Below are 60,948 nucleotides of genomic sequence, written 5' to 3'. Positions count from 1 at the left end.
TAAAGAAGTTTTGAACAAGTGTTGTAAAAGTCATACTCAGATAAACTGTAAAAATGTAAACAAAAAATGCGGAAGGCAAAGCATATATGCATAAGCAAGGAAAAGCTGTCATTAATGTAATATATAATTATCAATAAGGTATACTGTAATGATATATCATAGAATAATATATTAAGTGAAAATGGCATTAATATATAGTACACAAAAATAAAAAATCAAACATTAAAATCCCAAATCGTTCTCTCTTGCCATCATTAAATAACTTCAATAACGTTGATAGCAAAAATGCAATAATGATATGTTGATGTAAGCATACACATGAAATAGAACATGCCGACGTCTTTTGATTTTGATTGAAAGTCGCCTAATCTCTTCATAATATGATTCATTTTATTTGCATTTTTACATCCACAAACACGGATCGACAATAAATTACAAAGAAAACATTGCATGTATAATATGATGATAATAAAACAAGTACAACTTATTGATTCAACAAGCCCGCTTTCCTCAGTTCAAACGACTTTTTAAGGAAGAGACCCTAACCTTGCGGAAATTGTTGTTCATTAGATGGCGATTACTTTACTAAATTTTCATGGTCAGAATTAATTTTGTATTTAGATAAGAACTTTTTTTCAATAGAATTTACTGAACACTTTAGGATGAAATGAGATTTATCCTCTACACTCACTTCATCCTCTACAATATTACAAAATTTACATAACCGATGTTGTCGAGGTATATTTTTTGTCCTACCGGCTTCAATTTCTAGGTTATGATTACTGATCCGCCATCAATTAACGATATTCAAAATTTTGCGAAAAAAAAGAAGATAATATTGTTTTGTTTAAGTTTACTATTATCATGACTGCGATCTAAAAGCTGCATTTTGCTCGAGAAAATAATGTCGAATCTGCAATGTATAGATCTGTTTAATGCATGGACCATTTAATCTGGCTTGTTTTTTCCTACTTAAATTTCATTATTTTTAGAAAATAGATATTTACCGATCACTAGCCAGATCATTGCCTGCACTTTGATGAAGAAATAGACATATATTCTGGTGTATGTGACGAACACTTGTGCATCAATGAAGTGGCACAATAATGTCATTGTGGCAATATATGGTGTTCTGATATATGACTTTGGCTGATGGCTCAAATACTATATAAATGATAAATGAGTGTAAAATAACGCCATTAACGGTTTGGAACTTATTAACGGAGGGTGTTTTTCGCAAATCACCAATGTAGTGCTTCAAAGCGAGAATTATCGTGATTTTTGTTTTTGGATTTTGGGGAATTAACTGAAAATTGTTAATCTCATGGCCATGTTAGTCAATGACCAAGAAAATGCCCCCGGGTGTTTTCTGTAGTGCGTTTCAATGAGGTGACATACTTTATGCACAATCATCTTTTTCCATTTCCTACGTACTTTCTGAATTCATATTGAACAAAAAAAAATTGTGAACGTTTACTCCATGCTTTATTCACCTATAATAAGCAATTTTCTTTCTGAACAGGTGCGATGACTCATTATTGTAAGCTAAATTCAAATTCCTATAAGAATTGACATATTTTCCTTTCTGCATATTGCTTCTGTATACCTGGGAAAAACAGATGTCGCGGACCAATCGGAGGCTTGGGGTATGAAGGGGGTTTCCCTTTTCATTACGACTTCCTGGTATTATCATTGGTAGGGATAATTTATGTTACCTCCAAACAATAACAACAATGTTAGCTACAGAAATTCACAAATTTCTATAAAACATACGATGAAAACACATATCGCATTTGACTGATAATACTCCTAATTTTGTGTTCCACACATTTCTCAGGTTGTATTATTGTCCAGAACAAGCAGAAGTCACTTGCACTGATAGATCTTTTTGACAGGTGTTACCCTGTGGTAGTCTGTATTGAGTTAAATTGCCATAGCGTTGAAGAATTTTATCTAAAATATATGCGAAAATATGTAACAATGCGTATAGAATATGTGAAAATAGAAATGTAATGAAAAATGTATATTTTCAAAAGTTTATGTTAAAAAGATGTCAAAATATGTAAAATGTGAAAATAGAAATGTAATGAAAAATGTATATGTTCAAAATTTATGTTAAAAAGTTATGTAAAACATGTAAAGAAAAAGTTATGTAAAACATGTAAAGAATTCGTGAAAATAGGTAAAAAAATGCAATGTTATGTGAAAAGTTTTATTGAATTATTGCATTTATTGAATTTAATTTAAAACAGTCAGTGACTTATTAAGACACAACAACACAAATACATGTACGATGAATTAAAGATAAACAATACACGAATAACAAATAGAATAAGAAATCAATTAATACAGTAATTTCCGGTTCCATTCGGCTAGTTTTTAACTCTGTAAGATTCTTGATAGAAAGCTCTATACCCATTCTATACTTCAAACACACTTGGTGAATTATCATTCCAAATGTTTTATCTGGATTGTTAAACATATTTGTTTGTTTGTTTGTTTGATTTATTAACGTCCTATTAACAGCTATGGTCATGTAAGGACGGCCTCCCATGCATGCGGTGTGTTGTGTGTGTGTGTTGTGCGAGGTGCGTGTTTCGGGAGACTGCGGTATATTCATGTAGTGTCTTCTTGTATAGTGGAACTGTTGCCCTTTTTATAGTGCTATATCACTGAAGCATGCCGCCGAAGACACCAAGCAACACACCCCACCCGGTCACATTATACTGACAACCGGCGAACCAGTCGTCCCACTCCCTGTATGCTGAACGCTAAGCAGGAGCAGAAACTACCACTTGTATAGACTTTGGTGTGTCTCGGCCAGGGGACAGAACCCAGAGCCTTCCTCACAGGGGCGAGCGCTCAACTCAAGGCCAAAAGTGAGGCGGTGCCAAGGGAGGCATTAGGAAAGATAAAGTCAGTTAGGAAGAAGAGAAAAGATAAGATCCTAAAATTTAGTCGCCTTTTACGATCATGCAATAGGGGCAGCAGGTACAATTCTAACGCCCTACCTGCAGGGCCATGTTAAACATATACTAGACAAAATGAGATCATAAATCACACATACACAGGTTTCCACTGGTCTGAGTTAGCTACAGAGTCAATTGTGTGTTGTTTTTTTTTACAACAAAGTTCGGCTCCTATTGGCTGGTACAAGTTTTTTAATTTAACTATAACCTTAGAGGTGTCTAACCAGTTAATATCATATCTTTACATCGGCTCTGTGTTTCACCCGGCAACCTATTTATTCCCCACGATACACTTGATTCGTAGGTAGCCCAATGCATGTACATTTATGTTACACACCAATGCATTCATACATACGCATACGGCAACTGACCCTAAAACTCCAGCTGTCCCTTCAGTGGCTTCTTTGTTCAACAGAAGTCCGGAGGGGGACGTAGGGTACATTCCTGTGGCGGTTTAAACTTGTCCTGCTTTGGTGTTTAACGAGTAGACGTGATGGTATGCTGGTGGGGAGATAACTCCTACAGATGACTGTCCATTTCCCATTTCAACTGCCTGAGAATGTCCACTGATCACGATGCCAGTGGTGGTGCCTCGACCACAGGGAGACGTCTGGCAATAATTGTAATAACGATGGCAGAAACGAAAAGGACTGCACCAATTACACAGCCTATATAGAAGGAGTACCCGGGAGAGAGCGAAATGGATGATAGCGAGCGCGTGGTCGAAAGTTTATCATTAGCAGCCACCAGCGATATAAAGATCCAAATTACTGAAGCAATGAGACATCCAGCTGAAATTATAATAAAACATTACATAAATTACCTAACATTTGGATTTCTGTTGTAAAGCGATTTGCTATTGTTTAATTATGTTTTGTACATCATATAATTCTACAGAACATACATTTTAATCGCACATATTAAAGCTGCCATCTCATGAGAAACGTAGTATTTTCTTTTCTCGATTTTACTTGTTGATGTCCGTTACTTCCTGAAATCAAAATTATCATTTTTGTTCTACGATATACGATCACAAAACGCTTAAAATGCTTTAAAGACTCTAGTGATCAGTTTTCCCGATTGATGATATTTAATATGATTTTTGAAAGCATGAAAATAAGCATTTTACCTGTTTTTTTCCGAAAATCAGGCATTCAAAACCGGAAGTGTGTTTTGTTTTATTAATAAATAAGTTAAAATATTATTTTTTCTATCCAAAATCGTACTCAAACCGTCTGAAAATTACTGAACTTTTACAACATATAAAAGTTATTCTTCTATATTCAAAAACTAAGCACATTTTCCATATAGAGTTTATTCTAAAACCCTAATACATACAGCGGTACAATTGCGTCGTGTTTGTGGCCAAATTGGAACTCTATGGAGTAGCGATTTAAGGATTTACCTCATTCCCTATTGGGCCCGCCCCCCTCCCCCCGTGGACCAGAGCAAATTTATACAAGTTCTAAGGATGTTTGTGGCCAAATATTCCATTCATCTATGACTAGTATTGATTTAAAGATTTACTCTATTTCCCCTATTGGTAAAGGAGTTGGTACACCTTCTAGTAGCGAAAAGGAAATGTTGAGGTGACTACACCGGCCTCGTACTAAAGGAGTACCTTCCAAGGGAGGTTACTCGTACTATGAAGATTAATTTTTTGCCTGTAATACTTGTACTTTTGCAATGCGAAAAGGTCCAACTGTATTAGTGCCAATATAAGCATATACATATTTAAATGAGCAAATCGTTAAAATAAGTTAGTAGACGACCTTGACTGTAAACAAAATGCAGTATAAAATGAAGCTGATATATACGGAAAAAAATTATTAAAAATATATATACTTACAAGCTAACCGATACTTACATTAGATGTATCATTGGCTTCTTAGGTAAAACATGTGTTTTCGTTTAAATATCACAGTGTATATAACAATAATGACAATAAAAAGCTCTCCGAATTTTATAACATATATGTATATTTCATTTTTCACAAATAAATACAGGCAGCCACTTGAAACGTCATGATATACACGTGCATATCAAAAGGTCTCAAATACTTTTAAATGACATACGTTTCAAATTGCTTATAAACGTTTCTGTGTGCCCCTGTGTTTTGACTGAGGTGACCAAGATTGCATTTTACGGCCTCGGAATAGCATTTAGAGACTGCTTGTTTTACACATGTTCCTAGAAATATAACTGTCGAAAACAGATATATCAAGATTTAATATCCCATGAAAAGTTACATAATATAAGACCACGATCGAGAGCACCGTGGGTAGCGATAGGCCAAGGACGTCTCCTTGCAGGCGGTGTATAGGATTTGCAAATTATTTAGTCTAGATGAAATAAATGATTATTCTAATTACTGGTTTATGAAAATAATCAATGTACTTGCAATATTTCCAACGTTGGACATTTTTATTTTGCTACAATTAATATCGACGCTGCTATCGTTTGTGCGATGAAATGAGGTGAGGAGGTTTTGCCGAGTCATCTCGGTTTTCCGTGTCGACATCAAGATAAAAATTGTATTTTAAGATAGTGACCGTGTATTCTGTTTATCCTGCAACTTTTTCATTATACATACAGAAGATGGTATTCAAAACGAAAGCAAATTGTCTGTTATTTACACGATTTCGCTCAAAGCGAAACACTTCTTTGATGATCAAGAAAAGATGCATTCACTATGAGTGTGTACTCCTTTTTACTACCGTGGGAAATATGTAAGCGACGTCATTTCGGTGATTGTGACGTCACAGTTTGGCGGGACTGACTGCCGTTTCATTCAATCCTACTAAAAGTGACGTCACTGGAATGTTCGGGATCAAGTCATCAAATTTAGAAACTGAATCAAACGAAAGAAATTGAACATTTATTTACTGACATCGTAATATTTTCCTATTGCAACTATTACAGGAAATTCTTATTATCTGGTATCGAGTTTTGTGCCCGACTAATATCGATATTAAAGCCGAAAATGCATTGTTTCTTGATATTGTTCCGCTTCTTTTGTTGACTTTATATTCGTAAAATGAACTTAACCCGCGAAGGGCATCAGAACGTTTGTTTTCAACGGGAATAAACACCGTAGAGATAAAGACCTTCCAAGTATGGCAAAAGTGAATATTTGCATCAGGGAAATAGGGACACATAAAGTCGAATTTATCCAAAAGTAATTAAGTTACACTACATTAATTTCGCTGGAACACTTAAAAAATTGTTCTGATTTCAGAACAATTGGAATTATGAAGATACCTCTAACAGTATTTTTATTATTATTATTATATATAATGTAAGTTAATAATATGGACCACCCGTGAATACCGGACCTGAAAATTGCGATCGAACTTACTCAGGGACGCTTTACTATTTATGGACGCTTTAACAGTTACAAGCGCTAATATTTGTTTTAAAAAGCTTTATCCCAGTATGTATATATATGTAAATATTGTATAAACAGAAGCCAATATCAGACAGGGAAGTAAAAGTGGATAAACCACAAGTACATCGTGTATAAATAAATATATTATATATATGTGTTATTTAAAGAGGATAAAAAGCATATATAATGGGTTCAAGTATGTGGACAGGGCTTACCTTATAAAGTACATGTACTTATGTACGTTTTGAAGTTATACTCCATATAATCCAAACACACAGAGAATTTCACACCGAAACACACTCGTGCACATAATATCCAACTTGCCAAAAAGGCCTATTCAAGAAATGAGTTCAGCTAGACACCAGACATGTGGTATCTAAAGTCACATGCTGAACTAACGGAATACACTTCGACACTTATTTGTTAAGATGAAAGTTGGCATTGTTTAACACATACTCCTCCGAGAGTACGGTGTTATATGATAATCTTCGTTTCTTCCCGTTTTAAAAACAGCAAAAAGTTTTCCGTACAAACTGTATGTATTCTGCACACAGTTAAGTTTGTAAGCTTCACTTAATTTCCCTTGATTAGCTCTGGTAAGATCTTCGAAAATCGCAGTCCCTGTCCCTTTCAAGTTCAGTCGCGCGCGTAAAATAGCTGCCTTTTTGGTCCTGTGGGTGAATTTCACAATAATCAGTCTTGGCCTGTTGATCCCGTATCTCCAAAGTCGGTGGGCAATGTCAATATCTCTGGACTCTACCGGAATTTTTAGTCTCCGATACAAAATTCTGCTTAGACTCTAGTTCACTGTTTCTGGTCTCCATTGTATCCAACTGCTCTTCAAGAAAACGTACTCGTTCCTTCAGATAGTCTTTCTCATTGTCAAGATCATAGATACCTCCCTCAAGTCTTCCGATCATATCCTTATTCTCCTGCTTGATGGCACGTTTCAAGCCCTGAATCTTTGCTTCCATAAAGTCTTTGGTGACCATCATGGAGAGCATACTGTGAATTTCCTCAAGTTTCTCATCTGTTGATTTCTTCTGGGAATGTGGATCTAGTCCAGCATCACTCTGTCTGCTACTCTGATTTCTGGTTTTAGCACCGGTTGAGGATCCTGAGATAGACATATTGCCCTGTAGAAAAGTAAATATGTATCACTGTCCGGGCTATTCACTAATACATGTATGTATGTGTGACTGGTGGCGTCGTGAGTAGTGGTCACCGTGGTCAATTCAAACCATGTCTAACAAACACATTGTCCACAAACACTCCGAAATTCCATATAAACTTTTCGCTGGATGACGAAAAAGTTACATTATACAAACATGATACGTTTTTATGAAGGACCACACGATGAAAACAAGGTAATCCTGGGTAATATAGGGCAAATATTGATTTTGAAGAAAATTCTCCCAGCTGAATTTCAGCCTAAGAAATGTTTTCCAGGATTTCATTTCCTTTTTGAAAAAGTATGTGAAATAAGATTATACCATTATCATGTTTGTAAAACGGATTAAAAGTGTGGACAAAATCGATAACATGCCAAATATTTTGGGCAAACCCAATATCCTAAATTTTTATCATGCTAAAAATTTGGATTGTTCTGCTTAAAAAAAAATTGTAGTTAAAATAATTAGTAAATGTCATTATAAATGGTTATAAAAGAAAGAATGAATTATCTTTTATTAACAAAAGTAATTCAAAAATAAAATAAATATGTTCAAAAGGTGAACACAAGGGGTCCCCTTGCCACATACCTAAAGTATTGATAGAAAACATCATTTTAGTCCCTTTTTTTCTGAAGTAACATGAATAACTCTGGGGTATTTAAAGTTATCCCAATAATCTCCGATTCCAACTATTGCTAAACATAACTGTAAATCTAGAAATTATAAGTGAAAAAGACACATATTCACACACAGTATATTGATTGATGGCTTCCTGATTTATCTTAATCATTCCGCAAGCCTTAAGGTCCAACTGTCAAATCGTTATCGTGAAATTGCCATCAATTCTAAGATATCCTCGTGTTCATCTATAAGAGTTTTGAGATAACCATTTCAGGATTGTTAAACCACTTGTTACGTGATTAACCGATGCAAGGCTTAGATTTTCCACAGCTAGTCTTAAAATATCAGAAGAGCAGGATAGACAACTCTCTGGTATCCATTTTATATTAGAACTGATGTCAGGCACATGACTATCCCTTCAATATTGTGATAGAAAGTCGTTTCCTGGGTCCTGGTCGTACTTGTAGGACGGATCATCCTGTGGTAGTTTATACTCAGTAGGACATCCTCTAGTAACTGTATTCCTTTGAGGCTTTACCACTGTATAGGTTTGAGGGTACTCCTTTATGGCGGTTTGGAAGTACATTCTTGATGCGTTTTCAGAAACCTCTAGTGGGATGGTATCAGATAAGCCACTGAGAGGGAGAGAAGACTGTCCTGGTATGTCGTTTAGTGGGTATGAGGTATTACCAGTTGTCCGACTTCCTGTGGGCCCCATCATTACTTCGGGACCTTCGGAGTTTAGACATGATGTATCATCCTCAATTTCGCGGTTGACAATGACGATAATGAAAACGATGGCGGCAAACAGATTGGCAGCGGCAGCACCACAACCGAGATAAAAAGATCTTCCACAATGGATTTCTCTAATTACCGATTCAGACATCCAAATTAACACAGATATCGCGATTACACCTGAAAACAAAGAAATATTTGATATCTTACACAAAACGTCATCGCCTGATCGTCAAGGTTACTACGCATAGGTTGGATGTGATGTACTGTTAGAAATGATAAACATATCAAAATTTCGAATCCGTCTCTCTTAACATCTTTAAAGATGCTCCATCACCGCCAAAGCATGAACGACAAATAATAACAAACATTCAATCTTGTATATACATGTTCTTGTATGTGTCTAGTAAACACAAAAATACATATAAAATAATTAATTTTGCTTATGGTACATCCGCAATCAGTACTTTATTACATAACGCCTGTTTTAATCGGTATTTAATAATACTAGATATCTAAACATAATAAGAAAATAAGCATTACCTGACAAAAACCAAATTAGAGCTTGCATTTTGACGAAGAACCGGTCTTGATTGCGAGTAGATAAGCATACTTCGACGTTACAATAAACGATGGATATTACGTTACACAGACACCCAAAAAGGCTAAAAGCTATGTAGATAAGGAAACAAACTGAAATGACAAAAGATAGATTACAAATAGTGGCGGTGTGTTTCCGAATATTGTGCGTACTGATGATTGACAATAATCGATTAACTACTAGATTGACTCAACCGATTCAGTCATTGATTTCATATTGCATAATCGACTAATCGGGTGATCAATTGTAAATCTAGAAAATCCTGTCTAAAATTTAGAATTCATTCTGTGTTTAAATTGTTCCTTCAACATCTTTTCAAAAAATTTGTAATGAAATGTGTCCATTGTTTATACATTATTTTAGTGTCTAAAAACTGAACTGTAAAATGACTATGAACAGAAAATCGAACCGATTAACTTCACTTATCTTCGGATCAGTAATGCGATTCCAATCGATGATTGAGTGTAGTTTTAGGCTATCATAGAAGATTTATTATTCGGTAAATGAATAAGCATGGTATCAATTTCAAGACAAATTATTAAAAATGAACACCAATTCAACATCAATTAATTGAGAACTAAGCCTATATATAGCAAATTCGGTCTTGATTTTACTGCAAGTGGTGTTTTCTTTTGACAAACATTTATAAAATAGCATGTTATTATCAACACCAACTGTTTTCATTATTCTGAATGATGTACCGGCTTATCTATAACGACTTTGTATACATACTTGCAGTTGATGGCCCCGCAAAGATATAGCCTTTTGAATTTATCTCGAATAGTCCGATTCCTGTACCTCTTTTCCCAGCAATGAACCATCTTTCAGTTACTAAGGCTGCTATCTGCAGACAGAGTTGTAGAAAAGCTAGGAGGCTGCATAATTTGTATATTTCAGATGGCATTGTTGATTAGAAATGCCTCCCACAGTTACAGACTGTATAACTAACTCGGGTAATGTCGTCTGCATAACTAACCTATAATCTGTGTCTGCGTCTGCGTGGTAAACGATACTTCACTGCTGATCATTCATGTGTGGGTTTTCATTATTGTTGACAAAATATTAAAATGTTGTCATGAAATACGTAGGGATTGACATGCATGGTACTGTATTCTCCAGGGCAATTGTCATAATATATTGATCAAATATAAGTAGCATCGACTGTATACCTTAGCCACAATCCAAACACTCATTCTTTTGTGCTAGGGTGACAGGGTGTATATCAGAGGCTGATAGTGGTGGTATTGCTTACGAACAGTCAGATGAGCTTTGTTTTGCGTCTCCCTGTGTGCATCTTAACTTCACATACCAGTAAACATATTGTATGGGTTTTCCCCTTTTACCCCAACTTCCTTGTCAGGTCTCCTATTATGGTTAGGATATACACTTCTTATCAGACTAAACTACCAGTAATATTGACATTATTTCACATTTTACTGATGTAACCAGGCGCAGATAGAGAGGGACCGACCCGGCTCCGCCCCTCCCCCTTTATAGAGAATCGTCTCTATCAAAGATCATGTGAAAATTCGTGATTCTTGATAAAGACCAGCTAACGTTTAAGATAAAAAATCACTATTTCAACAGCTTAAACAGTTACATGGGGTTGTTTTAATATTCTGCTACACTTTTGCTAGCTCAGAGTACAGGAGCTTAACATCCAGTCAATAATACATACATGTAGCATAAATAAAGTTCTCGTGTATAATCGCGCCTATAATACAATAATATATCATTCTTCAAACATATAGTAACACTAACTTAAGTCATCTTGAAAGTACCGTTTGCAAATCGGAAATTTCACTCCGACAATCACGAAAATATTTTCATTTATTTGCAGCCGGCTGGGAAACATCGTAGGCCGGGGTATTTACATATCCCGTATAATGATAGGCGACATATAGAGGTTTATTTTTTATCAATGATTTGTCCATATTTTTTATGAAAATCGTTAATAATCCTGTAATATCCATAGCTCTAATGGCATCGCACAGTATAATCTGCATGTACAAACGTAATGGAAATAGAGGATGAATTGCTTCGAAGTATCTACGCGCAATCTTTATGAGCTGAAATTAATACATCTTGTTTATATGTTTAGGAGATAAGCCGAAAACTGTACTATATGTGTGAGAGGGTACAGCAACAAGGCTCGTTAGGGCCGAGTGCTGTTCCCTCTCACACATATAGTACAGTTTGAGGCTGATCTCTAGCTTAAAAACACAGTTCCTTTTGTGTTAATAAAACCCTACTATACAAAGCATTCATCATTTATAAACCGGGTGGGTAGCATATGTTAAAAGTAACAACAATGTGCATTCATTCTATTCATCTTATGTCATATCAGTAACAGGTAAAGCATGCACATTTTCACAATGTGTCCCGAGAATGGACATAGACTTGCTCTACCAGGACAATGTCTTTATTGCTGATTACTTGATTAGTGACACATTGTATATAGAAACTGAAAGGGATGTACAATGTGTGAGTAGTGTTTTCTTGCATATCTGACAAAACAAAATGAAAACAAAGCACGAGAAATGGATTTCAGCAAAATTTAACAAACATTCAGTTTCATATGCAATTTGAAGAACTCAAATACACAAACTTAAGTCTAATTTATAGTTAGCAGTGTACAGTAAGACCGAATGGCCATGGGTGAGATTAAGCAGAAAGTCCCTCTTTTATTATATGCATAAAAAATTAAAAAAAATGTATATGTCCTAAAATTGGTGAATTCAATCTAGAGAATTATATGCAGGCTTCACATTTGCATAAAGAAATTCACCAAAATGGGTTAGAGATTAATGGTTTAGAGGGTATCCGAATGTGCGTCTAAGATGGAAAAACTCAATACTATAGCAGCAGAAAATGATAGCCGGGGTACGAGGTAAGATTGCTCAAAATTTTAATGATATACCTATGTCGAAATAGGCTCAGTACCGCTATCACGGCAGTGATGCTTGGTTTTAAACTATGTTAAAGAAAAAAAATCATCCTAGAGGGGGTGTAATTTTGGGTTAAAAATCCCAATTTTTGCATTAAAAAAAAAATTTGGTTACCATGGTTTTTACAGGCTCACAAAACCACAAAATGCAGACCTGTCCAAAAATGGACTCTGCATAACAATTACAAATGTTGTGTAGATTCAAAAAAATATATACTGTACTTTTATATCGATGTTATTTAAGGTTAAAAAGCTGTGTGTACATAATCAAAGCCTGCACTTTATTTTGCTGAATTTTTCAAATCTACTGTACACTGCCAACATAAAAAAGACTATTCTATCCATTTTTAAGTGAGAAATAATTGATTTCAGTATTCGTCACCTAGAAGCATATTGATTTTCAAAAAATTTTGGGGAGGACCCTCCAACCCCCGATTCAAGATTTCTGTAACTTCAATTTGTCCACGATGTGCTTCGAATGAAAAATATTTTAAAGATAATCTATGTTATTAATTTTAAACATTGTTGGATAGAACTGAATAAGCATATTTTTAATGCCTAATTATCCATTTTATTAGCTAAGAAATAGTTGATTTTTAACAATAAAAAGTGTCCAAATGCTACATAAAAGCATCTAGAATACCAACATTTTTGGGGGAAACCCACATACCCGCTTACCAGAAGGCGGCAACTGATCCCCTCTCGTGCTCTCCCTTAGTCTCGGCCTTTGGCCACGAAGCGCTGGCCTGCGGCTATCATGGGAGCCTTTTCTGAATCCGCCCTTGGTAACCATATCTAGGCCGTAAATGTAATACCCCATAAGTAAGTTTGCAAAAGGCGCCACATTGTACTTAAATCGTGACAAGATACAAACTGAAAGTAAAATGATTAATTGATTTTGAAAGGTGGTGTTCAAGCTAATGTTAAAAATCCCATTGAAACTACCCACAGCCCAATTTTCTTGAAACTTTGCATATAGAAAGAACTACTATTTGTCCCTTTAGAATGACAATACTTTTTCTTTTTGTGATTTTAAAAAGTCCCAAAGCGCCGGAATTTTTCGTATTCATTTTCCTTAAAACTACCTGCACAATATGCCAAAATACGTTAGCCTTTGTTGAATATTCTACATTTTTATTCATAAATCATTTAACGGGAAATTTTGTTTGAAATAAATGAAAAGTTTACACTTTTGGGAAAAACCGAAAACGAAAATTGCTCTTTAGCGTCTCATTTCACCCTATTACGTTTTTTTTTACAATTTTACCCGACATTAAAAATAATCTCATGACATATTCTCTCTATACGTAAATTTGTTTCGGAATTAAAATCCGGAAAAACAGTTTTTGAGAGATTCGAAAATAGAGATTGCAAGTATACCTAGCTATACTTTTCCAGTTTATGATTCTAAAGTCCGATGTAAGTGATAATTAGTGTACAGTAATAATTTTTGATGTTATATATCATGGTAACACATTTGAAAATATATTGATTGCCATGGTAACAAAACGGATGCCTCTGATTGGCTGAAATTTGAATAATGTCAGAATTAAATGAAAAATGGTATATATAGGTTACGAGGTATGCTGAATAACATGTTTTCACTTTTAAAATATTGGTTGCCATGGAAACAAAACAGAGGCCTATGATTGGTTGAAATTTAGATATTGTCAGATTTAAGTGAAAATTGATATATATGGGTTATGAAGTATGTTTAATATCATGGTGTCACTTTCAAAAAGATATTTTATCATGGAAACAAAACGGTGGCTTCTGATTGGTTGAGTTCTTTAGATACATGTGTATAAGTGTACATTGGTAAATATGAGTTATGATGTATATCGAATGAGATATGACAGTTTTAAGTATTTTGTTGTTATTGTAACGAACAAAAGGTTCCCTGAATTAGTGAAAAAAAAATTAGTCAATATTAATATTGTAATCTTTATTCGAAAAGCAGATGTAACTTTCCTTTGTAGTCATTTTTAATTCTATTTAAGATTGTTTGTATCTACATAAGAGGGATGGATAATCTTAATGTATATCTTTGAATTTGAGTTGGTGACAAAAATACATTTCTTTCAAATAATTGATTGATTTCTCATATTAAAAAGAAACTATTTGTTTCATCCAATAGCATAAATAGTTATTAGGCTTTTTTGTACAGTTAGGGAAACTACACTATTTTATAGTGTATATGTTAGTTTACAAAAGCTATTACTAATTTTTGTTTTATTATAGTCTGTATCTATGATCATTTTTGCATTTACAGTCATCTAAGGCAAATATTGATTTTGAAGAAAATTCCCCTGGCTAAATTTCAGCCTAAGAAATGTTTTTCCAGGATTTCATTTCCTTTTTTAAAAAGTATGTAATATAAGATTATACCATTATCATGTTTTTAAAACGGATTAAAAGTGTGGACAGAATCGATAACATGCCAAATATTTTGAGCAAACCCAATATCCTCAATTTTTATCATGCTAAAAATTTGGATTGTTCTGCTTGAAAAATCAATTTGTAGTGAAAATAATTAGTAGATGTCATTATAAATGGGTATAAAAGAATGAATTATCTTTTATTAACAAAAAATAATTCAAAAATAAAAATATGTTCAAAAGGTGAACACAAGGGGTCCCCTTGCCACATACCCAGAGTATTGATAGAAAACATCATTTTAGTCCATTTATTTATTAAAAAATACAAAATAGATTAAAAGCACATAGAAAATAATTATGTACTTAGACCTTTAAAGTTGCCATCACTTACTCTCATAAAACATACAGTGTGTGAATATTGATGCTTATAGATGATGTTTCAGATCCATGAAAGCATCAATTTAATTGTTTAATAACTTTGCGAATACGAATTTTACAAATGTCAGTAAATTTCAAAAGTTTAAAACATAGAGAGGCGGAGAAAAATATGTATAACACTTTAAATACTTTTCTATGCCAAAAATACAACAAGTCATAGACCATACAACTTTAATGCAAAATTTGAAAAAAAAAATCGGAGCCTGGTCGGATTTTACAACCCAACCTTTAAATAATTTTGCCAAAAAATGTGGCATTCTTGTCATTCTTACTCAACAAGTTTCGGGTTTTATACCTGACGGAACAACATGCATATACTAAAATTATTATATACATCTACACACAGACGCAAGGATAACACACCTAACACAACGTACGAATAACGTGAATTAAAAAGACCAACCAAATAAGAATTTATGAATATGCATATTAAAAATAAAAACAAAACCAAAGGAAATATTATCAAAATACATTGTACTAACTGCAGATGAGAGATAATTTTCTTTCATACCTACGGGTGTGATACTGGCTGGTCTAGGGCAATACACTCATGTCGCCTGAGGCTGTATTGCACGGCTACCCATGCAATACAGTCAGACTTTATGAAAAAGTAATTGATAAATATTTATATATCATTTAGGTAATTGTAAGCTCAGTCAGGTAAAGAAGTTTTGAACAAGTGTTATAAAAGTCATACTCAGATAAACTGTAAAAATGTAGACAAAAAATGCGGAAGGCAAAGCATATATGCATAAGCAAGGAAAAGCTGTCATTAATGTAATATATAATTATCAATAAGGTATACTGTAATGATATATCATAGAATAATATATTAAGTGAAAATGGCATTAATATATAGTACACAATAATAAAAAATCAAACATTAAAATCCCAAATCGTTCTCTCTTGCCATCATTAAATAACTTCAATAACGTTGATAGCAAAAATACAATAATGATATGTTGATGTAAGCATATACATGAAATAGAACATGCCGACGTCTTTTGATTTTGATTGAAAGTCGCCTAAACTCTACATAATATGATTCATTTTATTTGCATTTTTACATCCACAAACACGGATCGATAATAAATTACAAAGAAAACATTGCATGTATAACATGATGATAATAAAACAAGTACAACTTATTGATTCAACAAGCCCGCTTTCCTCAGTTCAAACGACTTTTTAAGGAAGAGACCCTAACCTTGCGGAAATTGTTGTTCATTAGATGGCGATTACTTTACTAAATTTTCATGGTCAGAATTAATTTTGTATTTAGATAAGAACTTTTTTCAATAGAATTTACTGAACACTTTAGGATGAAATGAGATTTATCCTCTACACTCACTTCATCCTCTACAATATTACAAAATTTACATACCGATGTTGTCGAGGTATATTTTTTGTCCTACCGGCTTCAATTTCTAGGTTATGATTACTGATCCGCCACCAATTAACGATATTCAAAATTTTGCGAAAAAAAGAAGATAATATTCCTCTATATTGTTTTGTTTGAGTTTACTATTATCATTACTGCGATCTAAAAGCTGCATTTTGCTCGAGAAAATAATGTCGAATCTGCAATGTATAGATCTGTTTAATGCATGGACCATTTAATCTGGCTTGTTCTTTCCTACTTAAATTTCATTATTTTCAGAAAATAGATATTTACCGATCACTAGCCAGATCATTGCCTGCACTTTGATGAAGAAATAGACAAGACGTGGATCAAATGAACTAACTTAATAAATATTTCTCTTTATTTTCCCTTTTAACAAGTTGTGTAAAAAAACGTACATCTCATCAAACCTTTAGTATATATTAGCTTTGATATATTCTGGTGTATGTGACGAACACTTGTGCATCAATGAAGTGGCACAATAATGTCATTGTGGCAATATATGGTGTTCTGATGTATGACTTTGGCTGATGGCCATATATGGTATTCTGATGTATGACTTTGGCTGATTGCTCAAATACTGTGTAAATGATAAATGAGTGTAAAATACCGCCATTAACGGTTTGGAACTTATTAACGGAGGGTATTTTCGCAAATCACCAATGTAGTGCTTGAAAGCGAGAATTATCGTGATTTTTGTTTTTGGATTTTGGGGAATTAACTGAAAATTGTTAATCTATGGCCATGTTAGTCAATGACCAAGAAAATGCCCCCGGGTGTTTTCTGTAGTGCGTTTCAATGAGGTGACATACTTTATGCACAATCATCTTTTTCCATTTCCTACGTACTTTCTGAATTCATATTGAACAAAAAAAAAATTGTGAACGTTTACTCCATGCTTTATTCACCTATAATAAGCAATTTTCTTTCTGAACAGGTGCGATGACTCATTATTGTAAGCTAAATTCAAATTCCTATAAGAATTGACATATTTTCCTTTCTGCATATTGCTTCTGTATACCTGGGAAAAACAGATGTCGCGGACCAATCGGAGGCTTGGGGTATGAAGGGGGTTTCCCTTTTCATTACGACTTCCTGGTATTATCATTGGTAGGGATAATTTATGTTACCACCAAACAATAACAACAATGTTAGCTACAGAAATTCACAAATTTCTATAAAACATACGATGAAAACACATATCGCATTTGACTGATAATACTCCTAATTTTGTGTTCCACACATTTCTCAGGTTGTATTATTGTCCAGAACAAGCAGAAGTCACTTGCACTGATAGATCTTTTGACAGGTGTTACCCTGTGGTAGTCTGTATTGAGTTAAATTGCCATAGCGTTGAAGAATTTTATCTAAAATATATGCGAAAATATGTAACAATGCGTATAGAATATGTGAAAATAGAAATGTAATGAAAAATGTATATTTTCAAAAGTTTATGTTAAAAAGATGTCAAAATATGTAAAATGTGAAAATAGAAATGTAATGAAAAATGTATATGTTCAAAATTTATGTTAAAAAGTTATGTAAAACATGTAAAGAAAAAGTTATGTAAAACATGTAAAGAATTCGTGAACATAGGTAAAAAAATGCAATGTTATGTGAAAAGTTTTATTGAATTATTGCATTTATTGAATTTAATTTAAAACAGTCAGTGACTTATTAAGACACAAAAACACAAATACATGTACGATGAATTAAAGATAAACAATACACGAATAACAAATAGAATAAGAAATCAATTAATACAGTAATTTCCGGTTCCATTCGGCTAGTTTTTAACTCCTGTAAGATTCTTGATAGAAAGCTCTATACCCATTCTATACTTCAAACACACTTGGTGAATTATCATTCCAAATGTTTTATCTGAATTGTTAAACATATACTAGACAAAATGAGATCATAAATCACACATATACAGGTTTCCACTGGTCTGAGTTAGCTACAGAGTCAATTGTGTGTTGTTGTTTTTTTACAACAAAGTTCGGCTCCTATTGGCTGGTACAAGTTTTTTAATTTAACTATAACCTTAGAGGTGTCTAACCAGTTAATATCATATCTTTACATCGGCTCTGTGTTTCACCCGGCAACCTATTTATTCCCCACGATACACTTGATTCGTAGGTAGCCCAATGCATGTACATTTATGTTACACACCAATGCATTCATACATACGCATACGGCAACTGACCCTAAAACTCCAGCTGTCCCTTCAGTGGCTTCTTTGTTCAACAGAAGTCCGGAGGGGGACGTAGGGTACATTCCTGTGGCGGTTTAAACTTGTCCTGCTTTGGTGTTTAACGAGTAGACGTGATGGTATGCTGGTGGGGAGATAACTCCTACAGATGACTGTCCATTTCCCATTTCAACTGCCTGAGAATGTCCACTGATCACGATGCCAGTGGGTGGTGCCTCGACCACAGGGAGACGTCTGGCAATAATTGTAATAACGATGGCAGAAACGAAAAGGACTGCACCAATTACACAGCCTATATAGAAGGAGTACCCGGGAGAGAGCGAAATGGATGATAGCGAGCGCGTGGTCGAAAGTTTATCATTAGCAGCCACCAGCGATATAAAGATCCAAATTACTGAAGCAATGAGACATCCAGCTGAAATTATAATAAAACATTACATAAATTACCTAACATTTGGATTTCTGTTGTAAAGCGATTTGCTATTGTTTAATTATGTTTTGTACATCATATAATTCTACAGAACATACATTTTAATCGCACATATTAAAGCTGCCATCTCATGAGAAACGTAGTATTTTCTTTTCTCGATTTTACTTGTTGATGTCCGTTACTTCCTGAAATCAAAATTATCATTTTTGTTCTACGATATACGATCACAAAACGCTTAAAATGCTTTAAAGACTCTAGTGGTATATTATACGCGGATATAAACTTATAATAATGATTTTTTTATATTTGGTTATGGTGATATAATCATTGCCAAAGTCGGCGTCTCATTACTGTTCTAGGTTGACGGAAAATGCCGTTCTCAAAAACCATTTAGGTCAACAAAGACAATCTGAAAGACTATGTTCTGGATGTTTCCCTGATCGATACCGTAAGAAATGTATGCACGAAAGCATTGTATATGATATAATTAATCAATACTCGGTGATTAGGCCTATATATATACATGTATATATCAATCTGGAAACGCTACTGTTTTATTGCTTTATTCATTTTTTTAATTAATGAATTATTCTTTTATTTGCATTGCTCATCTTTTTATATGTACATGTAAATAATTCAGATTCCTCAAAACAGAAAAAAGATGTGTGCTATCATTTATGTCTTTCAAAATTGAAGTCGAAATCAAACAGACACTCATGCCAACCAAAACCATTGTCCTCCAACACATATGGGCAAAATGTGTCAATATTTTTATATGTATTGTATCTTTGATTATTTAAGAGTTACCTGATCATTCGGAGAAGTGTTGGTATTTTCAAAACCATTTTGTGAGAATAACGTTAAACTAGGAAAAGCGACGTAAATTCTGCTCACAAAATGATGATGGTTTAATCTATACCTATCCGCAATGGAGATATGCAACTTAGAAATATCCGTACATTGAAGTCTAGTAGTCTAATAGTTGGTTCTTACAGATCAAAGAATAGGTTTAAGCAATATACAGTTAAAAATGATACGGAAAACAATTTGACTCATCATTGATATACGAAATAGAGTTTTACGTCCATTTACAATGTTCAGTAAAACTCCAGTATTTTGTATTTCCTGATACACCTATCTGGAATAGCGTTAATAGAAACTGGAACTAGAAATCAAGTATTTACCCGATATGAACCACATTGTAGCTTGTCTTTGCAGAAACGGACGCTCTGGACGAGGCGTAGAGGAACATGCTTGGACAACACAAAAAATGATGAAGAGACAGTTACAGAAACATCCAATGACATTTAGTCCCACAAATCCGAAGTAGCTGACTGAAAGGTAAAACATATTTTTTTAAGATTAGCATATGTTAAAGAGTAACTCCTATCCGTTTTTAATTACTATTTTCATCCAGCCCGAACCTGTGTATAAGTGAATATGTCTTTCTTTACATTATCTTATAATATACATTCATTTAATTGATTAAAGAAATATTCATAACACACAAAAATGAAAATAATATCACTTTGTCTAAAAGAAAGACGATACACATTTGTGCGACATGAATAAGCTCGCAATGCTAACGTTTCTTACATGATCCTTGTATGTTCAATTTATTTGATTTTTAATTTTAAATTATTGCAATCATAAATATATTATAATCTACAACTTGCTTTTTATTGAAGAAAAATAAGAAAATTGATTTGTTTACAACTATTTATTTACATCATTGAACTTTAGGTTATTGATAGCAACAAAAATATCGCTGCACTTGAATATTATTAAAAGCCATCAATTACAAAATGGCGACAGCAATTATTCCTGTTACAGCAATTTAATAAGCTTGTGTTTCAGTATGTATTATTTATTTTAATTGACTCATTTACAAATTCCGAATAAGCTATTAAAACGTTTAAACGTATTCTATGAGGATACAGTAAAATTAATATTTGCGACTTAATTATGTCACCAAATTACCTGTATATATATATACTTACATGGCGGTGTCGAGCCTTTAAACATCATCTCTCCATACGCTATACATACTTCCCCTAAGTTTGTATATACACACACCGTAAATAGACCGACTCGTGCGATCAGTTTCCCTTCAGAAACCATAACAAACCAGTAAGTGGTGGCGATAGATACTATCTGTAGAATGAGGAGTACTGAGGCTAATACACTGCTGACAATAGTAACTTTGGATGCCATGGTTAGTGTCTGTTAATTCTTTAATATCATTAAAACTAATACAGCCGTTTAGATCGGGCTATAATTTATACTCTGTAAAGTTGCGCAATTCACACCAAAAAATTCCTAACACTCTATATGACGTAAGTTAATCCTAAAAAATTCCCAACGAAAATGACGTCATGTAAACAAATTTTTTTCGTTTCCAGGAATCCACCAAAATAGAATTAACTACATGGATAAAGATAGAACAAATAAAAGGAGGATTTTCATACCGTTTTTTTAATATATCATCGATCATTCATGTAAAACGACCCCTACAGTCGATCACAATGACGTTTATAATTTCACATATAAAATAATTAGTTGTTCTTAAAGAGTGATAGACTGTCTGACAAAAATGGCTGATGACTTTTGTTATTTTTATTGGAATAATGCACTTTGCTACCAGTAATTCACCTATTTTATTTTACCTTAATGTCAATCACTTTGAAATGCAATCTTATCAGATAATAGTCTATAAACCTTCAGACCAAAACTTTATTTTTACTCATGTATGCAAATGATTCAAGCTGGAAAATGACCTCAATAGTATTAGTTATCTTGGAATACTAATGAAGTAAAATGGAAAACTCTGAATGACATGGTTAAAAAGGGCAGCAAATAGACAAATATTACATTGATTAAATAGACAAATAGACAAATATTACATTGATTAAATAGACAAATAGACAAATATTACATTGATTAAATAGACAAATAGACAAATATTACATTGATTAAATAGACAAATAGACAAATATTACATTGATTAAATAGACAAATATTACATTGATTAAATAGACAAATAGACAAATATTACATTGATTAAATAGACAAATAGACAAATATTACATTGATTAAATAGACAAATAGACAAATATTACATTGATTAAATAGACAAATAGACAAATATTACATTGATTAAATAGACAAATAGACAAATATTACATTGATTAAATAGACAAATAGACAAATATTACATTGATTAAATGTTTAGTATGGCTTTGGGATTTATATGGATTAATTTGTGATCTAAATGTTCATTTTTTAGATATATTTGTGGGAATATCTGTTTGTATCCATATCTATTTAAACCAGTAAGTTCAAATTATATTAGAATTAGATTAACTAAGTAACAAAACGGACGATTTAATAAAACTGATCATTGTAAATAAGATTTGTACATTTTGCGCGGTGTCGATATTAAAAACGAGTTTCATTTCATTTTAATATGTATTTTTGCGTAGGTACATGTATCAGAAAACATCTGATAAAGTCATATTATTATAACAAACGTTGTATATAAGTATTGCTAACAATGAGAAACCACATGTATTAAATAATTGACAAATATTGGTAAATAAGATGTAACAAAAGACGAGATAACAGGTTTTTATTTTTGGAATCACTCTCTACATTAGCGTTAATTATGGAATCAGTATCTACATTAGCGCTATATGGTCGTGTAATGTGTGTCTGTGTGCATACTTAAGTCGGACAATAACAGAAAAGTCGGTGAGGATTGGTATTCACTGGACCATGGCGTCGTTAACACATTTCTATGTAGAGGGATTAGATCATCCCCAGGCATGGTTTCCAGGTAGTTGATATACTTTACAGGTTTTAGTTTTAATGTACAATTTACAAACCCTTTATTTAAAAATGTTAACATCAAAATTGAATAAAATGTCATTCAAAATTTATTCCGTGCACATTGTGTATAATCTCTATTATCATATAATTGATATGTTTTATATTGCCCTGGGCGGAGAAATATTGACCGCAATATCGTAGTTAATTGCCATTGATAAACACCACACTTTCTATCAGTTACTTGGAAAGAGAGCCACATATCACTGCTAGTCTGCATTGATTTATTAAGAGGATATAATTATTTCGTTAAATGTACTAACTTTGTATTTTACAAACCAGAATCATGTAGTATATAGTGGATCGTACATAAGTGGCTATGCACTAAGAAGTTTATTAAACGAGTTCATAATTTGATATAGAACTATCAATTATAATAACGAATGTAATCAATTTCATATTACATATCATACAGTATAGGTCATATTTATCATATAACTAGTATTTATGGAACTATAAATGAAACTTTTAATTTCGTTTCGTTATAAGAGTGGAGAAATCAGGCTCGGATTTAACATTCCAATCCACCGAGACAATTGCGTGACATATCTTTATTATAACGTCATTAGTAACTGTGACGTCATAATGATTTATTACACGTGTGTCGTACGATGTTTATCACATGGACGTATGATATGACTAAATGGTATATAAGCTGTATCAAGAAGATTTAGCGCACACATTTTATCATCATTTCCATATATAATAAAACAAACAAACAAACCATTAAACCATTATTGAATGTGGTGTTCTGGGTAATGTTAAAAATCCCATAGAACCTACCCACAGCACAAGCGTGTTTTAATTTTACATATCGTTCGTACTGTTGTACCTCTAAAATAACTATATTTTCTTTTGTGATTTTAAAAGGTCAACAGGGTCTTAAATCGCCATGTTCATTTTCATTAAAACTACCTTTACGAGCAAGCTAAAATTGCCATCCTTTAAAAAATATTCTATGTTTTTTTTATTCTTAATTCTTTTTAGTAGATTGTAAATTAGAAATAACAGAAAATTAAAAAAAAACATTGCTCTTTGTCATCTCATTTAAACCTTTACTGACAGTTATTTGTCTGCTTGTAATTTCTTTTCATGGGTAGCCGGTTTTCCAGGTTCACATGTATAGTATACAAGGTTTAGTTCTCGTGTAACAGTTAACTGTTTTGCTACATTGTACAACATTGACTGGAATATAGGCTGTCACATGAGTTAGTAAGAACCCATGTTCTTATTATTCAAAACTATATATGCTTTGTTTGTTTGTTTGTTTGACTCAATTAACGTCCTATTAACAGCTATGGTCATGTAAGGACGGCCTCCCATATATGCAGTGTGTTGCGTGTATGTTGTGCGAGGTGCGTGTTTTAGGAGACTGCGGTATATTCATGTTGTGTCTTATTGTATAGTGGAACTTTTGCCCTTTTTATAGTGCTATATCACTGAAGCATGCCGCCAAAGACACCAAGCAACACACCCCACCCGGTCACATTATACTGACAACGGGCGAACCAGTCGCCCCACTCCCTGTATATATATGCTGAGCGCTAAGCAGGAGCAGAAACTACCACTTTTATAGACTTTGGTGTGTCGCGGCCAGGGGACAGAACCCAGAGTCTTCCTCACAGGGGCGAACGCTCAACTCAAGACCAAAAGTGAGGCGGTGCCAAAAGAGGCATTAGGAAAGATGAAGTCAGTTAGGAAGAAGAGAAAAGATAAGATCCTAAATTTAGTCGCCTTTTACGATCATGCAATAGGGGCAGCAGGTAAACTCTAACGCCCTACCTGCAGGGCAGCATAAGGATGTTGCTAGAATACATTGTATCACTACAGTGCTAATGTTGTACTTTGTTCTGATATGCGACGTTAAATACAATTACTTGAATTTTATTACTTTGTTAAGTTTTACCTACGAAAATGGCTGCCATCTTGAAGAACAACCGGAAGTAGACACATTTTGCGATGGCTCCCGATTTTAGTATTAGTTTGGTAGTCTTGGCCATTATCGCGTCAAGTTTCATGTAATTATTAAGACGAACAGCATATTATTTCATTACTTTGTTCAGTTTTACCTATGAAAATGGCGGCCATCTTAAAAAAACAACCGGAAGTAAGCACATTTTGCGATGGCTTCCGATTTTATTCTTATTTTGGTAGTCTTGGCTACTACTCTGCCAAGTTTCAGGCTTTTATTAAAACGATTAGTATGTTATTTCATTACTTTTCTTAGTTTCCCTATGGAAATGGCGGCCATCTTGAAAAAAAACCCACGGAAGTAGGCACATTTGGCAATGGTTCCCGATTTCGATATTATATTTGTAGACTTCGCTTCTAACATGTCGAGTTTCATGTTTTTATTGATATGTGCAGTATGTTATTTCATTACTTTCTTTAATTTTACCTACGAAAATGACGGCCATCTTGGAATTACCAGAAGTGGGTAATTTTTTCAATGGCTCCCGCTTTTAATATCATTTTTGTAGTCTTCGCTACTAACATGCCAAGTTTCATGTTATTATTAAGACGTAAAGCATATTATTTCATTACTTTGTTAAGTTTTACCAATGAAAATGGCGGCCATCTTGAAAAAACGGAAGTAGATACACTTTGCTATGGCTCCCGGTTTAAATATTGTTTTGGTAGTCAACGCTACTCGCATGCCAAATTTCATTTAGTTTCTTGCTTGTATAAAAAATGCATGAATTTTCGCTCTACTAACAAGGGCGAGAGTCAATAGAAGTGACGTAAAACCACAGAAACGATTATTTTCGATCGCCGATAATCCATTCGCGTACGCGTGCATGTGCAACTAGACAAAACAGTTGCGCTCCTGAGCACGAACTGCGATCATTCCGACATACGAACAGCATTGTCATAATATACCGACATAACGCATAACGTTGGAGTATCCTCTATTCGTTTGGTACCAAATAGAAGGACAGTTTTCCCTTTGATATAGAGCCGGGGAATCCAGCTTATTGATTGGTAGAGAGAGTCTGCAAAGAAAGAAGGAATGAAGCGCTACATAACAAACAATTATACGTGTAAACCAAAACCTTTATTTAGCCAACTGAAATGCAAATATGAATTATTTACTGTTCTGTAATAAACCTTGGTAATGTCTCAATGTATTTAAAACTAATCAAAGAAGTCAGATGAAACGTGATAAAAGACAAAACCGTAATTTTCATTTTAAAATAAACTTTGAGACTTAAAACTTCATTGAGTCTTGTTCTGGGCTCGATCGAATCACAACGAATTTTTTTAGGATTCAAACTGGATCAATAAAATTGAATACAAAAAAAACATTTGGTGACAGCGGGGTATGCATGGAGAGAGCGAGGAAAACGACTTTAATTATAGTGCGTCGATTTCTTCATTGACAACCCTACGAGTTACCCCCTTTCCGAAAACGTTAACCAGACGTTGGATAACGTTAGGCAAACGTTAGGTGATATATTTTCTACGTGTTCATGTGTATGCAAATGAGCTGTACCACTTGTATGTAACACATTTTATTGTATAAGAGAAATCACACACCTGGTGGGTAGGGTGGGATTATCAGGGACACTGACTACTGTGAAAATGTACAATGTGTTGTGCTCTGTTACTGAATACTCCCAACCTCTCACGCATAATCCCCTTTCATGGCCAATCAGGATTATACATGACCTTGAAAGGGGCTAGACATGTGCAGTCGACCATGGTAACAAATATATGCTGTTAGAGTTGAGAGATCATCATTACTCACCTTAGGTCAAGCAATAGACTGGTTAACAATTTCTAACAAGACATTTTTAAAAAGACAATACAATAAGGAAATCACATTTATTTATTGTTAAATGAACGTAAAAAACTGCATTAATTAATGTTTCAATTAATTGTCATATTCATTATAGCTGAAAAGCAACTTCAAAGTATTGTAAGGAAAAGTTTGAGCTCCTCAGGATGTAATAAAACACTTATTACTCCAAAGCCATATAAAATTACAGTCTATTACCGAATTCGACCCAATAAGCGCCATTCCACTTTTTACAGCCTCAATTTCACTTTACTTGACTTAAATACTTACCCATGTAGGATTTATCTGTTTGATTTATGCTGTAAATTGATTAATGGCTTACTATGAGTTATAATTTTTATTAAATGCTAGTCCAAATTTGGTCCTATCAAGGCTCCCTTCCTTTTTAATTGCCCTGGGCAGTTATTGGTTCAAATACGGTATTATTATTTTACCTTATAAATCTGATACAGATTTAAATTAGTTTAAAACACTTTCGATAGTCATTTATGTAACATTAGAAGTGGCCTAGTAATTGGTATCCCGAGTAGTGTATCCCCCTGTCAGTCTTGTATTGTAGTGTTTCACGTTGATATTTAGACAATAATTCTTTATCCAGATACCTTTGTACAATCAAACACCGCCTATCATCGGCATGTACAGTGGATATCGAGGTTTTTAACTAGTATATCAAATTAGTAATTGCCTGTCATTTCCCATAGTCAAACTTCAAACTTTATTAGTCTCTTTACAAAATATATTGTGTAGAGAAACATATTTACAACAGTCAAGAAATGCAACATAGAAGGAGGACAAATTACAAGTATAAGACTTTTTTAAGCTGTGGCTTTGAAGTTGTGCGTCGCTTTCTTCATAGTCTTCAAAGAAAATTTGTGCAGACCTGTGATTGGTTCAGATTTGTTCCCCTGAGCTGCCTTCAGTTTTACTATGAGACAACCCAGAGGTGTAGGGATCGTATAAGTGACCGGAACCCCTGGAATATCGAGGATGATCATTTCTTGGTTTCGGTGTTTCAAAAAAAAAAAAAAAAACGTTCAATTTCGCTAAAGGTATATAACCTGTTACATTTAAAGGTGTCACTGTTATAACATAATAATTTTACAACATGTATCGTGTACTTTGTGAGATGTTGAAATAGGAAATTGGCCTCATTACAAATATTTGACCTGGCTGATGTTCATCATTTTTAATTTAACAATATGCACAGCATATGTTTGACTGACTTGTGGATGACGTTTTCAATATCTAATTTACTCGGATTGTGGACGGCGTATAACTAACATTGTGATCGTGTTATATAGCAGGTCATATTTTGTAGGTGTACAGAGTATAGTAAATATAGAATTCCAAAACACATTTTATGTTAGTTCGTTCTACGGAATTCCCTTTTCAGCAATAAATATTATACTGTAAGAAGAAACCTTGACGACCTGTATTTCTCAACTGGTTTACAGCACACTGACCTGGCACGAAATTTTTTAACCAACAGTATACATAAATATATATATTATAGTATCAAGGATACTATATTATGTATATATGTATACTGTTAGTTTTAAAAAAATCGTGCCAGGTCCCTGAGGTTTACAGTAACGTTATGCGTAAGTACAGTGATCTCAAGGAATTTAATATCATCATACTCCAGGGGTTACAATCACTATACCGTTATATTCAACCTCCTTGATACTCCAGGGGTTACAATCACTATACCTTATATATCCAACCTCCTCGATACTCCAGGGGTTACAATCACTACACCGTCATATCCAACCTCCTCGATACTCCAGGGGTTACAATCACTATACCGTAACATCCAACCTCCTCGATATTACAGGGGTTACAATCACTATACTGTCATATCCAACCTCCTCAATACTCCAGGGGTTACTATCACTGTTGTTTATAATATCCACCCCTATTCCTCGATATTCCAGGGGTTACAATCACTGCTGTTATATCCTAGATACTCCAGGGTTACTACGTTACTATATGCCCTCGATACTCCAGGGGTTACTATCACTGTCACTATATGCCCTCGATACTCCAGGGGTTACTATCACTGTCACTATATGCCCTCGATACTCCAGGGGTTACTATCACTGTCACTATATGCCCTCGATACTCCAGGGGTTACTATCACTGTCACTATATGCCCTCGACACTCCAGGGGTTACTATCACTGTCACTATATGCCCTCGATACTCCAGGGTTACTATCACTGCCGTTATATCCTAGATACTCCAGGGTTACTACGTCACTATATGCCCTCGATACTCCAGGGTTACTATCACTGTCACTATATGCCCTCGATACTCCAGGGGTTACTATCACTGTCACTATATGCCCTCGATACTCCAGGGGTTACTATCACTGTCACTATATGCCCTCGATACTCCAGGGTTACTATCACTGTCACTATATGCCATCGATACTCCAGGGGTTACTATCACTGTCACTATATGCCCTCGATACTCCAGGGTTACTATCACTGTCACTATATGCCCTCAATACTCCAGGGTTACTATCACTGTCACTATATGCCCTCGATACTCCAGGGGTTACTATCACTGTCACTATATGCCCTCGATACTCCAAGGGTTACTATCACTGTCACTATATGCCCTCGATACTCCAGGGTTACTACGTCACTATATGCCCTCGATACTCCAGGGGTTACTATCACTGTCACTATATGCCCTCGATACTCCAGGGGTTACTATCACTGTCACTATATGCCCTCGATACTCCAGGGTTACTACGTCACTATATGCCCTAGATATTCCAGGGGTTACAATCACTGCCGTTATATCATAGATACTCCAGGGTAACTACGTCACTATATACCCTCGATACTCCAGGGTTACTACGTCACTGTCACTATATGCCCTCGATACTCCAGGGTTACTATCACTGTCACTATATGCCCTCGATACTCCAGGGGTTACTATCACTGTCACTATATGCCCTCGATACTCCAGGGTTACTACGTCACTATATGCCCTCGATACTCCAGGGGTTACTATCACTGTTGTAATATATCCTCGATATTCCAGGGGTTACTATCACTGCCGTTATATCCTAGATACTCCAGGGTTATTATCACTGTCACTATATGCCCTCCATACTCCAGGGTTACTATCCGATGGATATAATATAGATATCATGACAGTAACCACCGGAGTGTCAAGGATAGCCCCTGGGAGGCCAGAGCCAAGATTTACACAAATTATGTTCCTCTTTCCCAAAGGCATCCTGGAATCTCAGGGGTTACATACTCTCATCATATCATCCATCTCTGGACTATGTCATAGCATAGCCGTGTGTACGACACCAGATGAGACAGGTACATTGGGTCCTTTATTGTACATCACAGTAATCACGGTATACTGTATGGCTTTCAAGCTGGGCGTTACTCTCAGTAAATCTGAGGAAAGGAAGTCTATGTTGGCCCGTGAATAGTCAGTTTTATGTCTCCTGAAATATGTTTTCTCTATTCATATAATCACCAAATGACTCGAGTATTTAAATGTTTTTGAGTTTGAAGTGCTATCGAGGATAGCATCAAAGAAGTTTCTAGCAAATATGGTTACAATCCATGTGTGACTTACTGTAATTTAAAGGAAATGTTATAATATAATAATATAAACTTTATTTATTTTACATCGATTACGAAACAAGTTATACAGCTTATGTAAATCACTCTCGATGGCCCGCATGTAAGCGCACGAGGGATCTTAGTGTGGGAGGAAAACAAAGTGCCCAGAGAAAACCCACGTGATCGGGCAGGTGACCCCTAACCTTTTCACGACCGTGCCGGGGATTGAACCCCAGCTGGCTAGGTGAAAGGCGAGTGGCTTAACCACTACACCACCCGATTACTCTACCTGGGTATAACTCATCAGGTCCGTCTGTCAAAAGGAAATGTTGGCAGACGGACCTGGTGAGTTACATTAATTAATTAGACATGAAATTTAAGTATTATAAGACTTGCAAGATCTTCTTCCAAACCTTTATTTAATTATATTTGTATATTTATTTGTTTTACTTAAAAGTGTGAATTTCATCTTTTTATTTATCTTTTCTTTCATACCACACATGTTCAAATATTCTGATGAAATATTTTGTACTCATACGAGAAAACATTACATAAGACTCTGAATTCAGTTTTTATTGTTACATGAAACAGATACAGCACATTTAAAAATTCACAACATATAATTTTAATGTATCACAAATGTTTAGGCAATATGTAAAACAATCCATACACAATGGTATGTACTGTTCATAAGGGGATGATTGGTGGTTCACATCAGCTGTCAATCCAATAGCCCGGGTACACATGTAGTAATACATATTATCATTATGCATTTAACATTGTGTATGTTGGTAATTACTCTGACATTGAGTAGGTACACGTGTGAGTGTAAGAGCACAATGCATGGCTAAATACTGCATGGTGATCAGTCAATAGTGCACTTGGCCTGCAGATTTTCTGTAAGTCATACTGTGTGTAAGGTCTGTGTATAGAGTTCTATGATGTATGTAACATCAATGACAAAGTGCCTAAACACTGATTTCCTAGGGTTCAGGTAAAAGGACCGGTAAATACTGATTCCCTAGGGTTCAGGTAAAAGGACCGGTAAACACTGATTCCCTAGGGTTCAGGTAAATGGACCAGTTAACACTGATTCCCTAGGGCTCAGGTAAAAGGACCGGTAAACACTGATTCCCTAGGGTTCAGGTAAAAGGACCGGTAAACACCGATTCCCTAGGGTTCAGGTAAAAGGACTGGTAAACACTGATTGCCTAGGGTTCAGGTAAAAGGACTGGTAAACACTGATTCCCTAGGGTTAAGGTAAAAGGACTGGTAAACACTGATTCCTCCCTAGGGTTTAGGTAAAAGGACCGGTAAACACTGATTCCCTAGGGTTCAGGTAAAAGGACTGGTAAACACTGATTCCCTAGGGTTCAGGTAAAAGGACCGGTAAACACCGATTCCCTAGGGTTCAGGTAAAAGGACTGGTAAACACTGATTCCCTAGGGTTCAGGTAAAAGGACTGGTAAACACTGATTCCCTAGGGTTCAGGTAAAAGGACTGGTAAACACTGATTCCCTAGGGTTTAGGTAAAAGGACCGGTAAACACTGATTCCCTAGGGTTCAGGTAAAAGGACACTGATTCCCTAGGGTTCAGGTAAAAGGACTGGTAAACACTGATTCCCTAGGGTTCAGGTAAAAGGACTGGTAAACACTGATTCCCTAGGGTTTAGGTAAAAGGACCGGTAAACACTGATTCCCTAGGGTTCAGGTAAAAGGACCAGTAAACACTGATTCCCTAAGGTTCAGGTTAGAGGACCGGTAAACACTGATTCCCTAGGGTTCAGGTAAAAGGACTGGTAAACACTGATTCCCTAGGGTTCAGGTAAAAGGACCAGTAAACACTGATTCCCTAGGGTTCAGGTAAAAGGACCGGTAAACATTGATTCCCTAGGGTTCAGGTAAAAGGACCTGTCAACCATAACATATGAGACACCATGACCTTTTTGATAACATGCGAGACACCATGGCCTTTTTGATAACATGTGAAACACCATGACCTTTTGATAACATGTAAGACACCATGACCTTTTTGATAACATGCGAAAGACACCATGACATTTTTGATAACATGCGAAAGACACCATGACCTTTTGATAACATGTGAGACACCATGACCTTTTTGATAACATGCGAAAGACACCATGACCTTTTGATAACATGTGAGACACCATGATCTTTTTGATAACATGCGAAAGACACCATGACCTTTTTGATAACATGCGAAAGACACCATGACCTTTTCAGTAACAGCTGATTCAGAATCTGATGCTTCATTTCTTCAGCTTTAACACATGTTACTGTACATGTCTTATCAAACCTAAATTTGACATTGTTCTTGACAACATTTCTGGCAAGCAATCCAAATGTGGAGATGATTTATGAGTGGAACACATGAACTGTTGTAGTAATCGCAAACCTGTCTCCTATCTCACTAAGATTTGATGAGAAGGTCAATGTAAAGAACACCCATACTATCACTAATTGTTCTGTGGGGTGACATTAGACACAATCATCATCTCCCAAAATTTGTGAAGTAGTTCTTCTATCTACATCAGTTAATATTTCATTCTGTCTTTGTACACTGCCATAGATATACTGTTTTATGAAGATGTACAGTTTGTATTTGGCATTTTTTCATCATTCTCTGATAATCAATATCACAAAAACATTAAACCAATCACATTTGTTCATATCAAGCTCCTCTGTGGCCATGATGACATTGTTGTCTTCCTATCACCAAGATGTTTGAAACTTTCATCACTTTCGTTTGTATCAAGCTCCTTTATGACCATGATGCTGCTGTTGTTTGCCTATCACCAAGATGTTTGAAACTGTCAATCAGTTTCGTACATAGCAGTCTCCTCTATGACCATGATGATATTATTGTCTGCCTATCACCAAGATGTTTGAAACTATCAATCACTTTCGTCCATATCAAGCTCCTCTATGACCATGATGCTGCTGTTGTCCACCTCCGAGGGTACATCACCTACACTTGCCTTGTTACTTTCTGGTGTATCAAATGCTATCGTTTTAGATATCTGCATGTCATCATCTGCAATATAAATTAGTATGGCAGATCTAGAATTAAAGCCAATAATACCTAGACATTTCTTCATACTAACCTATATGTGCAATTAAAATGTGAACAATCTACAGAGCCTAACTCGATTTCCCTTCTACTTCTTAAATATAACTTCCAATAAGTCAATTTGTAGTTCTTCTGCTACTGGAAGCTCTTTCATATATTAAGTGGAAGATCTTCTGAGAAGACTTCTCTTCTTAGAAGAGCGTAAATCAAATTTGTCTCAGGACAAGGGATCATAAAATATATCATACTGTAAATCAATTTATTTTACCTTTATTAAAGTGATTTAATTTCACCGTTTAAACTCATATGGTTCTTTTGTGTATTTGAAACAGTTTTGTAATGATTACGTTTTAAATTTGTGACTCATATCATCAGAGAAGATCACGGAATTTAATTCCAGAGAAAAATTAGTTGGTTCACACTTCATTGTGTATTATTAGGTAATTATGGTGATTTTTGTGATGATAACATACAGCCTTAAGTTAGATATTTACCTTCACAGGGAGACATCTCTAACATAAGTGCTTCCATCACATTGTTTAACATTGTAGTGGAAAAGGTGTCATCTCTTCGTATCCCTAACGCCTACAACACAAAGTTATAGTAAATAGGACACGTCACTGTATCCCTAACGCCTACAACACAAAGTTATAGTAAATAGGACACGTCACTGTATCCCTAACGCCTACAACACAAAGTTATAGTAAATAGGACACGTCACTGTATCCCTAACGCCTACGACACAAAGTTATAGTAAATAGGACACGTCACTGTATCCCTAACGCCTACGACACAAAGTTATAGTAAATAGGACACGTCACTGTATCCCTAACGCCTACGACACAAAGTTATAGTAAATAGGACACGTCACTGTATCCCTAACGCCTACGACACAAAGTTATAGTAAATAGGACACGTCACTGTATCCCTAACGTCTACAACACAAAGTTATAGTAAATAGGACACGTCACTGTATCCCTAACGCCTACGACACAAAGTTATAGTAAATAGGACACGTCACTGTATCCCTAACGTCTACAACACAAAGTTATAGTAAATAGGACACGTCACTGTATCCCTAACGTCTACAACACAAAGTTATAGTAAATAGGACACGTCACTGTATCCCTAACGTCTACAACACAAAGTTATAGTAAATAGGACACGTCACTGTATCCCTAACGTCTACAACACAAAGTTATAGTAAATAGGACACGTCACTGTATCCCTAACGCCTACAACACAAAGTTATAGTAAATAGGACACGTCACTGTATCCCTAACGCCTACAACACAAAGTTATAGTAAATAGGACACGTCACTGTATCCCTAACGCCTACAACACAAAGTTATAGTAAATAGGACACGTCACTGTATCCCTAACGTCTACAACACAAAGTTATAGTAAATAGGACACGTCACTGTATCCCTAACGCCTACAACACAAAGTTATAGTAAATAGGACACGTCACTGTATCCCTAACGCCTACGACACAAAGTTATAGTAAATAGGACACGTCACTGTATCCCTAACGTCTACAGCACAAAGTTATAGTAAATAGGACATGTCAATGAAAGAAAAAAATGGATAAAAGAAATATGTAATAGACAAGAACAAGACAAAGTAAGACCTCAAGGACACAACAATATTTCTAGTAATGTATACATACACATAATTTCATGTCCAGTCTGGGTTTTTTTTATTTATAAACATGTAAATCTTTATCCACTGTTAAATAAAAGGCTGTAGACTTATAAATAATTCTATTGATTCAAATTTGGGCTAAACAAAATTATTTACTAAAGCTAACATATAAATTTCTAAATGTGAAGAACATAACTGGTTTGTTTATAAAAAGAACCAACTTAAGTTGAACATATTGGTCTCTTAAGGACAGAAATGTGTATTTACCTTGTCGAAGTAGTCCACAGCCATGATATTGTTTCCCATTAGTACATAACAGTATCCAATGGCGGAGTATGTAGATGGATTCTGAGGGGACAGAACCAGGGCTTGCCGGTGGTAATCTAATGCTTCATCATATCTCCTATACACATATTATAAAGTTAAATGTTATAACAAATGTCTATATCTATTTATTTAATTTAAAGGGACAATTTAGTCTAAGAGAACATTAAACTTCTTGTATGCCAAACCCTGTCCTTTTCTTGTAGAGTAATGCAACTTTAGTCTAGAACTGCTCAAATTGCTCTGACAGTAGTGTGTTTACCTTATTAGGTGAATTGTCTTGCCTAAAAATCATTTTATCACCTCCTCAGTGGTTATGTAGTTCATTTGTTTAACGTGCGTGACTTTAGCTTGGATATGCGTACAGCGTACATATTGAACCTGCTTTATCGTATTGATCACGATTTGTAACTACAACGGTCTCAATTAAAATACTCAACAATGACGTGGAATTTGTCAATATTTTATGTTATATGTTGCATAAGAAATGTAGAACAATACATTTATGCCATAATTTGCTTCTTGGTTATGTAAAAGAATTAGCCTGAGTGAATATTCTCTTTAACCTAGGGGTATTTTATATATATTTACCATAGATTTTCTAAAAACCAAATTTCCTGATGCAAACACATTGTTGTGAGTACATAGGACAAGCTGTGTTTCAATGGAGTTGGGCTAGAACTCTTAGGAGTAGACAACTCACTCCTACACAGATATGCAAAGGTCTATAATAAACAATGTAGTTTACCCTTAGTCATTTCTGCATATTAGGGCAACAAACTTAAGTATTAACTCAAATATATTGGGCCATACTTGATAACAATATGTCTTGTTTTAATAATGAATAAGTTAAATTAGGAAGGAAAAGCATTACAACTGAGTGATTATTTCCTATTTTACTGCACACTAAACATACTTGAGTTTCCGACAGGTGTGTCCGAGGTTGTTTAATAGAGGTTCCCATTTCTCCACCATCACCTGGTGACTCACACACTCCACCTTAGATAGCGCCTCCTTAAAGTAGCGGTGGGCCTTTAACCAACTGCCAAGGAAATTACAGTTATAATACTAAAAGTAGCGGTGGGCCTTTAACCAACTGCCAAGGAAATTACAGTTATAATACTAAAAATAGCGATGGGCCTTTAACCAACTGCCAAGGAAATTACAGTTATAATACTAAAATACTAAAATTACAGTAATGCTAACAATCAAAAATATTTATATACTTAAAGTAGCGGTGGGTCTTAAACAAACTGTCAAGGAAAATTACAGTAATGTTATAATACTTAAAGTAGTGATGGGCCTTTAACCATCTGTCAAGGAAATAACAGTAATGTTATAATACTTAAAGTAGCGGTGGGCCTTTAGAGGATTTGTGCAGTCAAATTTTTTTTTTGATAATACGTCAGGATATTGCTTTGGATGAATGAAAAATTAAGTCCCACCCAACGAATCGCCTAGCTTTTAGCGCTATCGGTTGGTTTTGGTCGTGATTTACGGGTAGTGTCGACTACGGTTCAGAGATAATGAGCTAGGCGGTCACGTGGTCTTGTGATGTCACAGTAGTCCGCGGCTACACAAGGTAAGCCTAGTACTATACACCTATACAGCACATACACGTATACGTTAGATCTACAATTTGAGTTTTTCGAGTAAATGGTTATTCTAGCTTTATGATTAAGATATTTTCAGTTTCAAAACATTCCATTTACACCATTTCAAACATTCAAACAAGAATATATCTAACTTTAGATTAGATAATCAGTCCAATTCGATAGCGATATCAATATGATGTTCGGATCAGTCTGGACTGAGATTTAGATAGCATATTATGTAAATTTCTGTGTAATAAAAAACAGTATAATGTAACGCTATCTTTTTACGAGTAAAATCCCAAAATATAGCATGAATATATCTAGAATCCATGTTTTTATTTCAAACTTCTGTCACAACGATGCAAACACGGCACAGTTTTTGAATAAAAATAAAATTTGGACGGTCATCAGTTATGTGATATTGGAGTAACAGTACCGAACTTATACCAAAAATAATATGTATATCTATATTGTTGCCTTTGAAACTTTAAAGTTTACTAAAAAGCAGAAATACATCAATGATATTTCTGATATATGTTTCTTAATTACAGTATAAATGTAGATTTAAATTCATTATTTCAAAATCATACTAAATCCTCAAAATAGTATATTCATAATCGATCCTTTTGTATATCATACCGAAATTTAATAGTATGATATATGAACATTTATCATATAATCCAAAAAGTAACCACATATAGTGTTCAAATGAAAAATGAAATTACTTGTATACAGGCATTATAAATAGATATATCTTGTACCTTTTCAAAAATATACTAAGTGATATTAAAATAAGTATATTCATATATAATTAGTGTGGTAATGCTTAACCCTTCTTGTATGACTATACATGTAGATTCGAAACGGTGAAAATACATGCTTAGAAGTTTTACTAATACCTTAGAAATTACGGTAGATTGCTATATAGATATGCCACGATTCCGTAATTACAGTATTAGACTGGAATAATGTTTAAAGTTTAATCTTTAGTTGAAATAGTTCTTAGAACCATTTTTGTTTCTGAATAAGTCAACTTCCATTATTGTTTTACCTGTGTACGACATATATATATCCTAGGTATGATCAGGGATATTTTATTTCCATTTGCTTTTACATCTTCATTTTAAAAATGGAGGTGACAATAAAAAACCTAGAGCATAGATGTACGGGGTTTCCATAATTCAAATCACAATCCAATTAACAGATGTCCTAACCTGATTGACAGTAAGACAATAGCAAATACCCGATATAATCCACCGAATAGCAAATTGCCCGCGGCCAGGTAATTACAGGTGAGTTCGATGAATGGCGTTGTGTACAGGTAAACAACATCCTGGTCCTGGTATTACATAACCATCAAACTAAAGGCATGGCTAATTATATATCTATATCGGAGTATCTACTCGTATATCGATTAAAAATTGAAAGCGACCGCACGGTCTGAAAAAATAGTTTGTTTTGTTTAATATCTCAATATTTAGATCTTTTATAATATCAAAAATAAATTCTTTCTACCATATGTTGAAACGTTTTACGGTATTGTAATAAATGTATCTCAATTTATTCGGTTAGCAACACACAACACAATGTTTGTAATGATCAATCATTGGTGTGTACGTACGTCAATACTTTAATCAAGGCTTTCTTAAATTGCTACATGTACGTAAAATTTCATTTAACAGTCACAAACTTTGTAATTCACAATGTATCAAAGATACAGACTATGGGAAAATTATTATCTAATTAAAGCTTATTCGTTGCTGAACTCCGCGACAAAAAAACCGAAACTTTTATTTCTGTGTGGATTTTTTTTCATAATTACATGAAGATACCTGCTATTAGAGCATAAATTAGAGTATTTGAAACATCGGATTTCACTCTTTTAGTTATTTACATTCGAGCCAAAGTTATTATATGATTAACTTCACTCAAAAGTAATCATAAAAAATCATTGATCGGCTTTTCCTGTGACCGTCGATGTAAGTGATAGCACACCAGTTATAGTACAGCTATAAACCACGGACTATTGTGACGTCACACGGTTTAGAGCTAGAAAATATGCATAATCGGGCGGCCAGAATTTTGGACCTCGATATCGACTTCTTACGGGTTATTCCGGTCGCGCGCGGCACGGAGAGGTTTCTACACGTGCTAATAAAGCCATTTCCAGCATAAACTGAAATTATCATTTTTGACTGCACAAATCCTTTAACCAACTCGCATTTAGATAACATGAGGCTTCTGTGAACCGACTCCCTTTCGCGGCTACTAAATTCTGTGATTCCTTTTCAGAGCACTTTGCAGAGATTTAAGTTTTTCAGATTTAAAATTTAATTGAATTACTTTTCAAATAGTGCAGGAATTAATATTGTGGAAGATATTGATTTTTTTACCGAGATAAACTTTTGCAAATTTACATGAATCACGAAATTCCCATGCAATAGAAAGTCAGTTTACATTAAACAGTCGTAGTAAACTTACTCAAGATTCTGGAAGGCTATTACACCCATCTCGTGTAAAACAAATGGATCTTCTGGTGCTATAGACAACGCCTGGTTAAAGAATCGCTCGGCCAGCTTACTGTTGTTAGTCAGTCCGTACTCCAGTCCTACATACAGGATAGGCAGGTGGCAGCCTTTCATTAGCTGGGACGCTGTGAAGTACGCTGCCATGGCTTGGTCATGTTCATTCTCTGTCGCAAACGAGTGACCAAACGCTAGCCAGGCTGGTCCATACACTCTATCCATAGAGGTGGCTTTACTGTTTATGTAATGGAATAATTTTAAAAGTGGTGTAAATTTAGATACTGTATAGGCTAGCCTGTTATTTATACATGTTAAAATTATTATGTTTCTGATTATTTATTCTAGGTAAGGAATCTGTTAAATTCTAGGTAAGGAATTTGTTTAATTCTAGGTAAGGAATCTGTTTAATTATAGGTAAGGAATCTGTTTAATTATAGGTAAGGAATCTGTTTAATTATAGGTAAGGAATCTGTTTAATTATAGGTAAGGAATCTGTTTAATTATATGTAAGGAATCTGTTTAATTCTAGGTAAGGAATCTGTTTTATTCTAAGTGATTACATGAGGACAGCTTACTAATAAAAGGACCTACTTTTGTGTAAAAGATTAACAGACTGGGTTCTTATACCCAAGATATTTTAATGTACTGGCAACCTACTTCTATGTACCTAAGATATTTTTCACTCACCTGAGATACCGGCGACCTGGTTCTATGTTGTTGGGTATTAGTAGATAGTAACATCCAACTGCAAACCACGAAACCTAAAGCAACAATCAATCAGTGGTCATTTCATCAGTAGTAAACACATACTTAAATTGTACAATTTTGAATTTTAATATTTGGGAAATATCTGGTAACTTACAAATATATCCCATGCCATTTATATGAAGATTGTGCCATATTAAACCAATAAAATATCTTTTAAGATTAATGATGGAATGTTGAGAAACCTGATATAATTAATTACTATTAAAATATACAGTAAAACAACTTTCTTTTGCGACTACTAAATTTCGCGAATTCTTTTTCAAAACATTTTCGAGAGATTAATTTCCACAGATTTAAAATTGAATGGAAATATGTTTGAATTTAATTGTTGAAGATTGTGGAAGATATCAATTTGCGAAAACAATTTTTTTTGCGAATTTATTTATGATCGCAAAGTTTGGAAAAATAAATTGCACACAAAAGAAAATTGGTTTACAGTAGGTCAAAAGTTCTGTTCACATTGCATACTTCACATTAATTATCACATGGTTCATATTGTATACTTCACATTATCACATGTAGTATAATTCTTTTGAGGGCATATCTATCAATTTGAATTTTGGTTAAAAAGAAATGTTTACTCACCGGTTTATTTGGATATAGATCCACTAACTTGTGGGCTAAATAAAATAATTCTGAAAATACAAAATTGATAAAACATTGAAACGCAAAGACATGATCTACTGACTTGACATCAAACACTTCAAACAATTCCTGTATTTTCAAGATTTAAAATTATTTTCGAACATGCAAGTTGTGAACTTGTCTAAAAAAACTGGAATGTTTTATCTAACACGCTTTCTAACTCAGTATGACCAACAATGGAAATCATGTAAAATAATCTTTGTACTATACGTAGACTGCTGATATTAACAATATTTTAATAGTTTTGTTGTTGACTATTGTAAACCAATTTTTATTCGCAGCTATTAAATTTCGCGAATTCCCTTTCAAAACAAGATCGTGGAGATTAACTTTCGCGTAACAGACTTCATATAGTTCTACTTTCATTTAATACTATCATACTAAGTCATATCTATAATAATTCGCGGATATTAACTTTCGCGAATTTTAGTCAATAGTGAAATTTATGTAAGGAAATCGCACGCAAATTAAAGTTGGATTACAGTAATTAACCATTCTTTAAATCCACAATGAAATGTCTTCAGGTGATGTTTTACAGAATTATACCTTTTAGATTCTTTAACTCCACCAGTACAGCTATATGTAGAGGAAGACACTGGCTATTGTAGGGATCCTTGGTCAGCACCCTGTATAGAATTATACCAATACAACACCCTGTATAGAATTATACCAACACAATACCCTGTACAGAATTATACTAACACAACACCCTGTACAGAATTATACCTACACAACACCCTGTACAGAATTATACCAACACAACACCCTGTACAGAATTATACCAACAACACCCTGTACAGAATTATACCAACACAACACCCTGTACAGAATTATACCAACACAACACCTGTACAGAATTATACCAACACAACACCCTGTACAGAATTATACCAACACAACACCCTGTACAGAATTATACCACACAACACCCTGTACAGAATTATACCACACAACACCCTGTACAGAATTATACCAACACAACACCCTGTACAGAATTATACCAACACAACACCCTGTACAGAATTATACCAACACAACACCCTGTACAGAATTATACCAAACAACACCCTGTACAGAATTATACCAACAACACCCTGTACAGAATTATACCAACACAACACCCTGTACAGAATTATACAAACAACACCCTGTACAGAATTATACCAAACAACACCCTGTACAGAATTATACCAATACCAACAACACCCTGTACAGAATTATACCAACACACACTGTACAGATTATACCACACAACACCCTGTACAGAATTATACCACACAACACCTGTACAAATTATACCAACACAACACCCTGTACAGAATTATACCAACACAACACCCTGTACAGAATTATACCAACACAACACCCTGTACAGAATTATACCAACACAACACCCTGTACAGAATTATACCAACACAACACCCTGTACAGAATTATACCAACACAACACCCTGTACAGAATTATACCAACAACACCCTGTACAGAATTATACCTACACAACACCCTGTACAGAATTATACCAACACAACACCCTGTACAGAATTATACCAACACAACACCCTGTACAGAATTATACCAACACAACACCCTGTACAGAATTATAAATATACCAACACAACACCCTGTACAGAATTATACCAACACAACACCCTGTACAGAATTATACCAACACAACACCCTGTACAGAATTATACCAATACAACACCCTGTACAGAATTATACCAACACAACACCCTGTACAGAATTATACCAACACAACACCCTGTACAGAATTATACCTACACAACACCCTGTACAGAATTATACCAACACAACACCCTGTACAGAATTATACCAACACAACACCCTGTACAGAATTATACCAACACAACACCCTGTACAGAATTATACCAACACAACACCCTGTACAGAATTATACCAACACAACACCCTGTACAGAATTATATACACAACACAACACAACACCCTGTACAGAATTATACCAATACAACACACCTGTACAGAATTATACCAATACAACACCCTGTACAGAATTATACCAACACAACACCCTGTACAGAATTATACCAACACAACACCCTGTACAGAATTATACCAACACAACACCCTGTACAGAATTATACCAACACAACACCCTGTACAGAATTATACCAACACAACAACCTGTACTGAATTATATATTATACCAACACAACACCCTGTACAGAATTATACCAACACAACACCCTGTACAGAATTATACCAACACAACACCCTGTACAGAATTATACCAACACAACACCCTGTACAGAATTATACCAACACAACACCCTGTACAGAATTATACCAACACAACACCCTGTACAGAATTATACCAACACAACACCCTGTACAGAATTATCACCACAACACCCTGTACAGAATTATACCACACAACACCCTGTACAATTACAGAATTATACCAACACAACACCCTGTACAGAATTATTTACCAACACAACACCCTGTACAGAATTATACCAACACAACACCCTGTACAGAATTATACCAACACAACACCCTGTACAGAATTATACCAACACAACACCCTGTACAGAATTATACCAACACAACACCCTGTACAGAATTATACCAACACAACACCCTGTACAGAATTATACCTACCAACACAACACCCTGTACAGAATTATACCAACACAACACCCTGTACAGAATTATACCTACACAACACCCTGTACAGAATTATACCTACACAACACCCTGTACAGAATATATACCACCACAACACACCCCTGTACAGAATTATACCAACACAACACCCTGTACGATTAACAGATTACCAAACTTACAGAATTATACACACAACCTGTACAGAATTATACTACACAACACCTGTACAGAATTATACCAACACAACACCCTGTACAGAATTATACTACACAACACCCTGTACAGAATTATACCAACACAACACCCTGTACAGAATTATACCAACTCAACACCCTGTACAGAATTTACAACACAACACCCTGTACAAAATTATACCAACACAACACCCTGTACAGAATTATACCAATACAACACCCTGTACAGAATTATACCAACACAACACCCTGTACAGAATTATACCTACACAACACCCTGTGCAGAATTATATCTACACAACACTCTGTACTCCTTTATTTATTATACATTGTTCTAAAACACCAAGTTCATCATTTTACTTTAATCTAAATATTTATCAAATATTATAGCATTTACACAAAACATATTTTGGCATGAATTAGTTTTGAATTCTGAAGCGGAAAATGGAATTGATGGGTTTTTTTTTTAAATATGGAAATGCTTTGAATAATGAAATGAAGACGGAATGTTAGCATACCATTGTGGCGTATATATATATTATACATATTGATGTCTTTCTTTTGTTAATTCAAAATGCTTTGATGTGTGAACTTAAACACATTACAAACTAAATTTATGATCAATATGATTATCAACATTACTGAATTTGTATTACAGCGTGTGTTCTTTTATAATTTCAAATGAATAATTTTACAGATTCAATTGCAAAAATACTTACATTGATGTGATTTTATAACAATCTCTAAATTCACAGTTGTAATAATGTCGCTCTGCCAGGTTAACAACGACATCTAAATTGTCCTTAAGGGCACACAATGAGTTGGGAACTGTAAGATTCTGTGGCTTGTTGTACTGAAACACAGGTCAAGGACATTCTTGGAAATTGCATCATGATTATTGTATAACAAGTTGATTATATCCTTTTCGGTGGGATGACACTCTAAAAATTCCAAGGATGGAAGTGACTGTGGACTTGTTACAATTAATCAAGCAGTTAATAGATCATCAAGTCATTCATTCATATTTCATGGTCTTGTGAAGAAAAGAATTCAATGTTATTTTCTCCTATTTTGTTCACAAGTTTACAACTCTTATGTTTTTTGGTTTTTTTTTTGTATTCATAGAAAATGTGGTAATATAAACAAGAGGCCCAAGGGAAACATTAACAGCCAATATCGGTCGGTTTTAACGATCACAACCAGGCATACATGCAGTACACTATAGTGTAAAGAACGACTTCCGATCGATTAAATCCCGATCATAATGATCGATATTCGGTGCACTTCTCCAAACCAAACCCTCTCTAAACCAGCCGAAATTATATGCACCGACCATGATCGGTTTAGGGAAGTTCCACTGTATATACCTCTCGGCTAGAGTGAATTTTTCGTTACCTTGATAACTTAAGCATTCAATCGAATCGTGACCAGAGTTTGATCTATAGGAGGTAGTGATTACAACTTAAGTTTGTGGAAATCACATGAACTTTGTTAAACATATAATACTACCTCACGATTGTATGATTATGTACAGTTCATGGCCATACCTTTTTGACTTTATTTTCATAGAGAAATCTGACGAGTTCCACTTCTTCTTCCGGGCATTGTAACGCAAATGGTAATGAATCAATTAGTTCTCTTTCTGAAATGGAAGCCAGATCAACTATACAACACAATTATCACCCAGATTTTTTCATTACAGTTATTAATGCATAGTAAAAAGGCACATAGTACAGTTACATCTATACAGCAGTTTAGAGATCCCAAAATGACAAGTATGATTTACCGTCAATTCGTCCCACCTTTCCGTGATTATGACATCACAATCATGGGAAAATGGGACTAATCAACAGTAAATTGTACTTCACTCACATCATTTTAGGATCTCAAAACTGTGTATTCCATGTACTGTCGAACCTGCTGTAGTGACCACATTTGTAAAAAGATCTGTTCAAAAAGACTACTTTCATGAGGCTTTAAATGGCCAATTGCAACACAATTTGACCTGTGTATAAAGAGATTTTCAGCAATATCTTTATCCCAGGGATTTGACTTTTTTCCCTAAGCTACACAAGTAAAGTCATATATCATACATTTGTAGCTATGGATGCCTTTACAATCTTATATACTTTTGTACGCTTGTAATAAATGCAAAACCGTGCAATTAAATCCTAATTATAACCTTCTTGTGCTGACAACATGTGGTGATTGACTAGAAGGTCGAACGCCTCAAAACAGTACACATCCTGTCGAAGGGCCTCCCGGAAACATTCTACAGCCAAGTTTCTGTTGTCCATGGCTTCGTATATTTTGCCACGTAGTAAGTTGATGGAGTGCTCTATTGGCTGTGGAATGAAACAGTGGTTAAAGTCATTACGGTAAACCTCCGGTTAATTCGAGCCGCTGTATAGTTTGAACACGCATTTTTCCCGGAAAAACAGTAATTATTTAGCTAGCAATAGATCAAACACTGACTTTTTATAATCAATCCTATTTCGGATAGTTCAAACACGTCAAATTATGAGCGTAAAAGTAAGATTTTTGTTGGCAAATTGGTGCAATGGGGTCCCCAAAAATGGTGATATATTTTGCACATTGGAACAAAAATTTTTGGAATAAAAATTGTATAAATGATTATTATAACCATACAACAGATAAGGAATTAACATGAACATTTTAAGTCATAAATAAAATTCTTTATGCCGATATATCGTACACAAAAATTTAATCTTAGGCCCAGACAAAGTATATTTGAATATTCGCTGTACCTGATGGAAACACATGGAAGAAATTGCCTATGTTTGTTAAGTCCAATCTAGATACAGATATCAGTTTAAGTCATTATTAAAATATGCATTCAGCCTATCTTTAGTCAGCCGATCAAGGTGTTAAATTACCTGTAAACATGTTGTTTTCTACAAGTTAAAACTAGTAACGTAATTATCTTATTTTAGAAGCAGACAATATGCAATCGGGTTTTGGACAATCTGACAGTCACAGTGCGATATTGTGACCTATTTTTACGAACTGAATATAAACAAATGCAACCAGACTTTCTTTATAAGTAAAGAAATTAATAAAATAAATGTATGCTTGATACGGAATATAACAAAGATCTAACTAGATTTTCTGTGGTTTAAATAAAGTTTCTATCTCAGTTAATGGACGTCGATGTAGATTCTAGACCGCGATCGTGAACAGTGCTGTTTGTGGCTATGTCCACGTGCAAATATGCATGTGGTTTCTGCTCTGCAATTAATATTATAAATGCACAAATTAAATGTTCATATTTACGAGAAATTGATTGAATATAATCTTTCTCGTAAATCAGCAAACTAAATACTTTCCCTATAGATTTTCTGCCTTACATTGCTTATGCCAGGTACGTCGGTACTCAAAACTGATTTTTACTAATTTCAACTTGGATAGTTCGAACTCACGATTTTTTCCTGAAGCTTGATTTCAGATAATTCGAACTGGTCAATCAATATTTGTTTAATTTTGTTCGAACTTACCAAAGGTTTACCGTACACATTATCATGTTTCTATCTCAAGTCAAACTAATGCCGGTCTGGATATTTAAACAAAGCAAATAAAAAACAGAACATAATTAGGAAATAGGAACATAAATGATGTATATTGAATGTATGTTGTTGTTATTTCTATCGGGAATAAAACACAACAGAAAATATGTATATTGAATGTATGTTATGTTGTTATTTTCTATCAGGAATAAAACACAACAGAAAATATGTATATTGAATATGTTGTTGTTTTTCTACAGGATAAACACACAGAAAATATGAATGTATGTTGTTGTTTGTTGTTGTTATTTCTATCAGGAATAAAACACAACAGAAAATATGTATATTGAATGTATGTTGTTGTTATTTCTATCAGGAATAAAACACAACAGAAAATATGTATATTGAATGTATGTTGTTGTTGTTTCTATCAGGAATAAAACACAACAGAAAATATGTATATTGAATGTATGTTGTTGTTATTTCTATTGGGAATAAAACACAACAGAAAATATCACAAACACTATGTACAGTAACCATAAAATCAAAAATTTAGAAATAGGGACTTTTTGTATAACATGATGCACAATATATACTAGGTTTATAGAATATTATAAACACAGAATTTTGCGTCACATGAATACATGAGAAGAAGACATAAATTGAATTAAATTTCATCAATTAACAGTCCAAAAACAAAAACCTACCTCCTTGCTGTTTGTGTCGATGTGTGACTCACTCAAACAGGGAGCAAACGATCGAAGTTTGTTGCTGTCGACCATGTCTAAAATATTTAGGGATTCTTGCCATTCTTTACATTCATACTGAAACAGGGATATGGCAGCTCTAATAAGGCTCATGTTTCACAGTGCATGCATTATTTATGAAACTGTAGAGAAATGTTCATTAGGAAAAACAGAGGAAGGGTTGGCATTTCAATACATTTAACTGCAAATGGTTTAAATTTCAAACATTTGGTAATAAGAGTTAACATAAATGAAAGTATACATCAACCCTTGACCTTAGTGATAGACCCAATAAAAAGTATAAGATTAATCTTCATGTGAAATTCTCCTGTTTCAAGAGTGAAGGATTCTACATTACATCATGTACTTACATGGCAAAGAGCCGCAAGATATCTACAGGCTGAATTTGTCTGAAAAATTATAAGAGGTAGAAATCAGTTATTAACTTAGCATACATTAGAAACAAAATGATTGCTGTTTCACTGATACATAAACTGAGTATTTACTTTCTTAGTTTAACAAGACACTTATTTTTTGGGCAAAAAAGTTGTAATTTTCTTGCTTCGCTATTCTGTACGTAACCTTGTCTAATTTGGCGGTGCGTAACAGCTTTGATGCCCGGTGATACTGTCCCGTGTGATAGAGTGTCTGAGCGTACCAATAGACATCGTCCACATCACCTGAACAATAAATGATGTTAACATATCACTAAATTTAAGATGACAATAAGTTTTAGTGTACAATTATCTATACCACAAAATGCATAAGTACTGTATTCGACCAAATAAGCACACAGGGCGTTTAAAAATGTGAAAAAATGAAAAGGTGCTTAATAAGATGAAATTATTGCAAAACTATACAGTTTTGTGTAGTTTTGGTCTTTATTTATGCCTGCATGGGGCAGGGCAATTGAAATTGAACCCTCAAAAAAGGGGGAAAGACACTCATAGCGAGATGGGCACTTATTGGGTTGAATCGGTAATTTGTATCCTACAGACATGTAATGTTCTCTGGAATACGACCATTGATATTACAGTAAAGCCTTCTTATCGACCACTTCTGTATAAGACCACTTTTCCCCGATACAATCTAAAGACAATCTGCGTATAAAGATCAACTGGCTATATAAAGATCACTTTCTTTCTGTCCCTTTGATGTCTTTATAGACAGGTAAACTTGACTGCATTTCTTTTACCCATATTATGATATGATATGTATTTATCCAATGATTAACGCTAATTGGTGATCATGATTACTATATGTACGATGAGAATGTTGCTCCTTTACCAGTTTATTACCAACACCATTAAAGTTAACATGAGTCAGGACTGTGGCAGCTGGTCTTCCACAGAGATGCAAAACAGAAGTCAGAAAACAAAAGACATTGAATATATTCATAATCAATAATAAATCATAAATACTGGTCATGGTATTTAATAAAATTGATATTAGATTTCACTTACCATTTGACAGGGAGACAATCTTATCAGCCCAAAACAGTGCAGAGTCATAGTGGTGCTAAAATAAACAAGAAATATGCTGGTTTTTTGGACAGAAATGACATTTTCTTTTATCATTCTCAAGCTGTACTTACGATTCACCATACATATGACAATGATGAACATGTCTTTTTTCCAGTTTTCTGTGCTTAGTGTAATATTCACACATTTATTCAACAAAACTGCGGGTAGTCGACTAGTAAGTTCAATATAGTTAGTAAAATTATGACAAATATAATAAGGCATTTTATATAAAAAAAAAATGCAACTTTATGCCTTTACATTTCACAGAATCATGCATTTGGGTAACATATCAATTGTAATAACACATATTTTATATATAATTATCCTTTTATAGGAAAAATGGAAGTATTCAATGTATCTTAAATAAACTCTTTTAGAGCATGTAATCATACTTTTACTAACAAATCATTTTCAAACTAACGATAAACTTATACTGAGGTTTATCTTTAGGCTTACATGTTTAGGTGCAGACCAAGAATGTAGATAAGGAGGATAAGTCACTCAGGGTTTTGGATGAATATGTCGCGAGGGCTTTTGTAATTGTGCACTGACCAAAACGTTGGCCTACTACTGATTTGTCTTGATATCTGCTGGTGCAAACTTTGATAAAGTTTGCAGGTGTAAAGCTTCCCGTCTTACTTTCTGAAGAGGGCCTTCATTTCATGAGATGTCATGTTTTTTTCCAAAGAAATTTTTTGTCCTTAAAGCTTACAATGCAAGTTAAAAAGCATGCATTTGAAATTTAAAAAAAAATAATGATTTTTTTTTTTTTTGGAAAATTGTTTCTGAGACATTCCCCAGTTATGACAGTGTCGTATCCAAGGAAGTGGCAGCCATTTTTATTTTTGCTCTGCTTAGTTACCTTCACTGGCCAACCCCCTATATAAAGCACGGGACTAGACACATGTGCGTCATTTCAAACATAACTTGTCTCGTATAGACATGCCCGGATATTGCAAATAACAATGTCAAACTGAAAATAAACACTGCACTCACCTGACGAGGTTTCATTGAAATAATACATGAATGTGTTGTCAGCTAAATCCCAAATAATATCCAAAACGAGCTAATGAAACACTTCAATATGACTAAGTTTTACACGTACACTGACACGTGTGTGTCCTTGGTACAGTAGTTGTCGCTTGTTCGGGACAGGTAGTCACGTGTACATGGTTAGTCGAGTACATCGGTTACGATAATATACGTGGAGATATGTGGACGGTTAATCATTTGGAATTCTATTCATTTGTGTGGAAATTTTATTTTGACAAAAATGTAAATGACAGCTTAGAGGATGTGATGAATTTTGTTGCCAAACAAGCCCCATATACCTTTATATGCAAGTGTTTTGTTTACGTAATAGTAGGTGATAACAGTGGACAACTGCCAGGTTTGTATGTACGTGTATAGACTCAGCGCATGTGTGTCGATTCACACGCTTTATATAGGGGTCGGTAAGAGCACCGGATACAGACAGAGCGAAAAACAAAAATGGCTGACCTCGAATGGGGGTTGTCTCATAAACGATTCTTGAAATACAAGTGTGCTAAATTTTTTTTTAATCTCAATTTAAAACTTTTTAACTTGCATTGTCAGCTTTAAAGCAAGGATTAGATGTCATGAAATTTATGAAGCTTTACATTTCTGTTTCATTCGACTCAATCGCCATAAGACAGTGAGATATCCTTCTCACTTCTAAATCCTTGATGCAGACATTTAACAACCTTCAAAATGTAGTGTAAAAGGAGCGGGTCAGTGTCGTTTGTTTGTGCATAGTACTATTGAAATACACTCTCTGTCACTCAGGTGACAGAGCACGCTTCTTTGGTCCAGTTGGTAGAGCCGTAGTTGTTCACACCGGAGATCCAGGTTCGATTCCTGTCAAGTGTCCTGACCAGGAATTTAACAGGTTAGGCACAATCCTGCATATGGGTAACAGTCACCCATTAGAGTAACAGTTACCAGTTTGAGTAATCAATAAGGTACACATGCCATGGAGAAATTTTAATTCTGATGGCACATTTCAATGTAAATGAAAATCTTAATTTGTCTGCTCTGGAATTTTAAACTAAGTATAACCACTGCATTGCTCTGTATTTTGACCGCAAAAAATGTTAACAAATCACTTCACGCCCCTACTCGCATGAGTTATGTGGCTTAGCTTGAACGAATTGTGCATCATTGGCTTCAATCAACACATCTCATCAGTAGAATGGATATCACTCTACATGCAAAAATTGTTGGTTTTTAATTTTCCTCTCAATAACTGCGTCTATGATCGCATTGAAAAAATGTAAACAACTACCATCGGCCATTCTCTTGCTTCGAGCTCCCCTCAATGCCGCCTAAGCGCCCCCTATGTTAGAGGTACGCACCTCCTGCGCACCCCGATTCCGTTAACCTTCTCCATGATCACTGTAGTAAATGGAGAATACAAAGAGACTAAAGAGACACAACAGAATTGATAGTTCATGCACAGAAACTTAGAGTCTTATAGATCAGTAGTAATTAAGGCATTCTAAAAATCATGACCCCCTTTTTTGATTTTTTTTTCTAACAATACTATGTGTTTTCCTTTCACAGAATTCCTCATTTGAGTAACTAAATAATTACTCAAATGGATAACTGTTACCCATATGCAGGCCAGGGTTGTGCCCAACCTGTTGAGCCTGGGTCGCTGGTGTGCAATAGGCCTATACAAGATGATTTATTTAAAACCTACTCTTAAATAAATCTTCATGTTTCTTGAACACCGGATACCCTGGTTCGATTCCTAGTCGGGACACTCGACAGGAATCATGTGTGTTTTTCATGTGTTCTACACTAGGCCTAGGGCAGTTTTTGTTTATTCGGAACAAGCGGTTCTACTGTGTCTGTGTGTAAACGTAATTACTTCAAGCATAAATTCTAACGGACCTGCATTTTTTCTACAAACCTACAAGGCATTCGTCATGGCTCGCCTGAAAAAATCCACCAGATCCGTCTTAAATTCAACCATTCAAAGCGTATAATCGAAAACGGCCGGTGTCTCCCAATAAATTTGACAACAAAATACTTGTTTCTCTTGTTATTAAACACAATTGATTTGTTAAAATGGTTTGTGATATCAGACTACTTACTGTATCTATATAATTTCGAACTTTTCCTCTCAATTTCGAAAGGTCAAAGCTACAAATTGGATTTTGCTTCTCGCCAGCTTCTGAATTTCCCCCTTCACCCGCCATGTTTTCTATTTCAGCTACTTCCGGTTTCCGTTATCCAATCAGCGAAGCTGTGATAAACTTGCCGATGAGAGGATAAAAGGTGAAAAATGATTGGCTTAGAACAGACCCCGTGGCTCTTGGTAACGTTGACATAAACAATATGGAACCGAAGAGTGTTATGTTTTACCGAACTAACTGACATGTGAGCGATAATACACTCACTAGAAAAAGCGGCGGTTTAAGCGATTGTAAGTAACATTTCATTCTACAATATTTTGGTAATGGCCTAATTAGTGTTCGATCATTCTAGATATGAATTGGACCACTATTTTTGGAATAAATAAAAAAGGCAAAATACGAAAACTTAAAAATGTACAAAGTCTGAAGTGCATCATAAAGGTAAGCACACCTTTATAATGTCAGACTGAAGAGAGGCTTTAATTATATGCTGATGCAGCATTAAATTATGAATGACAACCGTCATGATATTTTAATCTCGACATATTCAAAGTACATGATGAAGTTGGACAGTTTGTATACAAGTACATGTACATCGATCAGTAGCTTCTTTGAATTTTAAAAATAGCGGAAAAGATATCACATTCTGACTGCAAGGTCATCTGGGCTATATCAGGAAAAACAAAATCAGGGATGACCGACCATCGATTACATTTGTATGTCTTGTCAACAATTATTCCGATCAAACATGGCTGAAATTAACAAATATGTTTACATGTACCTTGATGTTAGTAAAAGTACTAGTAGGTGATGTTATTCTAACTATAGATTTTTTTTAACTTCATCACCAGTATTTAATCAGATAGATGCATTTGAATCTAATTAATGTTGACAATTTCTCGGCTGATTTTGACGAACATTTTGTAAACTACTGCCGCACATGCGCCAAGGATTCATTTTTTCTAATTTGTTTTAGGACACAATGTCATCGGATGATATCTATGCTGACCAGGCCAAGCATCTGGTGGATGAAGTCATTGACCATGCTATCAAAAGACTGGAGACCAGCCTCTCTCTGAATGAAAGAGAAAAGACTTTTGAATCGATCCGTATTTCATCAGAGATTAATTCTAGGCAATCAACATTTGTGAAAGATGCAAATTATGAAGTGAAAAATGTAAATTGGTTAACTATTGATGAATTTACTGTAGAGAAGGCAGAACAGAAGATCAATGAATTTATCAAGGTGATTATGTCTTTAATAGATGGAATTTAAAGGTTAAAACATAGTCCCACAATCTACTCAAAGGTAGCTTTTGGCAACGACCTAGCTATAGGCATCTTTAGGCCTAAATGTTGTTAGATAGGAACTAACGATTAATCTGGAGTGGGATTCAGTCACATGAACTGGAATTATCCCTGATTATATCTTGTTTTGTATTGTGTAGGTATATGTACAATAAGATTTTCAACACTTTGTTATCAATTAATTTTAAGCCAGCTGATATGTTTTATATTCTGAAATAGTTTTAAATACAGGTTAGGTGGGAAGGTAAAAAGAAGATTTTAAACAAAATCAGCAGATATCAATATCTAACATATACTGTTATGGTAATGATTTTTGTTGTCCTAGACTTGGCAATATGAGGACAGTTGGCAGTACTGTATAGATTTCCTGGGTGAAGATCCACACGAGTTTGATAATCGGTACAGATACAGAGTTCGCTGGAGCATTCCCACCCGAAGGAAACCAATCCCACGTGCTACAGCCTGTGTATACTTCTCATTTGTAGTGTCGACTATTAAACCCAAAGTAAGTGTATATAAATTTAGTAGTAAATCAGTAATTATTTATTTCTATACATACTCAACACAAAATCATTGATTGAAGTTAGACATTTTATTTTAAATCAACATGCCTGGAAAATAACAGGAAATGGCATACAAATGTGCTACATGCATGTACTGTACGGTATCATAGTATTGTGCGTATGTTTAGGCCTACAATGTAATATAACTGTAAATTAGATCAATTTCAGTTCTTTTACATTTATAGAACTGTTTAAATCTTATGTTTAAAGAATTTTGAATCTATAAAATCACATTTCATAAAATAATCTTAAATTTTGAAGCGATTGTTATGTTTGGAAGCTGTTGTTGCTTTAGGATCATATACACCTTTGAGAAGGTTTGTATCAAGATTGCTTTTCATCATTTGTTTTATTTTATTATTTTTTTGCCCTTTTAGCATTTTCCAGTTGATGTGCTATTTGTCTTTGAAGGAAACAGACTTGTACACAAGTAAGTTTTAATATTAATTTTTCCTCCTTTTTCATTCTACAAATTATGTATATATCACACCATACTTAAAGGGACAATTCACTCAGGCTAATTCTTTTACATACCAATAAGCAAAATATGGCATAAATGTATTGTTCTACATTTCTTATGAAACATATAACATAAAATATTGACAAATTCCACGTCATTGTTTAGTATTTTAATTAATATCGTTGAAATATCAAATCGTTGATCAATACGCTTAAGCAGGTACAATATTTATGGACGCTGTACACATACCCGAGCCAAAGTCAAGCATGTTAAACAAATAAACTACATAACCACTGAGAAGGTGATAAAATGATTTTTAGGCAAGGCAATTCACCTAATAAGGTAAGCACACTACTGTCAGAGTGATTTGGGCAGTTCTAGACAAAAGTTGCATTACTCTACGAGCAAGGGACAGGGTTCTGCATACAAGAAGTTCGACCACAATGTGTAATGGCGGACAGCGAGCGAGTTTGAACATCTACACACATGTCACAACCATGAGCTTTTCAGGCATATCATAGTAAAACCGACTGATCTTAATTCCATTAGAACTGTTTTTTCCCAATATATGTGCAAATTTTCATGTTCTCTTAGACTGAATTGTCCCTTTAAAAAGTTGACTTAGTTAAGCTATACTTCTATGTGAGATAGTATATGTTCTCTATCATGTTTGAAATTATATTATTATAATAATACAATAAAAAAATATATTGAAAAAGCAAATTTTATTCATAACATGTAAAATATGAAAAAAAAGTGTTTAAAATTAAATTGAAAAAAAGATTTAACAAATTTAGATCTTTCACAAAATTATACTGCAAAGGTAAACCACATATCAATTTAAAAAAAAAAAAAATATATGTATACTTTTTCTTAGTTTAAGTCACTAAATATCATTCAAAGTAGGTGAAATTGAGGCCTTGCAGAGGGCATTAAGGGAGTTGGATGTTTGAGTTGTTTAAAATTCCATAAGACCACAGATTTTACAAGCCATGTACTGATATCTAAATTTCACTTTTCAGGCCTGGTGAGAGTAGATTCAGGGAGAAGTGGCTAAAGGACATTATAGAAAGTAAAGTAATGATGATGCAAATGGTTGAGTTTTAGGTTTTACCCAAACCAAAATATTAATGGAGGAATTTTCTGAAAATGGTTTTTCTACTCACACCAAAATATTGATGGTGTAGTTTTTATTTAGGTTCTACACAAACCAAAATATTGATTGAGGAATTTTAGGAAGCTGGTTTTTCTATTCAAACCAAAATATTGATTGTGAAGTTTTTGGAACCTGGAGTATTTACACAAAATCTATACATCAATCATGTGAACTGAAAAATAATCATAGGAAGTTAATTTTACTTGGAGTTGTCTTTCTTGACATGTGTCTGGATTATGCTGTTTCCATCTGTTATCCGACTCCAGAGAAATATCTATATTTCTGTGATAATTGGTGTTTTATACTTACATGTATATTGTATATAAATATTACAATTTTTGTGTCACTTTGTAAATGACTTTTGATATCGTCTTATTAAAACGTGTACATTAATTAATATTGTCTTACCTTTAAAAGTTGATCTTTTTAAAGTTACTAAATCATTAGATTTACATAGATTTCTTAGGGTTTTTGACTTCCTTCAAACGTTCTTATACCTGAAATTAGAAAGTTTTCAAAATTACAACATTTAATTTGAACTATTGGCAATGTTTATCAACGTTAAAATATCGCCAAACACAACAAGAAATTGTATCTGTCGGCATTGAATGTTTACAACGGAAAGAACCGAGTGCATCATTGAGTTCGGAATCGAGGTCGCTGAAAATCTCATCCGGCTAATGGATATAGATGTAATAACACCACTAAGAGGCAACTTATATTTTATCGGTTACATTGGCCTGATTAAGCGTAATAGCCGATACATTTACAGCGTATCTCAGTGGCGTAGAAAGAAACGTAATGGGGGGGGGGGGGGGGGGGGGGGGGGGGGAGGGGTGCAAAGGTCCTCAATATTTGGACCCCCCTCCTCGCCCCGCACCCGCAGGAGGAGATTGATTCTTTAATTCAACACACAACCATATATACTTTATAAACTTTTTTCATATATCGTTGAGTAGAATCCTTGTACACATTTATAGACAGTGGCGTCGATAAACGGAAACTAATGAATACGCAAATTGCCATGCTAGCGCCAAAGGTTCGATATTTTTGGTGTTGGGGGGGGGGGGGGGGGACAATCTCCTACGAGAAAAAAATATTACGATTTAGAATTTTACGATGCATTTTGATGAATGTGGGAGCGCCTGATGGCGCGAGATTTGGGTGTTTGAGGAGGTCCGAGGGTCTCCCCCGGGTAAAAATATTAGATTTAGAATGGCTGTGATGAGTTTTACGATATATTTTAATGATTTTAAAGCGTTCTTAACATAATATACTTTTTTTATTTAAATTTACCTGCATTAAGAATTGGTAATTGTGAATGCCGTCATATCTATGCAACTCGATCTGAACATACTGGCTTCACACCATCGGTACATTGTTGTTTAACACAAAATAATAATGAATTAATTGTTTTGCTAAGTCATATAAACAGATGAATCTTTTAAGAGACATTTTTTTAAATAGTACGTAGAACCCCCTGATTGACATTTTAAGTCTAGTTCACGAAAATGTGCAGGAGGACCCTTTTTTCTTTCAAATGTGCAATTTTAGAACATTTCAGTCGGCGAAAACAAGAAATGTATGCCCTCGTCCTTGCCCCCCCCCCTGACCCCCTCCAACCCCGCCCCCACCTCCCACACCCGCTTCCTACGCCCCTGTATTTACATTGCCAAATAATACAGCATAGTTCTATGAAGCTTTAGAGTATTTGATGGAAATATGACAAGAAGTGAGAGGTATTTTCACACGTTAATTATGTATATATTATACATGAATACAGGTGTACATGTACATTATTAAGCAAACATATATGTACATAGGTCTACAATGTATATGTAAGGTATATTTTTGCTTTGAATACATAAAAGTACACATAAAATTTATATATATAGTTAGGCTGATTTTTTTTTAAGTAAATCGGGTGTAAAAAAAGTTATATAACTAGGTATATATAGGGAATGCCCATTAGACGGATAGACACTATAACTAAGGATATATAGGGAATTTCCATTAGACGGATATATATTATAGCTAGGGCTATATAAGGAAAGTCCATTAGACGGACAAAGACTATAACTAGAGATATATAGGGAATGCCCATTAGACGGATAGACATTATAACTAAGGATATACAATGTATATGGAATGTCAAATATTGATATAATGATAAAAGAAATACACGTACTTACTTAGTCCGCTAAACATGCCTATAATATTAGTTTTTCGTCATTTTTTCCTTATTATAAAGTCTATATATTAGGCCATTTTTTAAAAGCCTAATAATATTGGCAGGTTTAGCGGAATAGTACATAATATCATGACAAATGAAAATAAAATAATGGTAGAAGCAAGTATAAAACCATATAATATAATGAAAACCCTTCTTTATGGCTACAAAAACCTGTACAGTATAGGATTATTTACACTTAGAAACTCTTCACAAAACTTTTGCATACGTTTCAACGTTTATTAGATTAACACAGTAATCAGGAACCTGTAGTCGATAAATTTGTGTTTTCAGTCGATAGTAGATATGTCCATTAGACAGATGAAATTTCCTTCGATCGGATGTTTGGAATGTTCACGCGTCGCGCATGCACATAGGGGTTGTTTACACTCGCCGAAAGATAATAATATGAAATAGTGACTAGGTCGGTCCTATTTATTTTCAGTTTTTCTCCATTTTGAACAAAATTGTTATACAAACTTTTAAATACTGTTATTAACACAAAGTACACAACTTTTACAATTAATTTTAGTCCTATAACTCTTTTATCTTTTATTACATGATTTTTTAGCGATTTAGTCCCTTTAAGGGGATACCCAGATAGCATCGCAATGTTGGCCCAATATTGGCCTAATGCTGGCAGTTACATCGGGCCAGTATTGGCAGTTGACATTGGCCCGCTGTTGATTTGCAAATTGGTCCATTGTCGGCCCAGTGTGTCGGTTCTACGTCGGCCCAATGTTGGCATGTTGGCTTTTGAATGTCAGGCTAACATTGGGCCGATGTAGAAGTTAGCATTTATATTGGCCCAGCATTGGCCCAATTCCGGCTATCTGTTGGCCCAATGCTGGTCTGATGTTGATTTGTCTGATCCATAGGGTCGATTAATTTTAAAGCATTAATTAATTTTAAGCTTGGTAAATACCTCTCTCATTAATGCCATAAAATCGCATGGTTCCTAATTAAACACCAATCCATTCCACATGAGCTGAACAGGTTATTTCAACATTTGATAATACATTGCTTCTATTGATCAAAATAGACTTTAAAAGCTCATATTCTTCCATATATATATATTTCCTAAAATGACATTAAAAATATAGATTCCAAAACTTAACCCATATTAATTAAATGATGAAATAACCTGTTATGATATATTTCTAAAATTATCAAAATGTCAGCAAAGAAAAATGCAACTATTAGATATGGAATAACATTGTAGTGTATTTTTCTTACTTCAAAAACAATAAAAGTTTTTTTTTTAAATCATAAAGATTAAAGAGCATGCCAACTGTTTTTAATGGACCAAACCTTTTGTGGTATTTCCCAAATATATGTTCATTGTTTGTGTATTCATAACAGTTTACTATAATTCCTCTGGACATAAAAAGAAATAACCCCAAATAAGCTTGTATAACTTGCGCTCACTGGTATGGTTTTTTTTAAATGTCAGTTATGGAAAATGTCAATCTCTCCAAAGAAATTTCAGCCAATGGCACAAAGAGAATTATTTCACACGTTTAATCTAATCTGGATCTCCACTTTCTTGGGCAGTCTCTACTATTGTATATAGTGGCCAGCTTCTTGTTTTTGTCTTTCTTTGCTTCCTCCCTCTCAGTCTCCAAAAGTGCAAAGCCAGGCTTTTATGATGTTGTGAATTTCAGCATCTGTTGCATTAGATGCCATTCTGATTTTTCTTACAGCCTCTATAATAAAAAAGTAAATACATCTATTGATATGTACTGTACAGAAATATTGTAGGGGTATACCATTAAACACAGGTCTAAATTTCTACATTTTCATGTCTATATCTGAGCTTAATTTTCACTCTCTGCCAACACATTTCTAAGCTTTGCTTCGATAACAAAATGCAGCTAACTTATCGTACAGTTTAAGTACTAAATTTTGATATGTAATAATTAATTACTTTACATTATGATTAAGGCATTTTCTACTTATGGCTTCAATATCAAACTTTGACAGAACAAAGTATAATATGTCTTCCCTTTATGGACATTATACAATGACTAATTTTATACTTACTTGTGATGACTGCACATAATGAGGCTTGAAAAAGGCCCTTTTGGTGTCCTTTCCTTGCCAATTAAAAAACTCGTTGTTTGAATCCGGCGAGTGCAGGTAGCGACAATTGTTGGCAGGTTGGTAATCTGTGACAATAGAAAAAACAAAACATAACTTCCTGAAACAATCATTCTTGTAAACTAAAACTAATTTATTTATTAGCTTATAAGCCAAATGACTCCCT

The 60,948-nt window shown here is 34.5% G+C and overlaps 4 protein-coding genes and 1 long non-coding RNA gene across 8 annotated transcripts in view; 1 reads left to right on the top strand and 4 right to left on the bottom strand.

The window, feature by feature from the left end:
* Positions 1-2,198: 2,198 nt before the first annotated feature.
* On the bottom strand, positions 2,199-11,618 carry LOC138308235 (uncharacterized). Of its 3 annotated transcripts, none has more exons than XR_011206095.1 (5): positions 10,463-10,510; positions 10,219-10,330; positions 9,429-9,578; positions 6,573-9,065; positions 2,199-3,760 (listed from the first exon to the last, which is right to left on the bottom strand). XR_011206095.1 is itself a non-coding variant. In XM_069249219.1 (5 exons), the coding sequence occupies exons 1-4, from the start codon at positions 10,677-10,679 to the stop codon at positions 8,569-8,571; spliced, it is 783 nt and encodes a 260-aa protein (XP_069105320.1). In that variant the 5' UTR covers positions 10,680-11,611; the 3' UTR covers positions 2,199-3,760; positions 6,573-8,568. The 3 variants fall into 3 exon arrangements, 2 of the variants coding, with proteins under 2 accessions (XP_069105320.1, XP_069105321.1); XM_069249219.1 differs by lacking the exon at positions 10,463-10,510 and adding an exon at positions 10,656-11,611; XM_069249220.1 differs by lacking the exons at positions 9,429-9,578; positions 10,463-10,510 and adding an exon at positions 10,656-11,618.
* A 5,362-nt stretch (positions 11,619-16,980) lies between these two features.
* LOC138308236 (uncharacterized) lies at positions 16,981-21,578 on the bottom strand. Its single transcript, XM_069249221.1, has 3 exons — positions 21,294-21,578; positions 20,478-20,627; positions 16,981-19,278 (listed from the first exon to the last, which is right to left on the bottom strand). Exons 1-3 carry the CDS (start codon positions 21,505-21,507, stop codon positions 18,941-18,943), a joined length of 702 nt encoding a protein of 233 aa, XP_069105322.1. The 5' UTR covers positions 21,508-21,578; the 3' UTR covers positions 16,981-18,940.
* LOC138308237 (A-kinase anchor protein 14-like) lies at positions 20,504-56,849 on the top strand. Its single transcript, XM_069249222.1, has 6 exons — positions 20,504-20,634; positions 53,043-53,255; positions 53,942-54,211; positions 54,599-54,778; positions 55,214-55,266; positions 56,319-56,849. Exons 3-6 carry the CDS (start codon positions 53,948-53,950, stop codon positions 56,401-56,403), a joined length of 582 nt encoding a protein of 193 aa, XP_069105323.1. The 5' UTR covers positions 20,504-20,634; positions 53,043-53,255; positions 53,942-53,947; the 3' UTR covers positions 56,404-56,849.
* LOC138308234 (cell division cycle protein 16 homolog) lies at positions 32,154-53,036 on the bottom strand. Of its 2 annotated transcripts, XR_011206094.1 has the most exons (17): positions 52,924-53,036; positions 49,745-49,799; positions 48,864-48,961; positions 48,653-48,691; positions 48,243-48,359; positions 46,194-46,356; positions 45,559-45,653; positions 44,731-44,864; positions 41,714-41,793; positions 41,108-41,157; positions 40,442-40,515; positions 39,711-39,989; positions 36,551-36,676; positions 35,578-35,713; positions 34,161-34,251; positions 32,812-33,630; positions 32,154-32,690 (listed from the first exon to the last, which is right to left on the bottom strand). XR_011206094.1 is itself a non-coding variant. In XM_069249217.1 (16 exons), the coding sequence occupies exons 1-16, from the start codon at positions 53,026-53,028 to the stop codon at positions 33,491-33,493; spliced, it is 1,782 nt and encodes a 593-aa protein (XP_069105318.1). In that variant the 5' UTR covers positions 53,029-53,036; the 3' UTR covers positions 32,154-33,490. The 2 variants fall into 2 exon arrangements, 1 of the variants encoding a protein (XP_069105318.1); XM_069249217.1 differs by having other exon boundaries at positions 32,154-33,630.
* Positions 56,850-59,464: 2,615 nt separating the features above from the next.
* Positions 59,465-60,948, bottom strand: part of LOC138307609 (uncharacterized) — a 2,392-nt gene continuing 908 nt past the window's right edge. The window contains exons 2-3 of the long non-coding RNA XR_011206019.1: positions 60,726-60,850; positions 59,465-60,388 (exon numbers count right to left, since the gene is read on the bottom strand). This is a non-coding gene — a long non-coding RNA (uncharacterized lncRNA). The remainder of the gene's footprint in view (positions 60,389-60,725; positions 60,851-60,948) is intronic.

This window comes from Argopecten irradians, chromosome 14 (assembly GCF_041381155.1).
Source record: "Argopecten irradians isolate NY chromosome 14, Ai_NY, whole genome shotgun sequence".
NCBI lineage: Eukaryota > Metazoa > Mollusca > Bivalvia > Pectinida > Pectinidae > Argopecten > Argopecten irradians.
This window is presented reverse-complemented; position numbering and strand designations above follow the sequence as displayed.

What these genes read in the sequence shown, in the direction of transcription:
- LOC138308237 (XM_069249222.1), top strand. Translation starts at nt 53,948, where the DNA reads ATGTCATCGGATGATATCTATGCTGACCAGGCCAAGCATCTGGTGGAT. An exon ending in TGTCGACTATTAAACCCAAA is followed by an intron (nt 54,779 to 55,213) that starts GTAAGTGTATAT and finishes TTGCCCTTTTAG; the next exon opens with CATTTTCCAGTTGATGTGCT. An exon ending in GGAAACAGACTTGTACACAA is followed by an intron (nt 55,267 to 56,318) that starts GTAAGTTTTAAT and finishes TTCACTTTTCAG; the next exon opens with GCCTGGTGAGAGTAGATTCA.
- LOC138308234 (XM_069249217.1), bottom strand. Translation starts at nt 53,028, where the DNA reads ATGGCGGGTGAAGGGGGAAATTCAGAAGCTGGCGAGAAGCAAAATCCA. An exon ending in TCGACACAAACAGCAAGGAG is followed by an intron (nt 46,357 to 48,242) that starts GTAGGTTTTTGT and finishes TTCATTCCACAG; the next exon opens with CCAATAGAGCACTCCATCAA. An exon ending in CCAGGTCGCCGGTATCTCAG is followed by an intron (nt 39,990 to 40,441) that starts GTGAGTGAAAAA and finishes TTACATAAACAG; the next exon opens with TAAAGCCACCTCTATGGATA.
- LOC138308236 (XM_069249221.1), bottom strand. Translation starts at nt 21,507, where the DNA reads ATGGCATCCAAAGTTACTATTGTCAGCAGTGTATTAGCCTCAGTACTC. An exon ending in TAAAGGCTCGACACCGCCAT is followed by an intron (nt 20,628 to 21,293) that starts GTAAGTATATAT and finishes TTTACCTTTCAG; the next exon opens with TCAGCTACTTCGGATTTGTG. An exon ending in TACAATGTGGTTCATATCGG is followed by an intron (nt 19,279 to 20,477) that starts GTAAATACTTGA and finishes TTATAATTTCAG; the next exon opens with CTGGATGTCTCATTGCTTCA.
- LOC138308235 (XM_069249219.1), bottom strand. Translation starts at nt 10,679, where the DNA reads ATGAGTGTTTGGATTGTGGCTAAG. An exon ending in GTGTTTGGATTGTGGCTAAG is followed by an intron (nt 10,331 to 10,655) that starts GTATACAGTCGA and finishes CTCTGTCTGCAG; the next exon opens with ATAGCAGCCTTAGTAACTGA. An exon ending in TGCGGGGCCATCAACTGCAA is followed by an intron (nt 9,579 to 10,218) that starts GTATGTATACAA and finishes TTGTCATTTCAG; the next exon opens with TTTGTTTCCTTATCTACATA.